This window comes from Crinia signifera, chromosome 2 (assembly GCF_055691185.1).
Source record: "Crinia signifera chromosome 2, ASM5569118v1, whole genome shotgun sequence".
NCBI classification, from domain to species: Eukaryota; Metazoa; Chordata; class Amphibia; order Anura; family Myobatrachidae; genus Crinia; species Crinia signifera.
In genome coordinates, this window is record NC_139218.1 from 216,621,318 (window position 1) to 216,693,406 (window position 72,089).

The 72,089-nt window shown below is 43.8% G+C and overlaps 3 protein-coding genes across 4 annotated transcripts; 2 read left to right on the plus strand and 1 right to left on the minus strand.

Moving 5' to 3' along the window:
* Positions 1–2,753: 2,753 nt before the first annotated feature.
* TMEM234 (transmembrane protein 234) lies at positions 2,754–13,021 on the minus strand. Its single transcript, XM_083173724.1, has 5 exons — positions 12,878–13,021; positions 10,697–10,932; positions 5,859–5,925; positions 5,503–5,595; positions 2,754–3,889 (listed from the first exon to the last, which is right to left on the minus strand). Exons 2-5 carry the CDS (start codon positions 10,862–10,864, stop codon positions 3,819–3,821), a joined length of 399 nt encoding a protein of 132 aa, XP_083029850.1. The 5' UTR covers positions 10,865–10,932; positions 12,878–13,021; the 3' UTR covers positions 2,754–3,818.
* EIF3I (eukaryotic translation initiation factor 3 subunit I) lies at positions 12,963–25,045 on the plus strand. Its single transcript, XM_083173723.1, has 11 exons — positions 12,963–13,114; positions 14,170–14,262; positions 16,921–17,008; positions 17,521–17,586; positions 19,403–19,552; positions 20,660–20,787; positions 21,291–21,401; positions 24,354–24,443; positions 24,521–24,594; positions 24,673–24,765; positions 24,854–25,045. Exons 1-11 carry the CDS (start codon positions 13,112–13,114, stop codon positions 24,933–24,935), a joined length of 978 nt encoding a protein of 325 aa, XP_083029849.1. The 5' UTR covers positions 12,963–13,111; the 3' UTR covers positions 24,936–25,045.
* Positions 25,046–32,557: 7,512 nt separating this feature from the next.
* Positions 32,558–54,152, plus strand: CCDC28B (coiled-coil domain containing 28B). Of its 2 annotated transcripts, XM_083173726.1 has the most exons (7): positions 32,558–32,799; positions 40,937–41,177; positions 42,788–42,958; positions 47,666–47,829; positions 48,269–48,414; positions 50,735–50,757; positions 53,665–54,152. In XM_083173726.1, exons 3-7 carry the CDS (start codon positions 42,798–42,800, stop codon positions 53,738–53,740), a joined length of 570 nt encoding a protein of 189 aa, XP_083029852.1. In that variant the 5' UTR covers positions 32,558–32,799; positions 40,937–41,177; positions 42,788–42,797; the 3' UTR covers positions 53,741–54,152. The 2 variants fall into 2 exon arrangements, with proteins under 2 accessions (XP_083029852.1, XP_083029851.1); XM_083173725.1 differs by lacking the exon at positions 40,937–41,177 and having other exon boundaries at positions 32,559–32,799.
* The last annotated feature ends 17,937 nt before the right edge of the window (positions 54,153–72,089 follow it).

A 72,089-nucleotide genomic window follows, 5' to 3' on the forward strand; every position in this document is an offset into this window, starting at 1 on the left:
TACTCATTATATACCTATCCATCTCACCACTGTATTTTGTATGCAATCTCAGGATACCCCTTCTCCAAAAATTAGAATTTGTGAAGTGACATTTTAAATGTGCTTAAACACATCACTAGTGAGTTCACTAGCACACTGTTTTGGAGGATATGGGTTACCATGAATAAGGTCCTATAACAGGACCGAAACATCGGTTATGCCAGATTTGATTGAATAAAGCTTTTGGAGTTTGCTGAAATGTACTGGGGAGTGCCCTCATTACAAAAATTGAACTTTGAATTTAACCAATGGTGAGTGGAGTCTTTCCATTGGTGTCCGGGAAGCACCCCAAAAAGCTGGAAGTTCAAAACATGAATGCATTCTGTATATGTACACATATATATTGCCTCTTCACTCATAGAGGCCTTATTCTAGTTCACTCTTAGAGGCAAATTCCTTCTCAGATGGACAAAACATTTTGCACTGCAGGGGGGCAGATGTAACAAGTGCAGATATAATTAGATTTGGGTGAGTTATTTTGTTTCTGTGTAGGGTAAATACTGGCTGCTTTATTTTTACACTGCAATATAGATCTCACTTTGAAGAAAAACCCCACCCAAATCTAATTCTCTCTGCACGTTACATCTGCCTCACCTGCAGTGTACATGGTTTTGTCCAGCTAAGAAGGAATTTGCCTCTAAGAGTGAACGAGAATAAGGCCCATAGGATGGTGCCTATTTATCATTGTATATTTGAGGCTGTTCCCCTGAAAACACCAATTAGGGAGTTAGCTATAAATATAAAGTCTTATTGGAATGCATGAAGGAGGGACTGCAGCAGGTACCGTAGACAGCTCCTGTGATCCCTTCATTCCCTCATACAGCCGCATCCACCATAGGTGCTTATGGGGGTTGCAATGCTGCCCGATTTATCAATTATTGGAATGCAAAGCATTCCTGATATTAGCCCCCTAAGATACCACGATCTGAAAATGTCGGTTAACTGAAGCCTATGGGCTACTTACCGCATAGCTGGCTAGGCAGAGGTTTCTCCCAGAAGTGGACACTGGCCCTTTTTCTTATTCACTCGCAAAGGCAAATTCCTTCTCAAATGGACAAAACCATGTGCACCATGTGGGGCAGATAGAAGGTGCAGATTTACAAGATGTAATTAAAGATTTTAATAAAGTTTCACAAGTATTTTTTTGAAAACTTATACATTGTGTCATACCGGATTTTATGGTGGAGCGGTCTATTGGGGAGTTTAAGATTCTATAGTGTACATGGCTTTTTTAGTGATTAGTGATGATCTCAACAAAATTACCTTTTTTTATGGTTAGAACCCAAAACAAGCTTATGTGTGGAAGCATGGACACCATTGCACATCTGTATTAAAGGTACGGTGTTTCAAACATAATAATATGTTGCATAGTTTTCTTTTATTTCCATACAATTCATAAACGACAATATTTAAAACCTAGAAAATCCTAAACCATTAATAAAAGAAACCTCGTTTTAGTTTATTTTTTATCCTAAAAATTCAGGGCTTGTTGCCTTTGAAGAGAAAGAGTTTTGCCACCTTTGGACAACAAGTTCATCATACTGCAGATTGTGGCCAGTTTATGTACCTGACTGGGGGCATTTCCATTGTCCTCATTAGTTTATTGTTGTTCTGCAGCTGCATTAGTGGGAAAGATAAAGGAAGGGTAGGGCAATCAATCGCTGCTGGAACCTATCCACACTCTCTGTCGGTCATTAGGTCTACAACAGCTAGATCGACAAGCATTGGGTCTATATGCAGCAAGGTCGACATGGCTCTAGGTCGGCATGGCTCTAGGTCGACAGTCAAAAGGTCGACATGGGGTTTTTCACTGTTTTTTGAGCTGACATGTGCCGATAGGCGGTATTTCATGCCCTACCATCCACTAGGGCGTGGTGGGAGAATAAAAGAGTGTGCCCGAAGCATTGCGAACGAAGCAAGAGATCCGAGGGGATTTTTACCAGAATGTCGACTGTCGACATTCTGGTAAAAAAAAACTGTGAAAAACCAAAACTTTTGACTGTCGATCTAGCCCATGTCGACCTAATGCTTGTGTCAGCCTAATGTCATGTGGACCTTGACCCATGTCAACCTAGTTGTTGTAGACCCAACGATCCCAACCCTTTTGTCAGCACTTGCAACTTCCAATCCACCCACACCACGCACCACATGTACTCAGCGATCGCCAGCGCCTCAATGAATGCATTTTATTAGGTGATTGGCTGCATCTTGCCCCTACAACGCAACCACCTGGCAGAATCTTATAGGCTGGAAACTATACACGGCAGTAGCTGCTAATTAAAATAAATAAAAATCCCTTGTATTTATTACATTTTGCTAGCAGTAAAGCGGTGTACACACGGTGCGATTTGGTCACTGAGTAATTTTGGCTTAAAAATTGTTTAGCAATATGTTGCTCATTGTACTTGCAATATCTTTCAGCAATATATTGCTCAGTGTACCGTTTTCATCAGCGACCAGCTATTTTGGCTGAAAACTGCAAGCTATTCTGTCTCATTCTGGCTCTACCTCATTTTGACTAGAAATCGCTGGTCACTGGTGCACAGTGCATTGTGAACCAGCGACCAGCAATTTTTAGCCATCATCGGAGGAACATGCTCCTGCGACCAGCGACCATGAAGGGCTGGCAGCGGGAGCGTGCTCCCGGCAATTTATCTCCGACAGCACATGAAATCACTGGCAAAATGGTCGCTCATCAACCACATTGCCAGCGATATGTGCTGAAATCGCCCCCGTGTATACACAGCTTAAGAAACACCCGCCTAGGGATCAGGCTGAAGCTACAAGCAGAAGGACTCCTCTTGTCAGTGCCCCGGGGTCTTCTGTCTTTCCTTTTTAAGTTCCTCATTACCAGTCATTATTCAATTTAAGCACTCTAACCGGTCTGTAACTGCTGACATCACTGCCAACGTTACTTCCCAGAATACTTTGTGAAAGGGAATTCTGCAGCACACATTTCAAGCAGGAAATGTCCCGGTGGGTGTACATATGACTGCTATGTTCGGATATTGCAATGCATTTTAAAACACTCCTGCTCTTCTAGCTTGACAGATGTTATGGAAAATGCCCGGCTAGAAAAAAAAGACAATCACACAGCCAATAGCTGATACAATAAGCACAACCTTTCAAAACTATAGGGATCCTTTATGGATTGCATGTGGAGCTGCCTAATATTCCAGAAAGATGCTTTGCAATAAAACAGGGAAAATATCACATCACAATGTAATATGCTATTACTTTAGTACCACTTCCTTTATTTAACATTTACATTTTTTTTTACTTTTTCATTTATGAGAAACAACTATATCCATGGTTAAACAGCAATAAAGTACAACTGTTAAATCCAAATTACAAGAGCAATAATTGTTTATTGTTACGCAAGCAGATATATCAAATTAAGGATATTGCAATAATGGTTTAACATAAGACTCATACTAAATGATTTTTTTAATGCTCACTATAAAGTAATAAACTGACTTGGATCATAACCGTCATATTTTATGATCATGATTATTCTTTAGCTTCTTTCTTTACCAGTATACAGTTCTATGCACTATCTACAGTCCCATGTACTTGATTTTAGTGCATCCAGTTGAAAATTAAATAAAGTGGAAAACATGTCCAGTTGTTATATTTTCAGTCTGTGTTTTTATTCGCAGTCTGATTCCCTTGTCATCCTTCAAACACTTTGGATACTTTTTAGATATATTGTATTTCCAACGCACAGTTTGTTTTCATGTATAATTTGAGAGTCTCTTTCTCCCGTCCAGCTTTTTACCTCAATCATTGACAGAACTTACCACACAAATAGTGATTCCCAGCGTGGTGAGAAGAAGCCCAAGAACAGCTCCTGCAAGACAGCCATGAAACTCATTCCTCTCCCAAAGCCTAAATTGACAATGGTCATTTACAGTCCTAAATCTATACCTACATATACAGAACACAAGAGTATGGCCAGATGCACTAAGCTTTAAAAGTGATAAAGTGGAGAGTGATAAACAACCAGCTTCTACTTATTTTTTAAACTCAGCCAGTAACATGTCAGTTAGGGTCTGATTGGCAGGTTGTTTATCACTCTCCACTTTAGCACTTTTTGAAGCTTGGTGCATCTGGTCCCATGAGAGAAAAGGAAAAAAAAAAAAGGAGGTGTCTCTTCTCGCCTCACAGAATACGTAGTATCAGGTGTCAGTCCTCTGTCACAGTAATTCAGCTACTGGATTAGAAATGGGCAGTAATACCCCAGCATGTTGCTGGGGGGGGGGGGGGGGGGGGTGTTCCAGGTCAAAGATACATACTGTACAACTTGAAATACAGGTAAATATGCTCATTTAGTTTCAAGTACACAATGCAGGAGCATTCAACTGTATGAATCCCTGTATTGTTTTACATCTTTTGACTAATTTTGACAGAGGCCTTATTTGCAGAATTCTCTTGGTAAAATAAAATTGAATGTTCCACAGCACACAATTTTTACGACTTGTTGGGTTTTTAATTTTCCCACAATTATTTCCTAGGGAGGACAAAAAATACAACATTCATGAATTCATAAACACTTTTTTCTGCAGGCCTAACACTGTTCCTGAAGGCAGGAAGTGAGCATGGCAGGGGTGTGCAGCCTGGGTGCTAGGCTATGCAGAAGGGTACGCTTTGATGAACAGGTAGGAGTTAAGTGACCATTTGAAGCTTTGCCAGGTAGGGGAGGGTCTAATAAAGTGAGGGAGATTGTTCCAGTGAATGGGGGCAGCAAGGGCAAAATCTTGGATACGTGGATGCAGTGACCAGAGTAGAAGAGAGGCGACCGTCATTGGCCAACTGGAGAGGGTGGGAGGGAGTAGCGAAATGAGGTTGGAGATTTAGGGAGCAGTGGAATTAGAGAGGATCTTAAATATAAGGATGAGGCGTTTGAAGAGGATCCTGTAGGGCTTGGGTGGATCCTGTATAGTCAGTCTGACCGGCCCACGCCCACCTGCCCATTTGTCTGCCCAGGAGACAAGTAACGGGGAAGTTCTCGCGTAAGGTGGTGACGCGGGTGGGAGCGACGCCTCTCTTGAGGGAGAGAGAGGTGTCCGGCAGCAGTTATTCAGCAGCAGACGGAGCATGGGACAGGGGAAGCAGGGTAATTTTAAAGTTGCTAATTTTAATATGACCCCCCAAAGGATTTTATCCATTTCCAAATGGCCCTTGGAAGAAAAAAGGTTCCCCACCCCTGCTCTAGGGGTATGGGACCCCATGCAGATTTTCTAGAAGGAGCGGCAGGAGAGTAAGATAAATCTAGCTGCAGAGTTGAGGACAGATCGGAAGGGATCAAATTGGGAGCGCAGGAGGCCATTAAGGAGAATATTGCATTAGTCAAGCCATGAGAAGACCAGTGAATGAATAATAAGTTTAGTCGCACTCTGGTATAGGGACATCCTGATGCAAGCTATTCAAAACGAATGCCCAAAATCGTATATTGTGACTTACCCCTTCCTCCAATGTCCTCTCCTAAGATCCTCCCACTCAACACTGTGAAGACCAGTGCAAGGGAATTGCAGATTGGGACTGCCAGAGATAACTCTGCAAAGAAAAACCAAATAAGCAGAAGATGAGCTTGTGGTAGTATTGAGACTGAGGGCCAGCTGTATCAAGCTTCAAAAAGTGATAAAATGGAGAGTGCTGAACAATCAGCCAATCAGCTTTTAACTGCCATGTTACAGGCTGGGTTTGAAAAATGACAGGTAGGAGCTGATTGGCTGGCTGTTTATCACTCTCCACTTTATCACTTTTTGAAGCTTGATACATTTGGCCCTGAAAGAGCCCAGGTCAGATATAGATGTTACCTGTTGAGGCCAATGTAAGGTAGAAAACCACTGAGCCACTTTGGTTCAGCAAAAATGGAATAATGTACTGAAAGAAAAAAAAAATGTCAGTCACTGCCAGCTATTTACATAAAAGCCATGCATTATCTTGAAACTTAACAGTAATGGAATGTTTATATTTTGTATTTAATGTGAAAATGACTGTTGGTATAAGTGAGTTTGCAAACAATTTCAGTAGCAAAACAATTTCCTATTTAATAATTAGACCTGTGTGTGCAAAAATATTTATTTTGTGCAATTTGTTTTCTGGCATGTCTCAGCAATATATGTAACCATGGAAACAGTCATTGTAGTCCATGGTTTGTTTCCATGGTTACAGAAGTTGCTAAGGAGTATGGGATATTTATATCAGCTGCTCATTTTAAGTAACAATTCCTATCTTAAGTATCAGAAGATATGTCTATAAATTGTTGTACTTAGGATGAGGATTTTATTCAATAATAAATAGTTTTCATTTTTCAGTGAACTAAAGCTGGCCATACATCAGAAAGATCGATCTTAAGATCGATTGCGCTCATGATTGTGTACAATTTCCCTTGAAATCCCCGGCAGTCCTTGGTGGTTTTTGGACACACAATCTACACACAATCAATCATACAATCAATCATACAATCCATCTACTGCATGATTGTGTACACAAGATGTGCACACAATCTGCATACAATCCATCTTACAATCAGTTATACAATCCATCTGCTGATTGATTGTATGATTATGTACATAAGATGTGCACACAATCTGCATACAATCCATCTTACAATCAGTTGAGATTGTATGATTGGGTACAATATCTTTCTGATGTATGGCCACCTTAACCTTTTAAGCAAAGCAAAGAAAGTAATTCAGTCCCAAAGAAGAAGCCTAGCTACCATGATATGAGGTGAAATATAATTTTGGTTTTGGTTTGAACTAGATAATTTTGCATCATGCCCTGATATGCAAACACACACATGAAAGGGGGCATACTTTTATTTTTCACATTAGTGTAAACATGCACCAGTAACACCAATTATTACAGCCAGAAACTAAGCAAACTTCAGCAGCATAACGTACAGAATGAATGAAACAAAAAATAAATATGTTCTTTCCACAAAACTGTAGAAATGTTGGTACTTGTTTCCTAGCACGGCGCCCGTCAGGTTGATCGCATGCCTTAAGTTAAGGTACTTAAGGCATGCGATCGATGTGATGGACGCGATTTTCTGTCAATTACCAGCTTTAATTGCCGGTAAAGAGAAAATCGCGTCCATCGCTTATAATGGCCCGCGATGCGACCGATGTGATTTTCCCATAGAGAACAATGTTAAATGAGTTTTAAAGTTAAAATCGCGTTGATCGCATTGGTCGCATGCCATTATAATGGCATGCGATGAACGCGATTTTACATAGGGAACAATGGGAAAAGGGCCAATATGGCCAATTTCTCATTGTATATGCCCCCTCATGGGTATTAAGTATGGTTAATGCCTCCCCATTGCTAACGCCACCCCACTATTGACGCCAACCCGAAGCGTGGTGAGCGCAGCGAGCCCCGCGATGGGACGCGTATACCTGTGAAGTTATGCGCGTCCCCTCGCTGCGCTCACCACACTATATAGAATCAACTCCACGCCGACGTGGATAGTGGGGGTATGAAAAGGTCGTAGGACACATACCGCCGCCCCTCGCAGGCTCGCTACGCTTCCGATTGTCGTCAATAGTGGGGTGGCGTTAACAATAGAGGGCCATTTCACCCATCAGGGGGGGTTTGCTATGAAAATGGGGGGTTTTGGGGCTTTTTACCTTAAAATCAATGTAAAATTGGGTCTCAGGGACCATTTTACATTGATTCCAATGTAAAAATCGCATAGATCGCATGCGATTTGGTTGGCATGCGATCAACGCGATTTTTGCAGCCGCGATCAATACAATTAAAATCGGTGGCGCCGTGCTAGGAAACAAGTACCGAAATGTCTTTATTTTTGATAGTTACATATAATCAACAATTATCTACATAAGTCTAATTGAGTGATGTGTGTGTGTGTGTGTGTGTCTATGGATGTTTCACGATAACTCTTGCCCTGCTGTGGTTGGGAAGGGAAGGTGGATAGTTGGAGAACAACTATGGCTGCTGCAGCAGCTCCTGCCCTGCTGTGGTTGGGAAGGGAAGGTGGATAGTTGGAGTCCTGCTCTGGCTGCTGCTTATGCCCTGCTGTGGTTGGGTAGGGTAGGTGAATTGTGGAGACAGACTCAGGCTGCTGCAGCATCTTCTGCCCTGCTGTGGCTGGGAAGGGTAGGTGGAGCAAGAATTGCATAAGCACAAACTTTTGCCCGTCCATCGGATGGGCCTTAAGGCTAGAGTTAATTATAAAGCACAATACATTACAAATATTTATGGCGGCTCGAGACCAACAAAAGCAAATCGCTTTTTCTGCACAGCACTTTATTCTTTATATATTGCACGTCCTGATGAAAAGACTGAGGTCTTGAAACGTAGACATGTAAAGCAACACTATAAAAAGAATTTTTGCATTTAACCGTTGGAGAGCCGCCTGCCTTATTGGACCTGTGTACAGGCTAATCGGGGACCCAGAAAATATATAATATATATATATAATATATTGTTTGCACATGTCCTCCTGAAGACGGGGTGTCACTCCCCGAAACGTTGAGGTGATTAAACCATATTAAACCTATGCTGCAGTGCCGTGCTGACTCTCTTTCTTACGGGATTGGGGATCTGAGACTGGAGCAATACGAATTTGCGCCAGCCCCGATGGTCGGGGTTTGCACATGCGCAGTCCTGCATCTGCACGTACTCATTTATGCTTGTTCACCGTCTTGTTCGCACCTAGCAGTGTGGGCGGGGGGTGTGGGGCAGTGGTGAGGGGTCGCACCCATGGGAACGCACAGCGTTTCATAGGCATCCCCATCAAATGATTTTGTCCCCAAACACAAGCCTGCGAATGGATGTATATGCAAAACATCCATACACATACATTTCTACCTGCACTGTGTTCACCTTGAAATCTGGTCGGAGGTTGCTAGTTCCTGTTCTGCAGTATCCAGCCACAATGCTGTGTGTGACCCCCACACACCCTCCTTCCGGGCAAGCAAGTCCGCTGTATGGGAACCGCTTGGCCGCTATGTGTGGCCCCATCCTTAAAGTGCAAGGCAATTTAGGATGAGTACATGGTAAATAATGACAGTTGCAACAGGGGACAGGACAATGCAGTAGTTATTAGGGTGGCAGAGTCCTTAGGTTTGGTGCAATGGTTAGGTGCCATATCATGGATTAAAAAAATAAAATTATATTTATTGGCATGCAGCAAAGGCATGGTCTTTTTCTGGGATCAGTTTTGACATGCTTCTACCCCACAAGGGTATGCGCTATGCGCAATTCTCTTACCTGGCATGGGGCACTAAAAAGTCTAGTAAAAACTCTGATAAATGCAGAGATACTGCAGAAACATGACTTTCTCTTATGGCCCCATAGCCAAAATTATTTCTGGCACCTACCTACATGCTTGTTGACAGGTGGTTATATGCTAGTCACCAGGGGGTTACGTGGCCATTGCCCACAGTCTAACACCCCCCACCCTCAATGCACCTTGGTCTGCGGTCTGTATGGCCTGTATTTCTGTACAGATGTACTTTAACTAGAAATATAGAACTGAAAGGTGGAATGGTCTCCTCTTGTGCTCATCGTGTGCTGGCAGGTCAAGACACAGGCACCACATTTCACATTGACCCTTCTCCTGCAATGCAAGGCTACTTCAGCAAAGACAACTCTTGCAGAATTGCATTGTATTCATCACAGTGCTCAGAAAGGAACGCCAGATTGGTAAATAGTGGGGTAACAAAAATCTATATTGTCATTAAAGCAGTGATGCAGACTTTCAGTTACCAAGCATTGTATGTAGAAGTCTCTGTGCATAGTGTTCATTCTAACACCTGCTATCTTTGAAAACCCATGCGGCTTCTCTTCCCTGACTGGGGTGTCGCTGTCTGCTGTAGTGCTTCTAGCACAGTGTGGCCTGTATATCAGCATTGATATGCAAACCAGACCAGTGCTAGAAACACCACAGCAGACAGCGACACCCCAGGCAGGGAAGAGGAACTGCATGGATTTTCAAAGATGGCGGGTGCTAGAATGAACACTATGTGCATACGGTCAGTAACACATGAATACACTCTATTTTAAATAGCAATTTCTAATTTTCATCTGAGGTACTAATTAAGTCAACTGGGCCAAACATGACCATACGTAAAACCTTGATGGGTATACGATAAAAGAGCGAGACAGTGTCTAGGTCGACCACTAATGGTCAACAGTGACTAGGTTGGCACCTAAAAGTGATCGATATACCATAGGTCGACGTTGACAGAAGTTTGACATGAGCATGGTCGACATCCACAAGGTCAACACAAGTTTTTTGTTGCCTATGCCGACATGGACACCATATAAGTGTACCGTGTCCCTTCGCATGGCTAGCTGCATTCGCCATGCTTGGGGCACGGTGCTCCGATGCACTTGACACACAATTATAATCTCACTCTGTGCCCACTTGGATAGTAAAATATGAACCAAGTCGGTCCACAAAAAAAAAAAAAAAAAAAAAAAGCGAAAAACTTGTGTCGACCGTGTGGGTGTAGACCATACCCATGTCGACATTAAGCTTGTGTGAAGCTTTTTTCAATGCCGACCTATAGTATGTCGACCTAGTGAATGTCAATCCAGGGACCCTTTGACAGTTGGGGTGCCTTTAGGACTGTGTTTGGGAACTTTTGGTGTAAGCAGCTGTGTTTGCCCTTCTCACCCTGTAATTGGAGAGGAGGAACCTGGCCTCACATAGCAGTCTCCGCAATTTTCTCTCTTCTCTCACACTTTCAACACCCTCTGCTCCTCTTTTCAGAAAGGGGTTAGTGACTCCCCAGAGTAAGGACACCAAGAGCAGTGAGAACAGGTCCCCTGCAGCCAGAGACATGGGCAGCTTTTGTTGATACCACAACGAGCCAACATACAACACCTCTGTACTTTGGCAGACAGGAAATGCTGTATAGAGAAAGAAACCAACTTTACATGGCCTGATTCCAAGTGTCCCCAGCATCTCCCTCAACTGCCCATTCTGCACCTTATATTGTCACATGGCCCCCTGTGTACCCCAATTGCCCCAGCAGCTTGTTTCCCCATAATGCCCAATTGCCCCCAGCATCTCCATGACAAACCCACCCTTCTACTGTTACCCTTGAATACACCAAACACCCTCAACATCTGCCTAACATGGCCCCTCAAAAGACTGTTACCCCACATGGCCTCATGTGTGCCTCCACCGTACTAGCTGTGGATCAAAAGGAGAATATGCACAAGGTCAACAATCACAAAAGATCAACATGCGCAAGGTCGACATGGAAACGGTCAATGCCTTAGAACATGGACTCCCAATTAGTGTAGTGTAGTGAGCCAGATGCCTGGCACTCCTACTGCTGCTCTTGGTATGAAAAAAAATCCAGCGCACACAGTTGCAATTTGTGGGCCCCACCATGGATCTGTGCTGAAGTGAGGTAGAGCGGAACAGTAGTTAACATGTACCTAGTTTTAATTATGTGAAGCTAATTTCGGTACTTGTGCAGTTTCACGGCAGCAGTTACGTAATCAGTGTAGTGTCCCTGTCAGAATCAGCGGAGTGTTCCCGTGGCCAGCGTAGTTAGCATGTGTCTGCAACTATGTGTACGTTCACACCTAACCGGAGCTTACGCAGTTAGCATAGTCAGTCAGCGTTACGCAGTTAGCGTAGGGTCAGCACTTATTACATTGTGTGGGAACCATTGACAATTTTTCACCTGCCTGACATTACAGGTGTGAATGTGTTCCTGAAACACCCCCACTATCCACGTCAGTCCGAAGCATAGCGAGGGGATGCGGCATGCGTCCTCCCGACTTGTTCATACACTCACTATCCACATCGGCATAGTTTATTTTATAAAGTGTGGCGAGTGCAGCAATCCACCAAGCCCGAAGCGTGGCAAGCGCAGTGAGCCTAGTGAGGGGACGCGGATTACTTGACGTGTACTCAGCGTCCCCTCGCGGGGCTCGCTATGCTTTGGGCTCATTTTACGCATCCGCTCGCCACACTTTAAAAATTAGCTCCACGCCGATGTGGATAGTGGGGGTATGAACAGGTCGGGAGGACGCTTACCACGTCTGCTCGCCGTGCTTCAGGCTGACGTGGATAGTGGGAGTTTGAAATGGAGGCATTTGCCAGTATGTAATATGGAGCACTGGCAAACGCATCCTTTATTGTGCATGAGACGCACTTGCCATCTCCCTGAAGTGGACACGGGCAGGGTTGCCGTACCCTGCCACACAAATCACTGAGACGCACAAGCATATGAGACGCTCATGCATCTCAGGCAGTTGAAGCGCCTCTCCGCCAGCGTCCGACAGCAAAGGGGATCTGGCTGTTACCGGTGCTGTGTGAGAGGCGCTCACTAGGCTTTCCAGGGATGCCGGGGACAGAGCTGCAGCTCGCAGGTACAGTACGGTGACTACACTGCTTTAAAGGGGACACTACTCTGACTACGCAAGGCTGCTGCTGGGACACTACGCTAGGCTGCCGTTGGGCTATGCTGACAGCCGCCGTGAAACTACAAAAGTACCCTAATTTATATTGTCAAATATTTGTCTAATAGCTAATATTTTTTTATTGCTACAATGTTTCTAAGCAAATATGTCCATTGAAGAATAAAAAAGGGGACATGGCTACGCCCCCTGTTCGATTTGAACCGATTTTTGCTCGTCAAATGTTGGAGCCGGCTATGCCAATGTGAACCTGAATATTGTAGACCAATTATCTGGACCCCAATAGTCCTCAGCGTCTCTCTGACATGCCCCCCCCCCCCCCCATGCCCCCCCCCCCCCAGCAACCTATTTCCCCACATAACTATCAGCTTTATACTTGATACAACCAGCATGCAGCCTCAGCACGCCAAAACTATACCTGCAACCGTAAGACCCGGAGAGCGTGTAATATGACTGCGGTCAAGTTGTGGAAAGGGGGTACCTGCTACCCAGATGGCTAAATCTAAATTCAAACAAATTCCCTTCTTCTTAGTGGTGACAGCACTTCCGCCTCCCACAACCATAGAAAGCAGGAAGTAGTAGATATACTCTATTGTTTGCACTTCCGCCTTCTTTCCCCACGCTTTTGCCGTACCACAGTGCAGTGTACACCATGGTGAGTGATTTTGGGCCGGCACAGCGAGGCATGGTCACTCACTGCCGCCTGGTTGGGGGTAAAGGGTTCATATGGAGGTTACTCGGAGCTGTCAGACTGCGGATAAGAGGGCCCGGCATTGGAGAGGGCGACGCAGCTAGCCGCTGCACCCAGCCGGCACTGCTACTTTTAATTGACGGCAGCTTCTGGTTGATGTCAAAATATTTCCCCATACTGTAGAAGTAGTGGTTCTCAAACACTTTTCATCATGGTCCTCTATAGTTTTATACTTTTTCTTTCACGGCGCAATCAAGGCCAAAAGGAAAAATGAGTTGTACTTCGGTGTTCCTGAGTGTCCGTTATGTGCTGAGGGACAGGAGTGGCTTCAGTTTATCAACGTATTTTAGTACTAGTAAGCCCGCTTGCCTATGTGTTTGTGTATGTGGGGGAGAGAAAGAGAAGTAGTTTCACTTGCTGCCAAAAGATGGCAGTGTTTCGGAGACACAAAGAGACTCATCCCATGGCATCCCTGCAAGTGCCCCAAGGCACACTGTTTAAGAACCGCTGAGAAAAGCCTTACACACACTGGGTGATAAAATGAGTGATATCGCCCATTTAATTTCTCAGTGTGTATGCTGCACCTGACTGCTGATGCGCACTCCTGTGAATTAACACCCCCCTCAGTCATCTGGGCATGCACAGATGATGTAGCGGATCGTTAAAGAGGGCAATTCTGTATAATGCAGCACCCCCCCCCCCCCCCCCCCCACCACCACCTGTGCCGTTAATTGTCGCCCACCCGCATTAGAAAATGTGTATGGATTTGCCGATGCCGGGTCCCGCAGCCAAATATATTGGCGGCTGCAGAGATTACTAGGAGTGTATGCACCATTAGTGTGACTGGTTTTTAAACAATCGTAAAGCATTGCCTGTAACGTTTACTCATTGCATAAAGTGGGGAGTATGATTGCTGTGTCTGACAATATATCATTATTTCTGTGTGTGTGTATTTAGCAAAACTGTAACATTGTGATGTATCAAGTTTTATAAAACATCCTGCTTTTCCCTCTCCATAGCGACCCATATTGCTTCAGGGCCATGAGCGCTCTATCACCCAAATCAAGTATAACCGTGATGGGGACTTACTTTTAACAGTCGCTAAAGATCCGGTAGGTATTTCAGTCATTTATTACTAAACTTATTACCCCACACTATCCCCTTGGGTGATGGCACAGTAGGTTATTGTTGTGTGTGAAGAAGGTACTTGTTTCCTATCTGGGCGCCCGCTACGTTAATTGCGCACCATGCTATTCTCCGTATAAAAATCGGATCGCATCGGATACCACAAATGCACATACACGATATTGAACGATGCGATGCGATCCGATTTCGTTCCCGCTTTTATGGTTGGCCCATAGGATATATAGGAACCCCCCCCCCCCCCTGATGGTTTAAAATGCGCCTCCATTGTTAACGCCACCCCAGTATTGACGTCAACCCGAAGCGTGGCGAGCGCAGCGGTACGCGTCCTCCGACTTTTTCATACCCCCACTATCCACGTCGGCGTGGAGTTGAGAATAGAATAGTGTGGCGAGCGCACCGAGCCCGAAGCGTGGCGAGCGGACACGGATACTTCACAGGTATCCGTGTCCCCTCGCGGGCTTCACGGATACCTGCGCTCGCCACGCTTCGGATAGCATCGTATGCCATCGTACATCATCTAGTACCGAATCCGATGCGATGCGATACGATTTCATTACGGTGCCGTACGTTGAAAACCTGGGCGCCCAGATAGGAAACAAGTACCGTGAAGAATATTCCATACACCTAATTGTATGGATGGTGAGTGTAAATAATATCATTGTAAGTATCTACTATCTGTGCAGTCCACCATTCATTAGAAAGCTACTTTGGAGGCCCCTGCCATTCCATTAATCACTGCTTGGATGTTGATCTTAAAACCCTTTACATGAGGGCTGAGCAAAAAGTGTCCCACCAGATGTTACGGCATGTTGGGCAGTAGAAAGTAGCACTCCACGGACTTGCAATGTAAGTGAAACTCAGTCCTTTATTAGGAAGGCCAACACCGTTTCGAGGCGTACCCCTGTCTTCAGGGACAAGCAAGTAACTTGCTTGTTCTACAAACTTCAAAAGCTCTAAGAAGGCACCCCAGCAAGCTATCTGTGTACCCTGGATTGTGTGAGTGCTATAAACAAGTGCTTTAATGGTGATCGGACGTTTCGGGGATGCGTGACCCTGTTTTCAAGGTACAAAATAAGTACGTTACTGTTGACTGTTATTTTGTACCTTGAAACGGGGTCACGCATCCCCGAAACGTCGGAGTACCATTAAAGCTGCCTGTATCGTCGCTGACTACTACCAAATTTGTCCAGAAGGCACCCAGGGTGCCTGCTACAACTACTGAGTGCCGGTCTGAATCAAAAAAGTATCTATCTCCAAAACAAGCAGAGGCACTCGGAGGTCTTGTGAATAAACCAAATGACCAACGTTTTGGGGTTCACAGACCCATTTATCAAGGTTATATATATATTTTTTTTTCTTCCTACCCAGTAAGCCACGTTTTGCTTATACTATTGGTGTTACCTTATGCTTGAGAAAAATCAGCTTGAAAAGTGACATCTGATAACGTTTAACTATAACTTACACATCTGTTTTTAAAATTTTAAATTAGAATGTGAAAATATTGTTTAGTGTTAATCTATTGTTTTACAAGGTGGAGTAATAGGTCAACAAATTACCACAGCTACTTGATACCTCAGGCTATCCTATTATTGGCCATGGGTTTTTTCTGGAATCCTTTCAGGTCCTGAAACAAAATACTTGATAAGTGTCATTTTTTGGTGACCATGAAAACACATAAGTCTGACCACATCTTCCACAGTTCTGCCATAAATAGGAAGTACAAATCCGTGCCATTTCTTTTACATCCTGGGATTTAAAAATAGTCAATCTAGTGATTGACCTTCTAACAACATGCTGCACTGGGAACTGCTTAGAATGAAGCAGTCTTTCTGTAGGCAAGCATGGTGGAGGGGGTGGGCATGTTGGTGGCTGAGTGGTAGCACAACATGTTTGCTGCGCATCACCTGAGCTTAGAGCTACTGGTGCTTGGTGCTGTCTGCTAGAAAGAGATAAAATGTGCATGCACATTTCCATCCCTGGATTGGCGGCTCTAATAAATAGGTAAAAAACATGCAACAATCCCAGCTTTAGACAATTACTTTTGTGGATACCAGAATCTCAATAGTTTTTCTAATGATGTTAAAACTGGAACCTTAAAACAGTATGTCAGTCAAGACTTGTTTTTGTTAAGCTCGCATCTTTTGATATAATGTGGTCAGCCCAATTATTTGCATAGGGTGTGAGTTGCCATTGTGTTTTAAGAAACTTTAACTCGCACCACTCTTAGCCTGATTTCTGCTTAAATTTGCTCAATTTTGTTCATAGCCCAGTGAGCCCTTTTGTTTGGCTTTGGGCTACCATAAAGTGCGGCTTCAGCTGCGATGACTCTCAAATAATTGGATTGCCCAAAAGAAAAAAGTGACTTGCCTTTGGGCTACCATAAAGTGCGGCTTCAGCTGCGATGACTCTCAAATAATTGGATTGCCCAAAAGAAAAAAGTGACTTGCAGATTGCAGCCATTGATACACATATGAAAATGTTTTTATTTAATTTTTTTTTTTTAACTTTACATTTGTTTTTATGGTTATTGATAAGGGAAATCATTGTGTATTTGTCACACCATGTGCTGTTATATTATAAAGAATAACAGTATTCATAGCACTTCTCTATATCTTTGTCTCCAGGTGGTAAACGTTTGGTACTCTGTGAACGGAGAGCGTCTGGGCACATACAATGGCCACACAGGAGCAGTGTGGTGCGTGGATGTTGACTGTATCCTTTGATAACAGAAGTTTGTACTGGCATTAAAGTGTCAGTTGCTGACAATGGTGGGAAGAGAATGAAGGGGTCTCCAGTTGGGGTGGAGTAAAGTGAGAAGGATTCTTCCCATGGGCATCTCCTAAGGATTGGCTGAAGCAGAGCACGTCCCCGGGGACCTGATTGGTTTGTAGAATCTAGTCCCTGACAGAAATTAGTGTAAAGTATGTGGTATAGCGTGTATTTGTGACCACTGCTGTTGACCGGCTGCAGAGGTAATTTACAAGTCCACATATGGGAAAATATCCTTTTATTAGTTTTTTTCACTCCATTTGTAAGCATTTATGGGTAACTTTCGTTCAACTACACCAGCCACTGTAGGCCCTACTAACAAGTCTTGAAAAATGCACAATGTTTAGCCTCTGCAACAGAACTCTGTATATATCGGTTAAGCAGGCCCAGGGCAGTGTCATTGCTGTATTCCATAATCTCAGACTTCATGGGAAATTCTTTAACACAGTGTGCAGGGGACTCACGCCACGTACTTTCTGGATCGGCAGATAACTCCTGCAGATTGTTTGACTGTGAAACAGGTGGGTACATGGGGCATTTTATTTAACAAGGAGTTCTAAAGCAAATCCTGAATTTTTCCTACCTATTCACAATCTCTGGGAGTTTGAACAAAAATAAGCAAATTTACTCTGAATAGCACTGTGAATTTGGAATTGAATTTCAGATGTAATTTACGATGCAGATTTGCTGTGAATTCTCCTATTTGCACATAATTGAATACCCCCCCATTATGTCCTACATTCTCCAGATGTTTCAAACTTGCTTTTCACTAGGGCAGATTTATCACCATTCTGAGGATGCGGATGTGCTGTGATATCTGCCCAATCTATGTGATGGATTACATCGCCTGTATGTGTCAATTGTCACACATAGGGACAGAGCTCAAGAAAAAGTTCTGTCCCAGTGATGACACTTCGCAGCCAAATCAAGGTCTTATTATTTGTTTTGCGAAGGATACACCAATTATGTGGTGCGCTGTCGCCACAGCCGAACATCGCTTCCAAAATTCCCCCCCACCCACCTCTCACTACCTGATCACAATTACCAACATACATACAGATAGTGGTAGATGCTCAAATTAGTTCAGTAATACTATTCAGGTGCATGCAAGGGAGGGGTTAATACTTAGTAAGTAACAAGACATTGGTTCCTCCAGCACACTGAATAGTATTAGTAACCAATCTTGAACACTACATGATAATAGAATTCAGAGATATTGGTTACATATACCTGCGCAGGTCTATGACATGCCCCCAAGCCGCGTCAAGGCTTCTCTGTATAATGGGGGTCCCTAGCGCTATATCTAGGTGCAGGGTGTGGCACCCCAAAAACTATCATAAGCTAGGAGGCCCAGTGCGGGATGCCAGTGAGATACTAAGTGTTAATAATTAGTGATAGGAAGCCGAAGCTATACATAAAGAGAGAGATAAATGAAATGTAATTAAAATGAGAGAGATAGTGTTAGTGAGGGAAAAGTGTTAATAGAATGTAAGGGCATGCAGCACTAAAGCCACCCAGCCCAACCAGTCCAGGGGCACCACACCCCATACCACTGTTACCCTAAATTGGGTCTACAATTAGCCAGCAAGGAGCCACATGATAATGGCTCCTTACTTGGTATATCTGAACTAAGAGCTACCTACCTTGGAGCAACCCCAGACTACTCCATGTGGCATATCAGGACCTGCATCTCCGCCTAATACAAGCTCCTCTCTGCCTCTCACAACATACATACAGATAGTGGTAGATGCTCAAATTAGTTCAGTAATACTATTCAGGTGCATGCAAGGGAGGGGTTAATACTTAGTAAGTAACAAGACATTGGTTCCCCAGCACACTGAATAGTATTAGTAACCAATCTTGAACACTACATGATAATAGAATTCAGAGATATTGGTTACATATACCTGCGCAGGTGTATGACATGCCCCCAAGCCGCGCCAAGGCTTCTCTGTATATTGGGGGTCCCTAGCGCTATATCTAGGTGCAGGGTATGGCACCCCACAATTACCCACACCCAGATATGTGAGCAGAGCTCCTGGAGGGCTACTTTTTCACAAATTGCTCCAAAAACCCTTTAATAAAATCACGTATTGTGCATCATAACTTCTTTCAATTCTTTCTTTACCTACTCGTCAACTAATGCACATTCATGGTGAGATCTGATGCATCTGCTTGCCAGTGACAAATAAGCAATGCCAATATTCACTGGTGCTACACTTATAAATTCTGCATTTTGTAATATTATTTACTAAGTCGGGACCAAGCATTTGGAGCAAGGTTGTTGTAAGAATCAGATTAACCTCTTTTTTTAATTTATTTTTTGTGCACCTTCAGGGAAGCAGCTAGCATTGCTGGAGACTAATTCCGCTGTCAGGACCTGTGGATTTGACTTTGGAGGCAACATCATCATGTTCTCAACAGACAAGCAAATGGGATACCAATGTTTTGTAAACTTCTTTGACCTAAGGGACCCATCCCAGATTGGTAAGTAAAGATTCATTTTCTAGAGCCTTGTACACATGGGGTGACAGGTGCCCTGTGCTAGGTTAGCTGCCTAAGCATGGATCACTCAGCGCACACACAGCGGCACACAAGCGATGCACCTGTGATGTTTTGTGCGTGATCTGTGCAGAGCAGTGTTTTGCCTGTGCTCCTATGCAAGAATAGATAGTGCATGCACTGTCTCTGAGGACAATGGTGATGTGTGGGACCACGCAGCGACATCGCTATGGGGTGTACACATGGAGCGATCCATGCTTTTCTAAGCGATCTAGTCAGATTGCTTAGAAATAGGGGTACTTGTTTCCTAGCACGGCCACCCCGATTTGCATCAGGGTGGTCGTGTCGGAAAAATCGTGTCGGTCGCAGCGCATGCGACCAAATCGCATGCGATGCGACCGACACGATCGACCCGATTTTTACATTCAATCAAATGTGAATAGGGTCCCTGGGACCCTATTTTACATTGGATTCAATGTAAAATATTCCCCAGACCCCCAATTTTACACCCTCAACGCCGCCACCCCACGATTGACGCCAACCCGAAGCGTGGCTCGCTGCGCTCGCCACGCTTCGGGTTGGCGTCAATCCTGGGGTGACGATGGGGCCATATACAATGTGAAATGGGTCATATTGGCCCATTTCACATTGTTTCCTATGTGAGATGGACTTAATCAAGTCCATCTCATCTTGTGCCATTATGGCACAAGACCGACGCGATGCTCCCGATTTCAATGTTAAAAAATATTTTAACATTGAAGCCTATGGCAAAATCGCGGGCATCGTGTCGGGAGCAATGTTAATGGCCGCGACCGACGCGATGCCCCCGATTTTGCCATTGACGGTAAAATGGACCTGATTTCAAATGAAATCGGGTCCATCGCGTCGGTCGCGGCCATTAACATTGTACCGAAATAGGTGTAAAAACTCTGTGTAAAGTATTGTTGTCTTTGAGCAGGTGATGCTAAATTCTTGATTGATGCCAGCTATTGGCATTGAGCTCCAGTGTATTAAATCCTTGTATAGAAACTAATTTTTCACAGGTGCCAATAATTTCTGAGATTAATTCTTGAATTATTTTTAACCTGACAGAGGACAATGAGCCGTACATGAAGATTAGCTGCAGTGAGTCTAAGATAACTAGTGCTGTTTGGGGGCCGCTTGGTGACTATATCATTGCTGGACATGAAAATGGGGAGCTGAACCAATATAGTGCAAAGGTGAGACTATGGTCATTTCCACCGGATGATCATATTGTTATGTAAAGCAGTAGTTGTGCTTAGCCATTGAGGCATATAAATGATATTTTATTCAGTGAATAGCTACACTCCCTCACTGTAACCATTTTGCCATATGCTTGATGTATTGGTGTGTACATTTTAAGACAGAAACTTTAGGTGCCCACACACTAGAAAGATCTGTCCATCCTGGACAAAAGGTTTCAGGCAAGCGCAAAACTTTGCCAAAGATTTCTCTTAAGATCCCATGTGCGTTCCTATCGATCTTTTGTTAAATCTTCTGATCTTTTATGCAGCATGTAAGAGCAGAAAATTATTCAAAAGCGCCACGGGAGCGCGCATCCGACCGATATCCAACTCTTTTCTACCAATTATCGGTAAACATCCGCGGATTTATCGGAAATCGGCCAATCTGCAAAAAAATCATTCTAGTGTATGGGCACCTTTATAGTATGGTTTTAATGTCCTCATCTTTTTTTCCCCAGTCTGGGGAGATTGTGAACAGTATCAAAGAACACCCAAAGCAAGTCAATGATATCCAGAGCTCCAGAGATATGACCATGTTCGTCACAGCATCTAAGGACTGCAGTGCCAAGGTGAGCGAATTCTCAAACTTAATGTAGATGAAAGTTTTAAGAAAAAAGGGACATTAACATTTCCTCCCTGTGCTTTACATAACCCTTTTGTTAAATGTTAAATACCCTTGCAAACTATCTTTTAGTTACTAGTGTGTGGTCTACAGTCATTATCAAGTTGACCTGGATAGTGCAAGTAACTTCAGTGGAAACTCCTGACGTTTGCTATATAACTTGTCAGTGGGGCTTCATGTAGACAAATACTGTAGGCCAGGAAGGAGGATCGAATCCATTGGATTAGAAAAATCTATTTTGGATACATTTTTTAATGACCTGGTTAGCATAGGGTTGATCTTGGAGTAACGCAAACGGATTATTGGATGTGAAGTCGAAGAGCTGTTCAACTTGAGATATGGAATATGGTTTATATGTGTGCAGATCAATTAGCTGTCAGAGGAATGCCCTGTTTTGACCATATAGGAAAGGCAAAGTTAGAATTGCCATTTTGGAATTGTGGACTTAGCCAAAGGGGTAAAAACAGAGATTGCGTTTGGTTTAGTTTTAAGGATTTACGTATCTTAAACCACACCGTCCTCGTGGAAGATAGAAGAGGATTCTCAAGAAGTGGGGGAGGAAAATTATTTTTAGGCAAGTGAAGGAATGAAATTAAGTGACGGTTGGGTTTAAGCTGTTCTAGCTCTGAGTCAGCAAATGTGTTTGTCGATAGGATCCAATCTCTAAAGTACCTGCTAATGGCGGCTTGGTTATGTAATGCAATAGATTTTTGAAATGTTAAGATCATATAACAACGTTGCGTTTTTCAGGTGATGTAATCCTAGATATGTTATGCTAGTTGATGCCCATGTTAGGTTGAGGCTATGTGCCCAATTTGGACATGTGGAGTTTGAGAGGGATATGGCCAATGATTTCTGTACGTTAATTGAGAAACCCGAAGTCTCTCCGAATTGTGAAATTTTGGACAGAACGAAGTGTAAGCTGTTTTTTTGGGTTTGAGAAAAATAATAGTCTGCAAATGCCAATAGTTTATTTGTTTTGTTGCCTATGGGAATGTCCTGAAAGGGGCGGTATGTGTCCAAAATGTGGATTAAGAGATAAATTATATAGAAGGGGTGATAATGGGCATCCCTGTCTTGTATCTCTGTGGAGGGAAACTAGGTCACCAAGGAGATTGTTAATTATGAGTTTATTTGTGGGATTATTATAAAAAAAAAATGTAATCATGTTTATGAAGCGAGGACTGAATGCTCTGTTCCAACACACCATAAAGATGTTCCCAAGTAATTTTGTCAAAAGCCTTCTCTGTGTCCAGGCTTAGAAGGACTTTGTCTAATTGGCTGGAGGCCAGGCCCATAATTTTAATAAAATCCCCTTAGTGACATTTTAATAGTAATACTTCAAAATTGAAGCTAATGCTTTTAGTAGTTAAGCGCAGTATCACAGGAAGAAGTCTATTAATTCTAACACCTTAAGATGCATATATATCCACTTCTGCGCTATGTAGATATACATACATAGCAATAGTGAATTGGCGCTCCTAAGCAACCCCTGGGAGTCAATGTGATTCAAAAGGTGGAAGTGATCAGGCTGCTGGTAAATTATTCTATTATCCATAGCTACTGTATAAATGGTGAAGCATTGGGGCAAACACTATTCTATTCTGTTTAGATCTGGCTGTGAATACAATTACGACTTTGACTATAAAGTTGGCCAAAATCGTAAGTGTTAAGGGGCTTTCAATACCTGTGCGCGGCCCCACAGGTTGCTATCACAAGTAAAAATAGACTGCATGCACTGTCTAACTTCTAAGCATTCTGGATAAACCCATATGTTTTTATAATTATTTGTTTAGGCCTTGGTTACATATAGAGTATAGAGTTTAGTTTATTATTTCAAAGCTATTTATAGATAAACTAAAGGGGCATACACATGCAGTATGCTCATATGCTGTGCGACGTGCTTAAGCACACATTGTTGTACACAGCAATCCGATCGGTCCAGTGTTCTCTAGTGAGAGAACACTGGCGATGACTATATTTTGATTGCATGCAGTCAAGATCTAGTCAGGTGATAGCGCATCGCTTCCGCCGGAGGCATACACACCGTAATCCGTGCTTAATTTCTAAGCCATTTAGTCAGATCGCTTAGAAATAACCCTCATCGCCCCTTTATTTAAACATGAATATGCAAATATTTTTACAAATCAGGCCAAGTTACACAATTAAGTGTCCTGTGTATAGGACATTGGGTTTATGTGTATGAATGGTGTGTTTGCATCTTCTCTCCTATGCTGCAGGTATCAGCTTGTACCCATCGGCGGCATGTTGCGGGTGCTTTTTAGCACCCACGATTTGTTGGGTCCAATCCATAGGTGTGTGCCAGCGGTAAAGCACTGCTTGGCACACACCTATTTGCGTAGTCCCGGTAGCGGCAGGTGCGGCGAGGTGGAAAGTGGCAGCTGAATTTAAAAAAATATTTTCAAAAGACTGGCCCTGTTGGGAGGCCACTGATTGACTGAAAGAATTTTTTCAGCCAATAAACTTTTCAGCCGTGGTTGCTGGAATCCCGGCGCAGCCTGGGCCTCAAAGCACCACTGCCAGCCCCCTGCCACTGCTGCAGCTCCTCGAGAGATTACAATAAATCAGTTGCATGTAAAAATTGCACATAACGTGCCAAATCTTGAGTAAGCCACCTGGGGATGTGGAGCTCAAGCACAAATTGGTCCGACTTGTCCTTAGGACAAGTCAGACTAGTGTATGGGGGCTTTAACTATTGTATACGAGTGTATGGGGGCTGGTTCTTGGTAAAATTACTAAATGTTTACAGTTTATTAATGTTTCTCTATGTACAGTTTGTTGCATTAAAGTAGTTTAGTACAATTGTGAGTGTGACATGTTATGCAGGCGCCTCTACTGCAGTAGTGTGTGTTGCTTATGTCAAACTGTCTCTTTGCAGCTCTTTGACAGCTCATCATTGGAACACCTGAAAACTTTCCGTACAGAGAGGCCAGTAAACTCGGCAGCTGTTTCTCCAATCTATGACCATGCAAGTACAATTTTATAGTTTGTGTATTAAGGGGGTCAACAAGGTAATTTGCCCCACTGACATCACCTTTTTTGCAGGTTGTTCTTGGAGGAGGACAGGAAGCAATGGATGTAACAACAACATCGACCAGGATTGGTAAATTTGAGGCAAGGTAAGTTGGGTAAATCTGAGGCAAAGTTAAAACTAACCAATCATTTGGCACTGTATGTTAACTTCTGCCTTTTTACAGGTTTTTCCATGTTGCTATTGAGGAAGAATTTGGAAGAGTGAAGGGCCATTTTGGACCTATTAACAGCTTGGCATTCCATCCAGATGGCAAGAGGTTAGTGTACTCTGAGGTAGGCTACTAGTCAAGATACATTGAAATCACAGAATAATGTGACATTTGTCTCTTCTCTATCTCTCCACAGTTACAGCAGCGGTGGGGAGGACGGATACGTCAGAATACATTACTTTGACCAGCAATATTTTGATTTTGAGATTGAATCTTAAGCGATTGTCAACAGTTCAGTATACACTTTATTTGGAAGCCATCATGTCAAATGCTTTAGGTGGAACGGAATAGATCTGTTTATTAAAATCTCCATTGCATTCACCATGTACTTTTGAACACCTCTAAAATTTCTGCCCCGGCATTCACCTTGTTCTGGCTAGTAGTGTGCTGCATCTTCTGCGTATCATGTTAAATGAATTGGGCCAGGTTCATTTTGTTTTCATTAGAGATCCATCAGCTCAGCTCCTCCTGAGCCACAACATTGGCACCTACAGGCTTTAGCAAGGGACTGCACTGTAGCGTAACCATGAATTCTGTGCATAACTGCTTTGAAAGGCCCATCTCTTTATTACCCGCTGCAAAAAACTATGCTACTGCATACCAACTACTCCCCTTACAGCAAACCTTGTGGGACTCCCCAATATTCCATCGCATGTATTTATTAATAATTCCACTTGTGTTTTTTTAAGGAAATTATTTGCAAAAAGTGGAGGTGTATGAAATCCAGTCCTACTTTCATATCTTTTCATCTTATATTGTAACAATAATATTGATCTGAAGTAAAGGATGTATTCTATACAACAAGTGTTAAGGAGTGTACGCTATACAATATAATGAATGATTTTGACCTTGCACTACCTATGCTCCTGGACAAAGATATACTGCTTACACACTGAACGATAATGTTAAGTATATTGTTCAGAGGCCACATCCAGGCATATGCTGTTGCTGACGACAGAGAAAATTTGACTGCCTGTGATCCGCGGAAGCAAGCTTATTATTTATTTTATTGTGTGTAAACATTTCATAAGATGCATAATAATAATTAACTATATTGTGCATATTGTTAGTCATATTGGGGGGAGATATACTAAGTTGGGAGTTCTTTCACGTGGGATGTTGCTATGGGCAACCAATAAATATGTACTTATTTATTTAGCACCTCCTAGAAGATAATAGTAAAGGTTGGTTGCTCATAGCAATATCCTTTCTGAAATAAAACTCCTATCTTAGTAAATTTCCCTCATATGGGCCCTTATTCTGATCGGTGTGGCCGGATCCGATTATGCAGCCAGGACCGTGCGTGCGAAACCCCGCCTTCCATACGGATCGCAAACTCTGTCCGTACGCGGTAAGAAGCTGGCCGAACGGACCGCACGTGTATTTTTCACGGAATACGCCTCCTCCATCTAAGGGAACCTCCCCCATCATTCGATGGTCTCAGACCATCGAATGCAGGACTGAGTGCTCCACCAGCTCCCGCAACCTCGGACCACACGGACATTTTTCCGTGCAAAAGCAGGGATCTGGGCGGGCAGCTGACATCTGGCGATGTCATATGTCCGCCCCCTACACGTGTGTCACGGCCGCATTACCATACGTACGCCCAGCGTTTGCATGGGAACGCCCATGAAACGCGGGGCGTATGCATATGGTAATGAGCCCAAATAGCACTTCACGCCCCTCTCCACCCCCTGTTCTGAGTGTTCACATATCATGCGGGATTTGGCCGTACGCCCCGCTCGCACATGCGCAGAGACGCCTCTGCACATGCGCAGACACAAAACATCGGCGGATATATCCGCACCGACCAGAATAAGGGCCATGGTGTGTACATACTGTTTAGCACTACTACTGCCCTTTTAAGTAATAGAACAAACCAAAATAATGGTATTTGATGATTCCCCACCCTCCTACTCACAGTAGTGCATCATGCAGTTTTGGCGCAATAGCAATCTTGTGCATTTTTAGTTTGAACTACACTTGCTAACATTCTAGCCACTAAGGATACCTATACCTGCGTAAAAGTGTTGATTAAGATTACACTTGCTCTACTCTTTTACATTTAGGGGCCTATTTAATAATGATTTTTTAGCTATTTAATACTCGTGCATGATTAATGGGTGCTCCAGCCAGTCAGCTCCCAACTGTCATTTTTGAAAATTCGAACAGGAGGTAAAACTTATTGATAAATAGGCCCCTTAATTCACTCACACCTCCAGTGCCTGGTAATAGACTTTTTTATTTTTATTTTTTGGGGGTCAAGATAGCAGTGAATGAGGTATACTGGAGAAACAGCATGGTCATTGTATTTGGAAGGAAAGCTCCTTCCGAGATATTTTGAAGTAAAAATAAAATCGCTTAAAATGTAAACACTCTGAGGATTCTTTATTCTCTCCGTGTGACATGGGGATACTGTCATATTGTTGACCCGACTTACTTAGGTCAACAGTCATTAAGTCGACACCGTTGGGTAGACAGGGATCTAGGTCCACATGGTTTTAGGTTGACAAATGCGTTCGATCGACATGGGTTTTTTTTCAATCTTTTTTGAGCCGACGTGCTGACAGGCGGTATTGCATGCACTACCATCCACTAGGGTGTGGTAGGAGAATAAAATAGTGGGCCGAGCAATGCGAGGGACTGCGGTTGACGTCCAACTGTGTCCATGTCAACTGTGACATTCGGGTCAGGACTTATTATTATCTCCATGTGACATGTAATATTAGGATTTCTCTTATCGATAAGGAGGTTGGACCTCAGCTAGAAGTTATTGTGGAAAATACTAAAGCCCCATACATACGGGGCAATTTCAGCCATAATCACTGGGTATATGGTTGCTGAGTGACCATATCCCTGTGATGGACGGCGAGGGTGAGCTTCCGTGACCACCCCTGGGGTGGTTGCTCATTAGTGGAGCATGCTTCTGCAACCAGCAGATTCTGCATGCAGAATGTCTCGTTTTTATCAGTCACCAATCTCTGGTTGCTGATAAAAACAGGACGTTGAGCAATATTATGCCAGTTATCCTCAACGATCATATTGCTCCATCTGTACAGAGCTTATATGTCTGCTGAGAGAGAAAAAAAACTGACTTTTTCCAGGGTCGAAACTGTATCGGCATAAAAATAGACAAATGTTCGCCACATGTTTTTTTTTTTTTTTCCTCAAATAGTTTTTATTAAGTCAAAAGCATGTTGAGCCAAGGGTACCACAAACGTAGCAACAGCAAAGGTACAAATTATAGTATGACAGTGTAAAGTACAGGCATATCTAATCCACATTGAACTGTACCATTTTGACTACAATAAGAACAAACGAACAGATATGGGGGAAACCAAAATAAACTACCCAGGAAGGCACACGGGACAGACACAAAAGGTTAAGACAAAGGAGAGGAGGAGGGGGGGGGGGGGGGAGAGAGAGATCCAGGGTGATGTCTATATAGCAACCTACACATTTAGGCAAAAAGAACCGAGGGCAGGTCAGTCCGGGGGATAGTCCCAGGGAGAGTTTGTTTTTCTCTCTATAGGTACTCCATTTGATCCACTTAAAGTGAATAGAATTAGCAGAGGAAGAATATTTACATTTGATCGTTTCAAATAAAAAATGCTTGTGAATTTTGTTCACAACATGATTCAAATCTGGGATCTCTGGTGATTTCCAGAGTTGTCCAATTGCCGCTTTAGTGGCAATTAATATTTGCCCAACTATGTATCTATCTTCACACAAGATTGACGGAGAGAGATGAAATAAGGCCGCTACTGGATCCAGGGGAAGAGAAACACCCACAACCTCATTCAGAAGGGAGAACACCTCCACCCACAGCGACTGCAATTTTGGGCAGTCCCAAAAAATGTGTAGAATAGAACCGGCACAACTGCATCCTCTCCAACAAAGGTTAGAGACCGTTGGCCATATTTTGTGCAGTCGCCAGGGGTTGAGGTATGCCCTGTGACAAAGCTTATAGAACATCTCCGAGTGACTTAAACACTTAGATACTTTGAAACACGAAAGAGCGATAGTTTCCCAGTCTTCCCTGGTGAGGGTTCTGCCCAGGTCAGTCTCCCATCGAATATGAGAAGCCAATTTATCAGAGGGAGGCCCACTAGTTTGTTCAGTATACCATCTGGATATACCGCCATTGCGCTTCTGCGAAGTCAGCACCACCACCAGTTGTCTAGGAAAGGCAAGCGGCACAGCAGGTCTGCCACCACAAGACGTCAACCAATGGCGTATCTGTAGATATTTATAGAAATCTTGTCTCTGTATGTTGAATTTATCTGTTATCTCAGTGAAGGACACAAGGCTTCCCGATGGGCAGACATCTCCGAGAGAAGATATACCATTTGCAACCCAATTATCCAACCTTAGTTTAGGAACAAGATCTGCTATTGTCGAGATGGTCAAATCCGTGCTGGGTAATGAAATCTCCCTATTATTGGATATCAGGTCGCGCCATACTACTAAAGTATCTCTAACACTGCGCCCGGGCCCCCCCAGGACGGTATCTTCCCCGGAGGTAACCAGAACAATTCCGATAAGCGTAACTTTGGCAGGAAGGACTGCTCTATCAGTACCCAGGGTTTAATATGCCCCTTAGCGAACCAGTCTCTGGCTTGATCTAACAGGCTGGCCGAGAAGTAAGAGTATAGGTCTAGATAAGCTACTCCTCCCACCTGTTTGGGTAAGATAAGAACCTGTTTAGATATACAAGGTTTAGACCCCTTCCATATATACCTGGCTGCCACATGGTTTTTTTAACCGTGCCAAATTTTTCTCTTAGGCGAAAAATTGGCACTTTTATTGAAAAGGTTTAATCGATATTCAACCTAAAAACGTTAGTGCCTATTTTTCACATAGGCAATTTAATACTTACCCCATTGTAACACTGCCCATTAAGGTATTTACAGTAAACTAATAGTCTGATTTTTTTTTCTCAATAAAGTTAGCTGTCCTCTAGGGTAGACCTGGTCAGCCTGCGGCTCTCCAGATGCTGTGAAACTAACTCAGCATGACCTGTAATAACTTTGCTATTCAGGAATGTGAAACCTGTGGCAAGGCATGCTGAAATGTGTAGTTTCACAACAGCTGGATAGCTACATGTTTGCCAGACCTGCTCTAGTGAAGGAGCTGGTTGGTGCAAGAGAACACTTTGCAGATTTGGGAGAACTGTTGAGTTCTGCACAAAGCATCCACACACTAGTAATTGTCCTCCCCAGTGTACATTCCCCTCATCCTTCCGTAAATTTGTACCAAATAGTCTCCCCTTTGTGACATGAGTCCTCACTCTTCCTCCATTGGAATGCACTCTACATGTACAGCTCACAATCTTATATGCACATATATTTTTTTTCTGGTCAGCATTACTACACAAGCTTAGAAAATACATTTTTACAAAAATGTCCTTGCTTTAGGGACCCATCACTCACACATCATGCAGCCTGTGTCAATTAGCTTCTCTAGTTTAGAAACGGTCTCTGTTAAACCAGCAAAGATGGGTCTTAATTCTGATGAGGTTGTCAGTGTCTTGTTGCAAAGTAATGATTACCGGTACTTTGTGCACGCACTGGACCCATATGCAGATGTTCAGAAATGTACATTCTGATGCTGTTTGTGAGGTGTCATTGATATTGCGGGGGAATGATGCAGTTAGATTCTCCGTCAACAGACTAATATTTCCTGGCCTTTTTGTTGGATCTGAGGAAGCTTGCATGTGGACTCCATTTCATGCCTAAAACGCTGCTTGAATCACTGCTGGATGTAACATGGCGTTAACATATTAGGCAATCGATGCTACTTACTCATGACAGGCATACACAGCAATTGTCATCAAATAAATGCTCAGAGTGGGGAAGCGGGCCTGGAGATATATAGGCTGAGTTGCGGCCAGTGCCAGATTAAGCCTTTGGGGGGGGGGGGGGGGGGGGGGGACGACGTAGACAGGCTCTTCAATATGGATTAAACCTGGTCCATTGTTTTCACCTGCATCAGTCTCCGAGTGCCTTTGTACACACACTGTCTGTATCAGCGGTCAGGGAACTTGGTCCTCATTACCCCACGCAGTGCATGTTTTGCAGGTCTCACAGAAATAATTAACTCCACATGTGGACCTTATAAAATGTGTCTGTGAGTAATTAGTACACCTGTGCACCTGCTGGGTTACCAGCAAAACATGCACTGTGTTGGGGTAATGAGGAATGACTAGGCTGCTGCTGCTTTCCTCCATGAGCCTGAGAAGCATGTAATGAGCTCCACCAATCAGAGCTCAGCACAAACCTCTCAGCCTCTGCCCTCTTGTGCAAAGTGTCATGGGACTTCGTCAACTCCAAGTAATGCACTGTACACTTGTGCAGTCAGTATGCCTTGGCACCTGATGCTCAGCCCCATTATTCATTGTCACATTGGTAGATTGGTGAAGCTGCAGCACTACCCCACTCCCATGCACAAAACCTTTAGCGTAATTTTTTTTTTTTTTAAATACATGCCAACCTCAGGGGGCCCCTATCGGAGGTAAAACATGCAATTTGCCACTTTTCTTCCACTTTCTCACCCGATCTGTCGGAATTAGTTGAAAAGGCCCAAATCGCACTGGTGTATGGCCAGCCTGCCCCGGCATACTTATGTGTCAGACACCGGCTGCAAGTTTTCTGGTGTCGGCATCCTGATCTTGTTTGAAATTTCGGCGGTGCTGTTCTGATGGCAGTCGAGATGTTGTTGTTGGTATACTGTACACCAGCATCGTGACTGCTGGGATGCTGACCACATTCCATTAAATTAATACCTATACCCTAATCTGTAACAGCCTACTGTGAAGGTAGTAAACAATGCGGCCCATTTACTATGGATTGTGTATACCATGTGATCTGGGCAGGATCTTACTGCTAGGACCTGATTAAAGGTTCCAGGTGCCCTAGGCCATGCATGTCCAAACTGTGGCCCTCAAGCTGTTGTGAAACCACACATCCCAGCATGCCTTGCCATAGTTTTAGCATTGCCTAATAGCAAAACTATGGCAAGGCATGATGGGAATTGTAGTACTGGTGCCCTAGGCTTTAGCCTATTGGTTAAACAGGCACTACTTACTGCCTAGGATTGCATTGCGGCAATGGAGGGATAGCAGCAGGTATCAGAGATACTTAATATTTGGGGCTATACCCCAAAAATACCCATTTCAGCCGCAAGTGTTAAATGATAAATGGGCAACTATTACTAACAGTGGCGGCTTGTACCTTATTGGGGGCTGCCTCTGGCCACAGCGGGGGTGCAGCGATTCAGGCACCCCTGTCGCTGCCTCCTCCTCTCCTGTCCCTGGTGCCTGTGATGACAGGGGCCGGCTTCTATGGGCTGCTTGGGCAACAGCCCATAGAAGCAATCTTGGTCCCGGCGCCTGTACTATACAAATGACAGGCACCGGGGGTGCAGTCTCACAAACTGCATCTGGCTTCACTACAGTGGCGGATTTTACCTGGGGCACGCGCTGCAGCCCATAGCTAAAAAACGCCACTATTATTTACTAATCATTCCCTTACATCTTACAATATATAATTAATTACCTAATAATGCAATTAACCATATTTTTACAGTATGTTTTGAACGGGACAGGCTAGTACAATGTGGTACTTCTTTACACTGAGGAATTATGCCAGAATATAAACTCTGTTTCCAGCGCATCATTTTTAATCCCAGATCACAATTCACATTATGCTGAACGTGCAAATGCTGCAGCTGCTGCCCCCGGAATAGAAGTAGACACACTGTATATAAAGGAGATGTGTGGGGCAGGGGGAGGGGGGAAGTGTATCACGATGAGGCTTCACCAGAGGGGAGTGTGCAGCAGCAATGTGAGTGAGAGATATAGAGGAGGGTCATTGTCAGACGGTCTCTGCTGGTGTATTGGGAGCCGGGCACAGGGAGGAGGAGACAGATGCAGGGGAGGCCGGGATGGTGACAAGATGGAATAGTGGTACGGGATAATGGAGGAGTGAGTGTCAAGTACTGCCACAGAGCGGACAGGAGTGTGAGAAGAATCTGTGCATTGTCCCCAACCTACTGCCATCCCAGTACTGAGCAGTCACCCAGGTACTCTCCCTCCCGCTGCTGCCTTATTACTCTTCTAGTAGCGAGTAGCTGCTGCGCGTTCCCATCATTGTACCCTAAGGACATCAGCAGCACTTTATATCTACAGTAAATATGTTTGTATAGTTATATTCTGTGGCCTCCTGCAGCTTCCTGTGTGGTGGTGCTGGTGTTATTGTGTCTTTGCCACTCCCCGGGGCTACCTAATCCTCATTACGTATTTATAAGGTCATTATATAAACAGATACATCTCCAGTAATCCATATCTATCTATCTATCTATCTATCTATCTATCTATCTATCTATCTATCTATCTATCTATCTATCTATCTATCTATCTATCTATCAACACACAGTGCGATTTTGGCTATTTATTCCCTACTATTTTTACTATATAAATCATAAGGGAAGTTAGCACCAATAACACACTGTTAAGGGAGCTTGCAATACTGATGCGCAACCCTGCGCATGCGGTTTCGCAAGTAGCAATAGACTGTGCAGCTTCTTATTCGTCCAGCTTATAACTTCAGCCTTGTCTGTGCATTTTTTACTATATCGTAAAGGTTATGGCCCCTGCGCTCCCCCCTGCCAGCATTCGTCACCTGCCGGCTGATTCCGACAGACCACCAGGTACTCGCAGCTGCCAATATCAATATCGGTGGCTGCAGATTTCTATATCGAGAGCTGACATATCGCACAGTGTGTACACACCATATCTATCTATCTATCTATCTATCTATCTATCTATATAGTTTACTCTCTCTACCCCTATACACATGACATGTTTTTAAAAGTTATTGCTCAGTAGGAACCTTCTGAGCAGTGGCGTAACTAGATATATGTGGGCCCCATAGCAAAAGTTTGTAAGTGCCCCTATTTATCACCTAATGCTGAAAAATGTATACAGCACATGGTACTTTGACAGGCCAAGTGGGCCCCTCTCAGCTCTTGGCCCCATAGCAGTTGTACCCCCTTTCCTATTATCCCAAAGTGCAAAAAACTCCCAATTTTTTTCTAGATGATTTACATATAAAAGCATGTGTGAAACCTGTGTGTTCTTGGATGCTGCAGCCTTGTATTTGCTGAAAAATGGGGCTGTTTTCTGGGATTTTGCTTTGTCTGCCTGATCCAGTTGAAACAATGTCCCCAACAAGTCTGCATAATGGCTGGCTTTTCAGGGCAAAATAGCCTGTTATTTGTGGGTAATAAGATATCACTGTAAATGTTGTTTTTTAAATATTAAATTACTTCCTTAGAACTGACATCAAAAGTTGGCTATTAAAATTATACTTTTTCATTTTGAAGCATAAATAAATAGTTTAAATACAGAAGAAGTGTAGTATTTAGTGGTGATACAGCGTATATATATACAAAGGAATCAGCACTTATGCTAAGCCCGCACAATAGCTAGATAGATTAGTTATGTGTATGTGTTTTTATATTTTATAACCAATATGGTGGTGGTATGTTTTCATTTCTAATTAAAGCTGCTTTTGATTGGTGGTGTTCCCTAAAGCATTGAGCCAAGGTATTGCATGCAGCTTCATGCGCAATACCTTGACTACTGCCTATTGAAGCAGATCCTGAGGTAAAACACATATGGCACTTTTCACATCCGATGGGTTGAAATTGTGTGATAATTGACCACATCTTATAAGTGTATGGCCATCTTGAGCCTTTTATAAAAATACGATGTGGATTATGCAGAGGTTAAAAAAAAAAGAATAAATCTTTTGACCCCCATGCATTATGGGCCTATTTTAGAGATGGAACGCAGAACACACAGCAGTGCATCTCTGGACGGGAAGCGGTCATCTATTACAATGAACTTAGGTCTACAGTCATTAGGTCGACATCACTAGGTCGACTGGCAGGAAGGTCGACCTGGGCCAAGGTCGACATGACTTAAGGTCGAATTTGCATAAAGGTCGACATGAGGAAGGTCGACTGGTCATAAGGTCGACATGGGGTTTTCCACTGTTTTTTGAGCCGACATGTGCCGACAGGCGGTATTTCATGCCCTACCATCCACTAGGGCGTGGAGGAGGTTATTAAAGCTGTGGCGAGCGCAGCGAGCCACCGTGCCCGATGCATTGCGAGCGAAGCGAGCGATGCGAGGGTCCAATTCTCATTGCCAACTGTGTCCATGTCGACTGTGTCGAAATGCGGAAAAAAAACAGTGAAAAACCCATGTCGACCTTATGACCAGTCGACCTTCATCATGTCGACCTTTATGCAAATTCGACCTAAAGTCATGTCGACCTTGGCCCATGTCGACCTTAAATCAGGTCGACCTTCCAGCCAGTCGACCTAATGGGGTAGACCTAATGACTGTAGACCTAAGTTCATTCTGACAGATGTACCGATTCCCTCTGGACAGAGTTGCTGTTTGTAAATACATACATATATTGCAGGATACTCTTGTGTTAATAGACACCTCCTGCGAGATTCTGTGATCTACTCATGCTCATCCTGCGTAACCCAATGGGACCTACACACGTGGCGATGTTAGTAGTGTTCTGAGTGATCTAGTTAAGCTCAGATCACTCAGCACAGATCGCTCAGCTCACTGCACCAGCTATGTGTACTGACTGATCTGTCACTGCAGTGTGAACACGGGCGATGACTAGATTTATACTGCATGCAGTATAAATCTAGACCAGCGATAGCAGCGTACAGGACTGCGCATAGCTGTCACCAGGTGCCTTACACACACACAGCGATTTGTGCTTATTTTCTAAACAATTTAGACAGATTGCTTAGAAAATAGGCAAAAATCACCCTGTGTGTAGGCCAAATAAGTGTTACTCAGATTGCCGAGTAATAGATGCTGCGGCGGAGGAAGCAACATCGGATCACTCTGCAAAAACATTTTCCATCCAAGTAACACTCAGGTTATGCAGAATGACCGATGTTTTTGCTCTGCTGAGGCCAGGAAATCTGTATCAGGAGACTCTGGTCACAGCATGTCTAAAACACAAAGGCAAAAGTCCCATTTTGTAGAATAATCACCATCGCTGCTCCTGTTTCGCCCCCCCCCCAAACTGTTATTGTCATTGGGTTTGCCTACTACTCTGATTCATTTCCTAAAACAGGTGCAGTGCTACTTGTTTTTTCGCTTTGCTTTGCTCCCAACCCAGAATCAGCCCTATGTATTTAGCAAATATGGGGCCTGATTCAGACCCAGTTGTAGTTTGACAAGGATTCCCTAAACTTCAGCTGTTGGCAATAGGCTGAGGGGGCGCCCAGAACGCCCGGTTCCACCCCCTGTTGTGCCATCAGAAATTTGCTGGCACTTCGCTAAAGTGAGAGCACTTCACTACAGAATGCCTAGCTGCGAAGCCAGGCGTACGGTGGCCATGTTTTGGGTTACTTCGGCTTAGTGTGACGTCTCACAGCCACCACAGGCCCTCTCCACCTCCATTGTATGGCCTGCTTCAACAAAACACCCCCTGTTGCATGGTCGCCGCTCCTGGCCAGCAGTGAAACTGCTATGTCCTGTGACTGCGGACCTAATGTACGCTGTTTTCAGCATTTGAGATCTATCCATCAGCATTGCCTAAACAGTATTTTTAAAAAAAATATTTTGCTATATTTTTACATTTTTTTTAATTATTAAAAATTACATTTTTTTAAAATGTTAACATTTCTAAAATGTAAGTGAGCATTATTAAGAGCTGTTTGTAATGATCAAGTTACTGCGTGATAAGTTTACATACATGGGTGGATGTAATACAGCTCATATATATGCAATCTTTCCATCCCATACCCCTGGTCCAGTTCACTAGAACACAAAATCGAAAATACACGGAATATTGATTACTGACCATATGCACAAGTACACACCGTATACAAAGTAAGTGCTAAAATGGTCATGATGTTGCTGACAATGCAATGGTTACCATGGTCCGTCATTTATGATCTTGTTATTGTTGCTTCCACTGCCCCAGAGCAGCAAAAAGTATCGTAACGAGTTTCCATGTGCAGTGAAAGTGTTAATATGACAGAACAAGATATCTCTTGATGTCTGGTTGGTGATATCACATTAATAAATAGTGCCAGGGTGAGCACAGTGCTGAGCGATGCCAGGCTACCTTCTAATGTCCCCAGATGCCAGGAAGATCTTATGTCACTAAATCATTCAGATACAGATATCATGTTAGTAAGATTTTAATGCTATCCTTTACAAAGTGACTATAAACAACTGAAATCGTCTTTCACTTATATACCTGTATTATAAATTGAAAGGAGATGTATCTTCATCAATAGCAAAATGTTTTCTCAAACTAAAATGTAATCTTTCTTATTAATAGTGTCATATAGGCTGTATGATGGTCTGCAAATAATACATACCAGTTCTGATTTAACTACAGAATAGTGACATAGGGGGAATTCAGTTGTTACTCACTGACAGCCAGTAGATGGTGCCCAACAGAGCTATTCAATTGTTGCATTAATTAAGTGCGACCGACTGTCAGCACCTGTAATTCAGCTCACACTGACCTGGTGATGACGAGCTGAAATTTAACAAATGTTAATTATTTAGCTTGGTTTAGCAGTTATGTAACTAAACCCAACCCTAATAGGCACGATCAGCTAATAAACAGAGCTTTAAAAGATATCTGAACTTTCATTGGCTAATCACCTGTGGCTTCAGAACTTTCAATTTTTAAAACAAGACAGAAGCTTGTGCTTACGAATTAGTGCGGCCAATCCCGGGATTGGCGGGATCCCAGGATTTGGCCCCAAAAAGGCAGGGATTTGAATCCCCCCTCACTTACAAAAATCGGGGTCCTACTTGACCTTTTGTGGGTCCCAACGGAATAAAGCCTCCTCTCCCCTTCCCCAGCATGGCACATACAGAAGCCTCCTCCTCTCTTCCATATGGCATATACCCTGAGCCAATGGCCAGCCTGAGCCTATTTTTTTTTTTTGTAAGCAAACAGATTTGGGCACCCCAAAACTGTGGCTATTGTGGGTTGGGGGGGGGGGGGGGATCAATATGCAATTTGCCCACTCACATAAAGCAAGATACACATATACTAGAAAAGGGCGGAATAGGGACACCTGTGCTGCACCAATCAGGATTGTAAAAGTAATGGCAGGAGGGATAGGGTGAGTGAAATCCCAGCAGAGTCTATAGACTCCTCTACTACAGGCAGCTCTGAGGGGGAAACAGATCCTTCCGCCCTTGTCACACATATTAACACAGCGTGCACGCCGATATGGCTGGGTCCCAGGGGACCCAGCCATTCATAAAGAATGAGTCCCTGGTGCTCCAAAGTGGATAAAATACTCGCTATGGCGAGTATTTGCAAACCCTGTGCACATATCTAATGCCGGGCAGCATCTGAGTGTGGTCTCAGACGCTGCCCAGGTGTTTCCGATGCCTGGCTTGCAGTCTGGAGTGGGTATGGGCAATGCGGCCTATGATTGTCACGATGCGCAGGCCGCACCGCCCACACACACACTCCAGACTGCACACCTCTGAGTCCCAGCCTCACCGCCCTGTCTGCAGCTTCTGCCACCCGCTCTCCAGGTCTGCAGCTGCTGCCGCCATCATAGTCACCCCCCGCTCCCGGAGGCACTGCTGCTGTCTGCCCTGCTCCCAGCCACCCGCCCATGTAAAGTAAATGAACGGGGCTTGGTGTGGGGGGACATGGCTTGTTGTTATTACCTGTGCTGACTGACGAATGTGTGTACCATAATAAGAGATGTCAATGCTGGGAATTCTGGGATTGAGCATTTTTCAATCCCGGGATTGAAAAAATGCCCCGGGATTGGCATCCCTATTATGAATGTTCCTTAGCAATGATACCGTACAAAGTAAAAAAAGCAGATTTACATTCATATGTTTTGATGGAATACACACCACAGTTTTATTGACGACACTCCATACATTGCAGCTTTTATCCCGCTCCAATATATTAAGATTCTATTTAATGCATTTAAAAGAAGCATGTTTAACGCAGAAGCACCCCCCACCCCCCTCAGTAATAGTAATATTTTTCCTGCCCACTAAAGCTGACGATGTGGCATATCAGACAGGGAGTGAGCAGAGACCAGCAGCCTCCCCGGACCCTCCCCCGCCCAGCAAACACCCACCACCCCCACCCCCCATGTTGCAGGAGCTGTTCCTTTGGGGTTCCGCTAAATTCTACTGGGGCAGCCTAGAGCAGGAACATTGATGGGGAGGGAGAGGACCCGGCCGGGTGTCACCACTTCCTGTGCCAGGGGACAGTCAGTGCTTGCTTCCTCCAACCTCCTTCCCTCCGCTCACCTCCTCTGCTTGCCTCCTCCACCACTCTACTCCAGAGGCCAGGGATGGTGGAGCTCCGTGGATGGGAGATCGGAGCTCCACGTGTATGCAACCATCTCCGGCCCCCAACAGAAGTGGTGAAAGAGACTTATTATCCAGCACCTGATGGTCCGGCAACTCTCAATCTGGAGACATCAGATGCCAAGGGGGCTCAGATAGGCTGTGGGAGGCCGCAAGAGGGCTCAATTAGGCTGCGGGAGGGCTCAGTCCGTAGGGTAGAGTAAGTCTGTGGGGAGTAGTCAGGTTGCAGGATGTTTAGCTGCTGCCGGTGGTAATTAGGCTGCAGGAGGATTCAGGTACACTGCAGGAGGGCTTGGTTAGGCTATGGGAGATTAAGGTTATGTATTGGGGGTGGGATGGCAAACTGTTGGCATATACCACCAATAATCCAGAAAAATGGCACAGAGTTGAAATTAAGGATGCTGGATTACCGATGTTCTACCTGTATATAAAAGGCTAACTGCTCCTCACTCCTGAGGTAAAGTACCGACACTGACCACTAGAGGCCACTTAACGGACCAGATTACCGCTTTGTGTGCTAAAAGATGTCATAACAGAGAAAGCAATTGTTAAAGCGTACTGGATATGGAGAGAGGGAGCTGTGAAGACAGAGATTGGAGGTAGGAGCAGATAGGGACTGGGGCTCGGGTGAAGAGTTTGTGAGCTAAAACTGTCACAGCTCAAAGTGAAAGTATTTCGCTGAAGGCGTCATTTTTGATGGGCTTTTAACTAATTACTAATATCTGCACCAATTTGTAATGAAAGACCACAATTAGATACAGTACCCCAGTCGGTTGACAGCTCTGTTTCCAGTTGATAGATCTACATTGTCTAGATAGATAGTCAATAGGTCGACACAAAAAGATCATCATGGTCAAAAGTTCAATAGGAAAAAGGTAGACTCGTGAAAAGGTCGACATGACACAATTTATTTTTCTTTTTTGGGGGCTTTTCTATACTTTTACCATTCATGTGGACTAGGCACCAGGCCTGAAGCATGGCGAGCAAAGCTTTACACTAATTGAGGGTCCATGTCGGCAGATGTCTACATTGATACAAAAAAAAGTAAAAAACTCATGTTGGACTTTTGACCATGTCGACCTTATGATGTTGACCTATTGACTATGTAGACACTGTCTATCTAATCATCTACTCCTGGCAACTGGTATATATTTGTGACTTCCCCAATGGGTCCGCTTGTGGTATGATAGAATATAACACTCCCTGTTGTCAATCAAATAAGTGTATACATGGAGTGTTGTCCATACTGTAATTGTTTTTGTCTGGTGCACCAGTATGATAATAATAAGCATGGTAACTGTACCTTCCTATTAGTTTAGTGTCTAGCATGCTGACTTTTTAATTAGTCTCTCAGCAGCCTCCAGTTGGTCCAGTCATTGGCAATAGCGATCCAACTGATTGATATGAGTGAGGGCTCACTATCTAATATAATTCAGCATTGATTGCTAATCAGTGACTTTGCAAATCAATCAATTATCCAAAGATCGCACATGGGATGGCCGAATTAGCAAAAAAAATATCTGTACGCATAGATGTCGCAGAATAGCTGAAGTTTGAATGACAAAAATACAACATTAGGGGTGGAAACATGACATTTTCTGGGTGTGTTTGTGAAAACTCTTGTGCCAAGGTGTGTTTTGGGTGGGTCTCTGAAGTCAGCAATGATCACTTCCAACCTGGTCCTTAAGCAGATTATTTCTGGGTCGCTGTAGGGGCTAAACATTGCAAATGCCAGACCTATGTCAAAATACCGGGTACGACCTGGCATTTGTGATGTGAAAGGGGTATTTTTTATTCTAGATCATATCGCCGATATCCTGGCTGCACACCCAATTCGGTTCCGATTGATGTGTCAAATTTACCAGCATTGTGAATCAAAATGTGAGGTCATGATGAAACAATTCAACACAAATCACATCATTGACCACCCAGTCCACCCACTTTCAGTAAGTGGGCAACTGTGTGCAGCTTTTGTACACTTTAGCCAGGAAATACCACCCGATTTTCAGGAGCCGCAGGGCTGTTCTGGAACAGTAGGCAAGTATGTTCTACATTTATTATTATTATAATTTATATGAGTCCACAAGCAGCACCTAACAATGCATAAATGAACAAGGTAGCAGAGACTTAGGGAAAGGTGCTGCTGAACAGGGTTAGTGTGTGTGTGTGTGTGTGTGTGTATATATATATATATATATATATATATATAGCAGGGTGGGAGACCGGCACTCCCAGTAGACAGGAACAGCTTGTCCGGTGCCTTCACAGCTCTAGAGGTAAAGCAGAATAAACAATAGGAAGGTGCGGCACTCGGCTCAATCAATTAAAATAACGACAGTACAGTGTCATAGGTGATCAACGTTTCAGTGCTCTTTACTGGCACTATCATCAGGATACTGACAATAGTGCCAGTAAAGAGCACTGAAACATTTATCACCTATGACACTGCACTGTTGTTATTTTGATTGATTGAACCGAGTGCCACACCTTCCTATTGTATGTGTGTGTGTGTGTGTGTGTGTGTGTATATATATATATATATATTGGAAAGGATAGTGGCCCCAATAATGCACTGAAAGGAGCAGCACCTCTATAGTACCCTGCTGTCAGTGAAGGTACAGTGAGAGAAGAGATAGAAAAGAGAATAGGGGTGCGCTGCATATACCACTTTGTGGCTCAACATACAATGAATAAACAATAGTTGTAAAAACAGATAAACATTTATTGGTGGTTCATCCAGCAGTAAAAAGATTTCATGTGTTCAGGTTTTTTTCAGAAATATGCCACATAAATTGTAGATCCGCGGCCCAACGCGTTTCGTCCCTTAGGACTTCATCAGGGGCAAATGTATCAATCCAAATGGGGAGAAATCTTCTTCACCCTTTTGATGGTGGGACTGTATGGTTTAATAGACTTTAATAAAGGTTGCCAATAGTGGTGAGAAAAGTCTCTCAGGTAAGTATAATGTAGTCCGCCGTGAAAAGGCTTGAACTGCCTCTATGGGCTTGAACTGCCTCAGAATGGGTGCGGTCTTTTAAGACAACGAGATGGACTGGAGAGATCTCCTATACAATTTGTGAGTGGAGCTGTAAAGTTTAATGGAAGTTTTATTTGTAGTTACCAGAAACGGTAAAAAGGTTTCTCAAATTAGAGTAGTGCTGTCCATTGTGGAAGGTTTGAACCGTCTCGAGATAGGTGTGGTCTTATGAGGCAAAAAGATGGATTTGCATAAAATCAAGTGTGGTATTCTTCAGGTTCAGTGACTTTGTACAGCCCTTGGGATGGGAAGTAGATCTCCTATACCAATGGTAAATTCACAGAAAACCTGAAGTATCTCTCAGTACAATTAAAACAGTTCTTCTAGTCTGTTCACAACAAATGAAGTTTCTCAATAGCATGTAAGCCCAGTATCACAGGGTCTCCAGGAGCCATATATATATATATATAGATAGCACCTTTTGGAATGTGAGAGCTCAGTTAAAAATGACAAGGCTTTGACCACACCAGGCATGCTTTTTCAATTCCCATGTCTAGAGACTAGTAGAAGGGAATGGTGGAGTGCTACATGGTAAAGAATAGAGATTGCATTAAAATGGGAATACAGTCTGACTCTGTTTTGTTTCTTTTCCCCTCTATGCATGCTATCCTTAGGGTATAGTAAATGGATGACAAGAAGAAAAAGAGGAGTCCTAAGGTGTGTGTAACCCAGACACTGCCACCTGCTCCTGTGCGGAAAACTTCTGCTCCTCCATGTAAGAGCGCTACCTTCAGCCTGGGGCTACCACATCCACCCTCCCCAAAGCAAAGGAGTAAAATCAAGAGGTAATTTAATCGGATATTTAGAATAAACATGTGCACTACCAATAGCTAGCACAAGGACACACCAGTAATTAAGTATGTTAATGTAATATATAGGCATAAGTAATGCATACTGAATAGGACTGCCCGTCAGCACAGGCCACAGATTAATGTGCAATAAACATGCATCAACAATCAGTTCACACTTTGAGTCACCCAAACTCCACTCATCAGCCTGAATACTTCTCAGACCGCATCTCTGTATTAAATATAGAGAATAACTGTGACAATGATATTGATTATCTCCAGGATATATATAATTATTTTGCATGCTGTTTAGTTAATGAAAAGTCTCAGATAAGAAGGTACCCAACAGCATTGCATATATAGATATATATATATATATATATATAGATATATATATATATCTATATATATATATATATATATATATATATATATATCTATATATATACACTAAACATCGGCACTCACCTTTCCTAGTTTTGGGGTGCCCTATGGCTTGTGACCACATTGTTTAAACAGATATATATATATATATATATATATGTATATATATATATATATATATATATATGTCTAGTGACTGTCTGTGTGCCTCCGAAACACTGCCATCTGTTGGCAGCGGCTGACACTACGGGCAAAATTTATTGTGTTTACCGTTTTTCCGAAAATGCGATTTTTGCTCAAATCGCCCTTTATCGCCGGTTTTTAAAATCGCATTTTTTTCCTCAAAGCGAATATTTAATGAGGTGTGTATTCCGGCATGAAAAGTGCGAGTAAATGCGATGTAGGGCGATTTTCGGGATGAAAAGTGCGATTTTTTAGTCATGAAAAGGTGCGATTTTTTTAAAATGTGCGATTTTGTGATTTGAAAAAAAAAAAAATTGGCGTGAGGTCCCCCCTCCTGTACATAACCAGCCCCGGGCTCATTGAGCCGGACCTGGTTCCAAAAATACGGGGGACAAAAAGCGTAGGGGTCCCCCGTATTTCTGAAACCAGCCCCGGACTCTTGGACCGGTCCTGGTTCCAAAAATACGGGGGACAAAAAATCTGTGGGTCCCCCGTATTTTGAAACCAGCACCGGGCTCCAACAGCCCGCAGTGTCATGCCACAGCCGGGGGACACTTTTTACACAAGGTCCCCCGGCCGTACCATGAGCACCGTGGCTGGTCAGCCTTGGACGGGGTACCTGGAGGAGTGGGGACCCCCCCAATAAAGGGGTCCCCCCCCAGGCTTCACCCGTCCAGGGCTGAAGCCCGGGGCTGTCACCGGCGTCCCTGGCCATTGGACGCCGGCCTGATAGGGTTAAATTCTCATTCCTAACATTGCTTAATACAGGAGAACTGCAAGTGCCAGCAGACCTCCCCCGCAGGCTGGGACTTGGAGAACCACAAGTCGCAGCATGCGGGGCATTAATGGGCCCGCTGGGACTAGTAGTCCACCTGTAAAAAGAATGTTAAAATAAAAGACACACACACACACACAGAAAAGTACAACTTTATTACACACACACACACACACACCTCAATTTTACACCAATATACTTACAGCACCAGAATCCAGCGCTGCCTTCCTCCTCCACAGCCAGCTCACCCCGCACTGACAGCAGGGTGAGCCGGCTTCCTACGTCACTGATAGCTTCTATAGCACTGTTACAGCGCTATAGAGGCTGCTAGCGTGGTTGACTCTATGCATCTCCATGGAGACGCTTTCAGCCAATCAAGGCTGAGCTAGGCATCTCCATGGACACGCATAGGCCAACCACGCTAGCAGTCTCTGTAGCGCTGGAACAGTGCTACAGAGGCTGTTATCTGCACAGGAGAAAGCCGGCTCACCCCGCTGTCAGTGCGGGGTGAGCTGGCTCTGCAGCAGAGAGACCATCGCTGGACTCTGGATTGGTAAGTATGTTGGTGTAAAAGTGAGTTGTGTGTTTGTGTGTGTAATAAAGTTATACTTTTCTGTGTGTGTGTCCTTTATTTTAACATTCTTTTTACAGGTGGACTACAAGTCCCAGCGGGCCCATTAATGCTCCACATGCTGGGACTTGTGGTTCTCCAAGTCCCAGCATGCGGGGGAGGCCTGCTGGCACTTGTAGTTCACCTGTATAAAGCAATGTTAGGAATGTCTGATTTAACTCTATCAGGCCGGCTTCCAATGCCCTGGGATGCCGGTGATAGCCCCGGGCTTTATTGGGGGGCTGGTCCAAGAGTCCGGGGCTGGTTTCAGAAATACCGGGGACCCCTACGCTTTTTGTCCCCCGTATTGAACCAGGTCCGGCTCAATGAGCCTGGGGCTGGTTATGCTCAGGAGGGGGGACTCCACGCCTTTTTTTATTTTTAACTCAAATTCGCACACCTTTATGCCGAAAAATCGCACATTTTCATGACAAAAATTTGCACATTATCGCACTTGATCACACTTTTTTGCCCGGAATACGCACCTCAATAAATATGCAAATTTGCGTCAAAAATTTGATTTTTAAAAGTGTGATAATGGGCAAATTTGAAAATGACTAAAAATCGCATTCTATTAAATGTCACCCAGAGTCTATAGCTGCCGCTCAGACAGTGAAAACCTGCCCTGTGCAAATCAGTGAGTGAATTGCTAAAACCCTGCTACTCGCTATTTACTGCAAATCTTTACACAATTCACTCAAATTATTTTCCTACTCTGTGCAAATGTGAGTAACTCTGACATTTCCAAAACTCTGTGACACAAACAGGCTGATTGAGGCCATCGCTGATGTCATAGGTTTTCCCTGAAAATACCTAGGCTACTATACATTCAAATACGCTCAACAAAGATCAGTCTGAATCTTGCCCTATGTCCCTGACGATTTACACTACGGTGCGTCTAGGGTGACCAACTCATCCCTTTAATCCGGGACACATATTAATTACACAGGTTCTGCGGCAGTTTAAAACCAGGTGAAAGCCAGCCACAGAACCTGTGTAATTAATATGTGTCCCGGATTAAAGGGATGAGTTGGTCACCCTACGTGCGTCATAAGTGACATCTTCTTTAGGCCTGTATGCATGGTCAAGGGAAGACATCGCTAGCGAGGGCCATACTGCCAAATGCAGCATATCCTCCACTGGCGCTGCAGGCATAGGGCAAATGTGTATTCTCCGCCGAGTCCCTTCACCCACAATATCATGCTTCTAATGTGTACCCAGCTTTAGACTATTAGAAACCTCAGATATTATATACGTAATACGGATGTTTACAAATTATGATTCCTTTGAGCCAAGTAGAAAACCCAACAAAATGCATTGTGCTTGGTTGCACTGAAAATGAGACTGTCCTGGTTCTCAGTGCAGAGCTTCTCATTGCCTCTCTCATCAGTATAACTTGAAACACTCTCTTTTCTTGGTTGCTATTTCTTTATTCCTTGTTAACCCCTTCGGTGGCAGTCCCGGAAATTTTCCGGGCCAAGCTGCGGTGCCGCAGCGGGCAGTCCCGGAAAATTTCCGGGCATGCCACAAATCTACAGGTGTGCGCCAGTGGTGCCTGCAGGTGTGCACTACTAGCGCATCACCTCAGCAGCAACCCCCACTAGGCCGCTCTCTCCCTACCTCCACTGTTGTGCCCCCCCCCCATACCTTCGTTCGCCGGAGCTCCCCTGCCGCGGCCATTACTTTAGGAGAGATGGCGGCAGGCTCGGGGATGTTCGGGACAGCTCGGGGGACTCAGATCGCTCGGGTGTTCAGGCGTCCGAGCCTGCCGCCGGCTAGTGTGCTGCTATGATTGGCAGCGGCCACAGCGGCAGGGGAGCTCCACTGAAGACCGCTGGAGCAGAGGGGCTGGGGGGGGGGGGACACAGGAGGGGAGGTGAGCGCTGGGACTCCTCTAACCCATCAGTGGATGGTTTTTCTGGGACAGGTTTCTATTTAGGTACTCCTGCCCCAGAAAAACCCACCTCTGAAGGGGTTAAATATTTTTTATTGCATACACAATCTGAGCAAAGTGCCACACACAATAGATCACACAACAGCTTTGTATAAAATAGACATCCATGAAAGAAGCAATATACAGATCCGTATCCTGTAATACATTCCAAGTATCATACAAATAAAGGATATGGTACAAATCCCCTTATAAAATACATCAACATGAAAACCTTTAAAATGTTAAACCGCTTTCCAAAACTTGTAAATTATACCATGTGTAAAATTATTTGCTGCCAAAAATCGACTACTAAGGGCTACTGCACACGCTCCGGTTCCTGCCGGGCGGCGAAACCCTGCACGACCGAGAAGTTGTGCCGCACAAGGAAGTTTAGAATGCTGGGATGGCCACAGCCCGGCAGCCGTCCCTACCAGTGGTGGGATCCGGCTGCAGCCGGGCCGTGGCTGTCCCGTGTGAATGGACACCATCGTGTCCATTATTAACTACTGAGTGCGGCACGGCATTTGGCCGTGCAGGAGCCGGAGCGTGTGAAATAGCCCTAGGGGACATGTCCAGAGGCAGTGGTATACTATCCGTCCCAGGAGAATTACATTTGTAACAATTTGTGTTGTCCGCTTTTCCAGCAAACTTTTTTCCAATATTTATTTTATTGAACCTCAAAGAATGTATGCATAACTTAAGCAAATATTTTTTCTAAAGATTTCACAATCTTTCAGCCCTCCATTAAAAATATAGATGTGTACAGATCCCTTATTAAATATTGTATTGGCACAAAACCTCCCTTTCTTTGTCTATCAGGGGCATTAAGGAGCGTACTAGACCCTCTGCTCCTTGTGACGTGGTAACTCCTGGACCCAGCCTTCAGCACTCCTTCCTAACTGATGTCTCCCATGTGTGTGAAATGGAGGGGGGTCTCCTAAGTCTTCTAAATGACTTTCACTCTGGAAAACTCCAGGCATTCGGTAATGAGGTTGGAAGATGCAAAGATGCACTAGTATGAGTATGGGGGGGGGGGGGTATTCAGTTGGTACTGTTTTTTCGGGCAGATGAAAAAAACGTGAGGTTTTCAATCCCATTGTATTTAATTGCATGCGTTTCCGCCAGTTTTTAAGTGGGGTTTTTTTGCCCGCAAATAATATGCATTTTAATTGAATAGACAGAATGGAAATTCAGACTAAAAAACAAGATTATTTTTTTTTTGCCAAAGCAAAACATTTGTCATAAATTGAGTACCCCCCAGCATGTTGTGGTGGATAAATCAAGTTTCCTCCTTTGTTTAAAATGCTCTGCTCCCATTTACCTCCTTTGTTTTCCTCTATGTGCTGCAAATAATGTGGCTGGTCTCTGCATTGTGCGATCACAAGTCTCTGAGTACCTTCTCTCAAGCTGAATTTTTCATAGGGCGGGTTTGCTCATTTGAGCAGCTGGAGCGGGTGAGGGAGATGCAGGAACAGCTAGCGCGTCTTCACTTCAGCCTAGATGTGTGTGCGGAAGAGCCTGGAGAACAGACCCATGCGGAGAGGAACCTGGAGCAGCTGCTGAATAATGTAAGATATCATACACAGACAGGTCACATAACAGCATATAATATATTTTCCAAAGCCATATATATTGAAAGACGGAAAAAATAAAAAAATATATATATATAATTAATGAGTACCATTGATGACAACAATAATGAAAATACAGTAGTCCTGTGGTGTCATGCTGAAGTAATGGAGGCATTATGTAAAGTTGAGAAAGTCATTTTTGGGATAATTTGCTAGTAACATGGTAAATGTACTCTACATTCTGTACCAAAAAAATCAACACACTCAGTTGAACGCAAGTCATCCAACATATCTCTGTCTATGCACTACAAGCTTTTCCATTAACATGCCTTACACACACACACACACACACACACACACACACACACACACACACACACACACACACACACTCTAAATGTAGGTAACGTGTGACCACCCCATTACAAACAGATGTGCCCCATCAGTTGCATACTGACACTGCATTGCCCATAGTTGCTTGTGCTCAGCTCCAGAGCTTGCACATGGTGAAGACACACAATGAGCCTGATTCAGACCTGTTAGCAAGGCTGCAATGTTTAGATTACATTTGGGTGAGTTATTTTGTTGCTGTGCAGAGTAAATACTGGCTGCTTTATTCTTACACTGCAATTTAGTTTTCCATTTGAACGCACCACACCCAAATCTACTCTCTCTCTACACATATTACATTTGCCCCACTTGAAGTGTAGCGTGGCTTTGCCCATTTTGAGAACAAATGTGTCCAGTGATCAGGTCTGAATTCGGCCCATAGTCCTTACTACAGTACATTCACGTTATTATGAGAGTGATTGAGGCAGTAATTGTAGAAAGGATTGTAGGTAAATGGTGGGTGTATCTCCAATACCTGCCGTGACCCCACCGATCCCGCACACAGCCACTTCCTCCATAGATTTCTATGGTAACAACAATGCTTCCCGATATTCATCCCCGCAGCTACCGTTGCTGGGCAGAGGATTTCAAAGCAACCCTCCTCGGGAGCAGCCGATGTGCAGCATGGTCATTGTGATCCTGGGCAGATCGCATTACATACAGGATCTATGGTTAATGGGCCCCTTTACCACCCAGGGGTCTATGTTCTAAGCCTAAAGAGAGAGAGGGTACCAGCCAATCTGCTCCTAACTGCCATGTTGCCATGTTACAGGCTGTGTATGACAAATGACAGGCGCTGTTTGAATGGTACTTTGCGAGTATCCACTTTATCTCTGTCCAGGACTTAGTACATAGACCCCCTTGTGCTATATCATGAGTGCTCTATCACTACAAGTGAGTATTTATGCACTGTGTGGACAGTGATGGATATAGCATGGTCTCCTTTGATGCACTGTGTGCGTAACCAATATGTGAAAATCTGCTATTGCCGCTCTTGTCTGGATTTGTACCCAACCAATGCAAATTCCACAGCCACTACCTATGACTTCCCTGAAGCTCCCTGACTGTCAGCCACTATACAAATAAAACCTCTATGTGATTGCCATTGTAAGACCATGGTGACACATGCACAATGTGCCTAACGGTAATTGCTCAGCTGTAAAAAGATTGTGTTTGCGTACATCTCTGAATCAGGCCCATAATTTCTTCAGACCTGATCGCATGGCTGCTAACTTGCAGAGCCCTGAAATCAGGTATGCGATGCCCAGCCAGAGTGAAGTCCCATCCTGTGCAAGGCTGCAATGGGTGTGGTATAGCACACCGACAGTCGGGATTCCGACAGTCATTAGCCCAACGTCAGAATCCCGACTGCCGGGACTCAGACTGCCAGGACCCAGGTAGAATATCCACTGCCCGTCTTTCAGGGTTTTAACAGTCGGGATTCTGACGTCGGTGTAATGACTGTTGGTCAGTCATCCGGCACCCGGCTGCAATAAGCCTGCAAAAATTTGCAGGCCTGCGATTAGCTGCAAATCCATTTGCTACCTCTCACCATCAATTGATTTTTCTAGTGTGTGCAGTCTATGCGTAGCCCAGGATGACAGTGATAGAAACCAGCTGATCGGGGTGTGCGCTTACACAGTCTATAGAGTATTGCTTATAACCCCACAAGTCAGGTCAGAGGCCTCTTGTGCAGGAAAACTATTATGATGCAAATTATAACTATTATATATGCTGTGCAATGTATTTTTTTACAGAGTATGTTTTAAATGTCTTTTCTGCTGATTTGACTTTTGGGCTTTAATAAGCAGGGAAGTATATTTTATAAGTAAGAAGTTGGTTATAATCAAACCCTTTTACATTGTTATTTTATATTCTTCCAGGTGTCATGTATCTTATAGACTGCATTTTACTTCTTATCTTTCAGCTGGAAGAACTAAGCAGCTCTATGTATCCTTTTATGTAAGAAACCCTGCACAACCCCTCAACTATATTCAATAACCCAATATCAAGCATGATGGCAGAATGTATTTGTTCTTTAACTTTCCATCAGGTTTGTTGAAGATTAAATTAAGATTTTGTTTACTACATTCTTATATCAGTATCAAGTGCTGGAGCTAGTGCTGGGTACGCCCTAGGCCAGTGGTTCCCAACCCTGGTCCTCAAGTACCCCCAACAGTGCACATTTTAGAGGTCTCCACACAGAATCACAGGTGCTATAATTAGCTCCACCTGTGGATCTTTTCAAATGTGCCTGAATAATAAGTGCACCTGCTGGGTGACCCGGAAAATGTGCACTGTTGGGGGTACTTGAGGACCAGGGTTGGGAACCACTGCCCAAGGCGGAGACCCCGCCCCCACCTCATTGGGCCCCCACCTGCTGCTCATTATAGCAGGGTAGGGTCAGCATCAGTGCTGTTACAGGACAAGTTTTTCCTGTGGCAGCTCTACCAACTGCAGGGTGCACGCCAGCGACAAAACCTCCTGCTCACATATCCGTAGTTATGGCTCTGGCCATCATCCTCTGTTTCTCAGTAGAAATGTAGCACTTTCCTATGACACATTTATTTATTTACAGCTTCTTATATAGTGCAGCAGATTCTGTTGAGCTTTACAATAGTAAACACCATAGCAAAGCCTTACACTCCAAGGGGGTGATTCTGGTTCAGTAAGCCAATGTTGCGGCTCCTACCCGCTGGATATGCAGAGAATTTACGCTGCTTACCAAGCCAACCTGATTCAGGCCCCAAGTCCATCACTAACATGTTGAGAAGCTGTTGGCTGCGTCTCTCCTAAGCATGCTTTGTGTGGGGGCACCACAGGAGCATGGAACATACCTCATGACAATCAGTGTGTGAGGTGTAGCCTTATATTGGTGCACAAGACAACTTCCTATGTTTGACTGGCGGTAGTTCCTGCTATATAACACCACCACTAGTTCACAACATGTACTAATTCCTCTATATGTCACCCTTTTCATAATGTTACATGTTATCAAATCACAGCAGCTCAAGTCCATTTTATGAGCTGGCTTTATAAATAGAGCACTGTATATCATTGTGGTGATGGCTATGCGATTGTTAGGTCAACCACGATTAATCAATAGGTCGACACATGCAAAGGTTGAACATGGTTAACAGGCCGACCTGAAATTGGTTGACATGGAAAAAGGTCGACATTCATTTTTCATGATTTAAATAAAAATAAAATGACTTGTTCATACTTCACCATCCCAGTGGGCATAGAGGGAGATTATAATAGTGTGCCGAGCACAACCAAAGCAATGGGAAGGTGGTTCAGGAATATGGTGTCCAGGTCGACATAGACACCAACAGACCATAAAAAATTCAGGTCAACCTTTCTTCATGACAACCTTTTCCATGTCGACCTTTTGACCACCTTAACCTGAACCATGTCGACCCTTTTTATATTTAACGACCTATTCGCTGTTGACAAATAGTAGTTGATCGACTTATTGTCGACCTTATAATCTACACCCTGATCATGTTCCCTTACGAATTTAGGAAGAGATGATAGTGCCATCTAGTGTCTGCATCATAGAAATACAGTGAATGAATTTTCTACATGGGAAATAGATGTACTAAGCTTCAAAGTGATAAAATGGGTTTGTAAAATGAAAGTTATGAGCTGATTGGTTGGTTGTTGACCACTCTCCATTTTATCACTTTTCAAGGGTAAGTACATCTTGCCCTTAAAATCTAACAGTGATAATGATCTCATTATTAACGGGTAGCAAGGGAAGTGCGCCCAGTATGATCCAAGTTTATGGCAGTTATATTCTGTGTGTTTCTGGCTGAACATTTTCTCAATAAATAAGTACATTTCTTCACACATCACAATTTAAACTTGGAAAGAACTGGGGAACATTTACTACGATCGGATGTGGCCCATAGCAACCAATCAGATTATATGTATTATCTTCTAAAATGTCCTAAATAAATAAGAAGCAGAATCTGATTGGTTGCTATGGGGAACATCCCATCTTCAATAGAACTCCAATCTTAATAAATGTACCCCTCAGTATGGGAGCAAAATGATTTTACCTGCACAAAGTAAACTTTCAAATTGACTTTAGTACATTCAGTCTCAGTTGAACATATCCCCTCATAGTGACGTAGGGGTAAGTTCACTGACCAGGGTTTTTCAAAGCTGATGCATCTTCTGAGGTTTTATACAGTGTCCAAGTTGACATAGACAAAAAACGAAAAAAGCAATGTCGACCTTTTCCACGGTGACCTAATGCTTGTGTCTTCCTATTCCATGTGTTGACCCAGTGACTTTCGACCTAATGACTGTCAACATAAGTACTGTCGACCCTATGACCTATAACCTCCCAATCCACCCTATGACCCATACTCTCCCACTCCAGCCTATGACCCATACCCTCCCACTCCATCCTATGACCCATACCCTCCCACTCCAGCCTATGACCCGCTGGGCTATTTCACACGCTCCAGCTCCTGCCGGGCGGTAAAACCCTGCACGGCCAAAAGCCGTGCCGCACACAGTAGTTAATAATGGCCCTAAGTTAGTTATATTCCTAGGAGTATGTAAGGAAATCACAGCAGATAGCCTTCTTATTTCATGCGAAACACATTTCTTTATATCTATTCTTAAATGATGGGGGAATTCAAGTAACTCTGGTAATTTACGATGGACTAACGATAAACAGTCAATTTTTGCCGACAGCCCAAACACAAGTCCATGAACCTATTACGCATTCTGTTATTGGGGCTAATTGAATTTCCCCCTATGTCTTACATATGGTTGTAAATGTTAGTGGAACTGTAAGTATGTATAACTGTGTTATAGATTCCTTAACAGATGATGATTTAGACAGAAACTGAATTTGGCAGAAAACCAGGAAACGCCACCTTCCCCTAGTGAAGAGGTGGCAGAGCGTATCCAGTAGGGAGTACTGGATATAAATCTATTACAGGATGGTGACAAGAGTGCACAGATGAAATGCTCCACTAACCAGAAGACTATGTCCAATAGGAATCTTACTGCTCCCCTATGCAGTGTGAGCATAAGTGATAGAGTGATAGGAAGACCTAGATGAAGTGTACAATTCCGTACTGCTGTGCAGTTAGTTTTCAGAGGTACCAGCACAAAATGGTATATGCAGTGATCAGCTTTTAACCAGCAATGGTTGACATGCCTTAGTGTATATAAAATCCTGCAACTGTAAGAGAATGCAGGTTCAGGAAAGATCATTTTTATGCAGTACAGTAAAGTAGACTGTTTTAGCCAAATGTCAATGAATGAGTATATGTGTACATATTTATTACGTACTTTATAATAAATATCTCGCTATGTAAAAAGCCAGTGTTATTTGTCATTCTCACAGTACCTCACTAAAATGACATCTTGAATACTCTGTGGGATACATATAAGGCAAAACACGTCAGTGTGGTTTTGGACATTTAGCGGGGTATTCAATCTGGGATTCCGACTGTTGAAATGGCCCAACAGTCGGAATCCCAGGCCATCTTCGTTCCATTCAAAAGGAACTCTACAGTCAGAATTCAATGTTCCGATTGTCAGAAAGTCAGAGGATTGGCGAAAATGGCTGCGGGTTGTCAAGAAACAGCCCAGAATTCGACAATCCATGGCCATTTCCTAAAGTTGGATCTGTTTTGTCGGAAACTGCCTTCAATGCTGTCGGAAACGGCAACATTGAATAGGCGACGACCGCAATTTCTGCCGTTGCCTAATAGCGGCCAGGATTGAATACCTTCCTTAATCATGAGGCTGTAATGTGACTGTCACAATGAAGGAATGCATCTGATCCAATAAAGTTCACACTCTATGCTGACACATCTGACTTCAGCTGATGGGATACAATTATTGCCCTGGGTAAGCAAGGGGAAACTGAGATTCCCTGGTAAGAAGTTTGAAAAGTGACAAGAAATATTTAGACTGAGCATACCCGCCAACATTAGGAATCCCAGAATTGGGCTGTTATAATGGCATGGGTTTAGTGAGACACATGATAGTGAGTCTGTCCACCTACAAATACACTGTTGTATTTCTGTAGGTACTGGAATACCTGTCTTAAGTGCTTGTTGCACAAGAATATCCCCCAACCACCCACTAATCGGGACACATGTCCTAATCTTGGGATGGCGGGACAGTCCTCTGAGATGGTTGAAGGACCGTCTCCCTCCAGTGCCTTTGGCCTCCTTCTAAAATGTCAATGATTACAGATCAAAATGTGCAATGGACAAGAGACAACCTGTTGGAGTGACAAACGTTTATGTACAAGTGAAAAGGAAACAGCTAAGGCTATATATTATATGTATAGTATCAGTTGCTGCTGCCTCTGTGCTGCAGTGCGACCAATGCTTGCAGGGGGGAGCCGATCAGCACATATTAGCACACATGTAAAGTTATGTGGAATATACAGTATGTGCTGGCTGCCTTACCAGGGGATCAGCAGCTGCCTCAGCATTGGACTCAGCACTCAGTGTGTTTAAGGGACTCTGAGCCTGATTCAGACCTTTTAGCAAGGCTGTAATTACTGCTCTACAGGTGGGGCAGATGTATCATGCAGAGTTAGATTTGGCTGGGGTATGTTCAAACTGATATTTAAATTGCAGTGTCAAAATAAAGCAGCCAGTATTTACTCTACACAAAAGCAAAATAACTTTGCCAAATCTAACTCTCTCTGCACGTGTTACATCTGCCCCATCTGCAGTTCTCATGGTTTTGTCCATCTGTAAAAATGTCAGCCTTGCGAACAGGTCTGAATCAGGCCCTCTGTCTGATGCAATGTGTTTAAGTGGCACTACTGTGTGGTGTAATGTGAATAACGGACACTACTTTGTGGTGTAATATGAATAATGGACACTACTGTGTGGTGTAATGTGAATAATAATAAATTGGTACTATTATAAATATTTGACATGCGCTTTCAGCATGCACTGGCCCTGTTTTGAGTATAGGGCTCTGGCAATAGGTATAGGTCCAAGTATTCTTACCTGTGTATACAGATAAAGGCAGAATACATTTATTACTTTAGGAGAGCAAGTAGCGGAGCAGTGTAAATGGGTAACCCAGGTCAATACGACCTGGGACCCATTCACGGCAATGGAAAGGCCAGCACTTGGAGATGCTCTCATCTCCCAACACTGGCCCAGGACCCTCCCCCGGTCATATACAGTCATATATGGTGACACACATGCAGCCGTATTTAGCGATACATGAAATTTGGGGAAACGTAATCCTGAACAATGTCTGGTGAAAGATATGCACTGCTATACTAGACCTCGTGATAAAAATATGAGGATGCTGACCTGGTGTCATGAAATGGACAGCAAATTAAATCTGACGACACATTGCAATAGCAACTCACACTCACCGTGTGTAGAAGCGACAACTGACATTCCCCTTATTATTGATGCCCATGCCACAGCTCAGAAATCTTTCATGATCCATTCTAAAAGATTATCAGCAGCTGCCACTCCTTAACACAGAGACCAGGTAATACACATAATGCACACTTAAATCTGCGCCTCATTACTTATTCAATGACTAAAGCCCCAAACGCACAAGAGGATATAGTAAAATATATTGGTCAGAAAGGGCTTTCTGAGTGATATTTTGTAATATATCTTCTAGTGTGCACACTGAATATTGGCGTGCATCGTTAATGACCCCCCTTCTAGTCCTGCATGTACCACCAGATATCCGTGATGGTGAGGAAGTAGTGTGTAGTGTAGTGGTACGGTGGATCCATAGTACTTAGGAGTGAAGTGGAAGTGAGCGGTATGCGTGTCCATATATTAAGGAGTAGCGGAGAATTAGTGTGCAGCCATATCGGGTCCCTCTGTGTCTAGCCAGTGGCTGTGTATTGTCTCTGTGGTTCCTGCTGGTTGCCCTGATGAAGCGATAGGAGAACGTACGTGGGTGAACAGATTGTGGGCCTTATTCTGGTTAGGTCGGTGCAACATACGTACGGTCCGTTTCACCGTACGTTTCCCGTACGCGGATGGTGAGCGTAAGTCCGCCCACAGAACAGCCGCATGCGGACGGTCACAAACACCGACAATGGAGAGTGGCGTACACTTGAGCGTACGCCACCGTATACGGACGGGTCTCCTCTTAGACACTGTTAACTGGCGTACAACAGAGCGTGCGCCCCCGTGTACAGACGGGTCTTATCCGTTTTCCCACCGACATCTTCCATATATCTGAGCGTACGCCACGGTGCATGGACGGGTCTCGCCTTTTTTCAATGGAAAACTCAGCGTATGTCACCGATTGTGAGAGTAAGCGTACGTCCGTGCACGGTGGCATACCCTTCACATATATATGGCACTGCAAATCTTGCCTTTCAACTATAATTATAAAGACAATTAATTAATTATTCTAATTGTTATTCAATAATTGTTTTCTATTAACTCAATTGTCTACCTTAATAAACACCCTAATAAAACAACATTTTAACCCTCATTACATGTATATTTATTATGTTCTAATGTTGCATTTTAATCACTATCTATGTGTCCCCCCATTGGTTTAACTTTTAAAGTTATGTTGGTGTTACAGTGAAAAAGTTGACACATGTCGACTTCTGTGAATTGAGTGTACTGCTTTTTTAAAGTATACCAAAACACTTTCTGAATGGGTGTAGATGGTTATAAAATAACTACCTTGCCATATATAAGCAGGTCTTAGAATGAATCTTACCTAAAATTAAAACAACCTTTACATTAGGGATGCCAATCCCGGGGCATTTTTTCAATCCCGGGATCCGGGATTGAAAAATGCTCAATCCCGGGATTCCCGGGATCCCGGGATTGGCATCCCCACCAAAAAAAAAAACATTTTTAGCATAGGACCCACCCCGGCCGACCCGCACATCTACTTACATTAGGGTGCGGGCGGGCGGCCGGGAGTGGGTTTGGAGGTGCACGGTGCCTCCCGGCAAGTGCACCTCCATAGAAGACAGCAGGCGGGCGGAGGCAGGCGGGCGGCGGAGAAGAGGCGGGCAGGCGGGCGGAGTCAGGCCGGCGTGCTGGCGGGCGGCGGAGAAGAGGCGGGTAGGCGGTCACTGGTGACGTGTGGCCTGCGCAGCGTGACCTCTACTGTCACGCTACGCAGGCCGCACGCCGGGTCAGGTTACGGGAACAGCCGGGCAGCGTCTGAGCGAGTGCGCAGACGCTGCCCGGCATTAGACTGCGCATGCGCAGTCTAATCCCGAAATCCCGGGATTGGATTCTCCAATCCCGGACTTTTTTAGGCCAAATCCCGGGATCCCGCCGATCCCGATCCCGGGATTGGCCACACTACTTTACATGTAGGGAAGTGTAGAAAGATATGCTTCCAATGTGTTTGAGGGCTGTGTGTGGCTTGCAGGTAGTGAAATAATGGTTTTCACTTAATAGGCTTCAGCATTGCTTATTACATTCAGGTGTAGTAATCAGTGTTAATTAGCAGACCCAGGCGTCCGCTCTCATACGGTAGCTCTAGGGGTGGTCTGGAGCTATCTTTGGCGTCTGCCTGTTTTTGGCCCAAAATGCACGGTGCATTCGCCGATCAGGCGGTTGTAGCTCCGTACATTTTTTGTGCACACCCCCGTGTACGCCCATGTTTACACCCAATTTTCCTCATTATTCCGGGCGCTCCCCTAAAAACGCCCCCGTGGCGCCCACAATGACCGTACTCTTGCGGACAGGTTTTTTCGCATGGAGAGACCCGTCCGTGAGCGGTGTGAGGTCGCCGTACCTGCGCATTGCGAAAGCTACGCATGCTAAAAAACCCCGATCCGTCCCACCGTATCGAGCAGAATAAGGCCCTGTGTGTGGCGGCTTCCATTGCAGTCCCTCTGTGTGAGGATATAATCATCTGAAGTTACATTGCAGGGTCTGCGATAAAAATGCTCTTATAACAGCAAACACTTCTCATATCTCCAGTTATATACTTGAAAGCAATATCATTGTATGTTACTGTATCTGATTGGCCTCCATAGAAAGACCGACTGCGCGTCCCGCCGTGTGAACACCGAGACACTGATAGTGTGTTACATATATGTATACAAGATCCAATAGGAATTCAGTTTTCTTCAGCTGAATACCAGCAGAGGGCTTTGCATTATGTTCTCTTTGTTGAAAGTGACAAGTACAAAAACTTGAGAATTTCCACTGCATGTTGAACATACAGGGTTTCTGTCTTATACAAGTGCAACAAATGTTGCTTAATTGTTTCAATAGACACAGAAATAATAAGGCCGGTTTCACACACTCCGGCTCCTGCAGGACGGTGAAATCCCGCACGGCCAGGGAGCCGTGCCGCACACATTAGTTGTGAATGGACACTATTGTGTCCATTCACACGGGACGGCCACGGTTGCAGCCGGATCCTGCCACTGGAAGGGATGGCTGCCGGGCTGTGGCCATCCCCTCCATGATAAACTACTGAGTGCGGCACGGCTCCCTGGCCGTGCGGGATTTCACCGTCCGGCAGGAGCCGGAGTGTGTGAAACCGGCCTAAAGGCCCCCATACACTATGCGATTTTGGGACGATTTCATTCGATTTCGGCACTTCGTGCCGATAATCGGGTGAAATCGGCCCAAAATCGTAGGTGTATGATATCTGATCCGATGCGCGGTCCCGTGCGCATCGGACCGGATCAGGGAGGTCGGACGGTCTGTACATACGATCACGTCCGACCTCCCTGTATGCATATGCCTGCCACCTGACAGGCATATGCATGCAGACACCGGGGCAGCGGGTTCCTGAGCACCGGCGAGTGCTGCTGACTGACCTGGCCGGGCGGTGGTGGGGGCGGGCGGCGGGTGCGGTGAGCGCTGCTGACCTGGCCGGGCAGTGTACTTACACATAGCAGCAGCGGGGACGGGCAGCGCAGTGGCGGCTATTATATTTTTAAAATACTTGTCAAATGACCGGCCGCTCTCTGATTGGCCGGAGAGCTCTCAGCCAATCAGAGAGCGGCCGGTCATTTGACAAGTATTTTAAAAATATAATAGCCGCCACTGCGCTGCCCGTCCCCGCTGCTGCTATGTGTAAGTACACTGCCCGGCCAGGTCAGCAGCGCTCACCGCACCCGCCGCCCGCCCCCACCACAGCTGGCCGCCGCTGCCCGCCCCCACCACCACCGCCGCCGCTGCCCGCCCCCACTACTCCTCACCGCCCTGCAGCTACCATCCACTAGGGCATAGTGGGAGAGTAAAATAGTGTGCTGAGAGCAGCGAGACACCATGCACGAAGCATGCCGAGCGTAGTGAGCCATGTGAGGGGATGCAGTGCTACGTTTCAATGTCCATGTTGACTCTCGACATTCAGGACAAGAAAAAAAAGTGAAAAACCCCATGTCGACCTAAGAACCCTGTCAACCTTCCACATGTTAACCTAATGCTTGTGTCAACCTAATGACCCTGTCAACCTAACCCATGTCGACCTTCCTGCATATCGACCTTCAGTCATGTCGACCTATTGGTGTCGACCTAGTTCATGTCTATCCCTTGATCCATACCCTGTTTAACGTACATGGATGCTGCACCACACTATTTTGGCTTCCTTGTATATAAAAGGCAACTATGGCAGGAACAAGTCTCCAGACTGTCCACCGCATCTAATGGAACAGGACATAGGTTGCCACTGTGTACCCCTGTATTCTTATCATTTATTTATATGACGCCACAAGGGTTCCGCAGTGCCAAACAGAATACACAGATGAGGAAAAAAACAACAATTTAAAGTACAAGGCAATTTAGGACATGAACATGGTAAATAAAAGTTGCATCACAGTTGTGAAAGGTAAACAGGATCTGAAGGTTGACAGGTAAAAGGTAGACAGTGCTTAAAGTCGACAGGTTCAAAAGGTCATATTGACAATGGCAGACACACATGGTTGTTTTTTTTTTTTTTTTTTAATCACGTAATTTTTATTATTATTATTATTATTATTATTATTATTATTTTTTTTGCAAATAGTTTTTATTGAGGTTTTAACAAGAACAAGGCAATTTAGAAACAGAGTATGTAGTAAGTAATACAATTCGGTATGCTATTTGGAGTCAAATGTAAAACAGTACAAAACTCGAAGAGTACATCAATGCTTCGGCAGGTCCTAATTATACATTAGCAATAATTAAAGTAACGATGTGGATCTGCTTGTTTCATTTCTAGGTGGAAAAGAAAGAGCGACAGAGTAAGAGGGGGGAAGGAAGAAAAGTGAGAAGAGAAAAGTGTAAGAAGAGAAAAGTGTAATACTGCGACTCTCATGATCCGCACTTTGCATTGTAATAGCGTATCATAGCGGACAAAGGGAGAATAAAGGATTATCTAAAAAGTGATTTGTAGTGATCTGACTCTTTGTATTTCAGCCATGGCAGCCAGACAATATTAAATGTTTGGTCTTTTAAGTTTACGGAAGAAACAAGGTCATCCATTGCCATATATTGTTCAATCCTATTGCACCAATCTGACATTGAGGGAATGTTGGAGGATTTCCAGTATACTGGGATCACTGCTTTTGATGCGCTCAGTAGATGGCGCAGAAGAGTTTTTTTATAGTTAGTTTGGGGTCTATGTATAAGATTAAGCAGCCAAAAGCTGGGGCATGAGGGTAGATCTTCCTGTAGGATGACATTTACGGTTTCAAAGACCTTTTTCCAGTAGGTCTGAATAAGTGGGCACTCCCACCAAATGTGTAACATCGTACCTGGTTGTGTCCCACATCTCCAGCATAGGTTAGATACTCCCGTGTATATTTTTGCCAGAAGGGTCGGGCATCTGTACCATCTGGTAAGCACTTTGTAGTGGGTTTCAGTTGTCAAGACATTTAATGAGGAAGAAAAGGTGTTTCTGAATATTTCCGGCCAGTCATCGTCTCCCTTTAGGTCTTTAAGATCTTTTTCCCATTCAATCATGAATTTTGGTTTGGATGGGAAGATCTCTCCAATAATCATTTGATATATATTTGAGAGAAGATGTCTAGGGTAGGACTCAGCGACACATAGGTTTTCAAATGGTGTAGTGGGCCTCAATTTTTTTGCAGTGGGGCCTAAGCTTAAAAGAAAATGTTTAATCTGTAAGTATCTCCATATCTCTCCGCCCGGTAGATCCCACCTCCTCTGAATGTCAGGGAATGGCAGTATCCCTGCTGAGGTCAATAATTGATCTATTTTGGAAATCCCTCTCGATCTCCAGCTGGAGAATGAATTTTCAGCCATGCCTGGGGGGAAGTCTGGGTTACCAAATAGAGGCATAGGGGGGGTCCGGGGGGGAGAGATCATGGGGAGTGTACGGAGTCGCGCCCAGCATTTAAACATGGGAATCGCCAAAGGATGGGAGAAAGGTGGGGTTTTGTTGCACCATGGGAGGTCTCGATGAGCCGATGGAATGGTTGCTAATTCTAAATCTACCCATTGTTTTCTACTTGCTTGGGAGGACCATTCCAGTAATCTAGTCAGTAAAACTGCATTGTAATATGATGGGAAGTGAGGGAGTTGGAGCCCCCCTTCATGCTTCCTCCTAAAGAGAGTCTCATGCTTGAATCTTGGTTTTCGACCTGCCCAAATATAGTCTCTTATCTTACACTGTAGAGATATAAACCAGGAGTTAGGAATACTAACCGGGAGTGCCTGAAGCATATATAAAATTCTGGGTAGTATATTCATCTTTATTACATTAACCCGTCCCAACCAGGAGATCTTCTTCGCTCCCCATGAGGAAAGGTCCATCTGTATCTTGTTTAGCAGGGGAGGGAAGTTATTAGTATATATGTCAGAAATGTTTTTAGTGAGGTTTACTCCTAAATATTTAAGATGTGTGGGGTGCCAAGCAAATGGGGACACCTGCTTCAAAGTTTGTAAACTTGTCTGATCTAGTGTTAGATTTAATGCCACTGATTTTGATAGGTTTACTTTAAAATTGGAGAGTTCTCCATAGCGACGAAATTCGGCTAATAAGTTGGGGATCGAGGTTAGTGGGTTTGAGATTAGTGCCAGCAAGTCATTGGCAAATAATGCCAGTTTATACTCTTTCCCACCTACATGAAGACCCTGTATGTCATCATTTTTTCTGATTGCCCTTGCCAGTGCCTCCATACAGAGAACAAAAATCACCGGGGACAGAGGGCAGCCCTGACGTGTGCCGTTTGATATTTTGAAAGTCTCCGAGAGGTCTCCGTTGATTCTAACCTGCGCAGCGGGGGATGAATATAGTGCTTTAATTCTCTGGTAACCCTTAGGGCCTAAGCCCAAGTGGGTCAGGATCCCAAGAAGAAAGTCCCAATCTACTCTGTCGAATGCTTTCTCAGCATCTGTTGAAAGCAAAATAGCTGGGATTGTGCCACTATTAGCTATATGGATTAAGTCTAAGACTTTAGCCGTGTTGTCTCTGGCTTCACGGCCAGGGACAAAGCCAACCTGGTCCGAGTGGATCAGGCCCGGAAGGAGCTGCTTAAAGCGGTTGGCTATTAGTTTGGCATAAAGTTTCAAGTCGACATTCAACAGAGAGATCGGTCTATAGCTAGCACACAGTGTTGGATCCTTTCCCTCTTTTGGGATAACAGAGATGTGGGCAAGCAGGGACTGATTCGGGAATGGGACATCATCGGCAATCTGGTTAAAGGAGGCCAGCATCAGGGGGGATAGTATGTCACTGAATGTTTTGTAATATTCTATAGGGAAACCGTCTGGTCCGGGGCTTTTACCGTTTGGGGTAGTTTTGATGGCAACTTCTAGTTCTTCAGAGGAAAAGGGAAGTTCAAGGGCCTCTGCTTCTCTGATTGAAAGCTTCGGGAAGCCAATTTCTGTCAAGTAGTTTTCTATAGCCAATTTCTTGGGCGCATTCAGTATCAGTTGTTGCTCTTTATTAAGGTTGTATAGTTGGGAGTAAAAAGCATTAAAGGCTCTCGCAATTTCTTTGGTGGAGTTATGTACATGGCCGTTCTTTGATTTAATATTCGAGATAAATGTGGCTGAGCGTTGTGCACGTAGTGCTCTTGCTAGCAATTTACTGGGTTTATTTCCGTAAAGGAAAAAACGGCTACGGCATTTGCGTGCTTCCATCTTGAGTTTCTCTGACATGAAGGAGTTTAAATCCTTTCGGGCCTCAGTAAGTTCGTGTAAAGTATTATCAGAAAGAGAGGATTTATGTAAGAGTTCTAGTGAGTGTATTTTCTGAATTAGTGTCTCTCGTCTTGCTTGTCGTTGTCTTTTTAATTGGGCTCCCATTTGGATAAGTTTACCTCTGATGACACATTTGTGCGCTTCCCAGATCATAGTTTTAGAGGTCTCCGTATTATCGTTAGTGGTCATATAGTCTTTTAATGCTATTCTAATTTGCTGTTGATATTGGAGATCTTGTATAAGCAAGGTATTTAGTTTCCAAGTATAGGTTTTCTGATTTGGGGTAGGGCAGGTAAAGGTTAGAGATACTGGGGCATGGTCTGTCCAAGAAATCTGTCCAATATCGGTTTTGTTTATAAGATGTAAAAATCTATGGGAAATTAGGATATAATCAATTCTAGTATATATTTTATGGGGATGTGAGAAAAAGGAATAGTCTTTTGTTGAAGGGTGCTGAGTGCGCCATGGATCTATCAGTTGGTAAGTATGGAGGGTTTTACGTACTTTCCGATGTAGTTTATCTGAGTAGCGCGGGGAAGCCTGTGATGAGTCTAGTCTAGGGTCGAACATCCAATTAAAGTCTCCCCCACATAAAAAGACTCCTTGCAAGTATGGTTGGGCCAGAGACAGCACTTTCTCCAAGAAAGCTGGTTGTTTTTTGTTGGGTGCATATATATTGAGGAAAGAGAATTCACTATTAGATATCTTGCACGTTATTAGTAGGGCTCTTCCTGGGACTAGTATATGAGGAATTACATCAGTAACATTTATGTTGCGAGAAAATAGGGTAGCTACCCCTAGGGTTTTTCCCAGTGGGTTATTGGAGAAGAAACCAACAGGGAAGTCCCTGTTCCCAAGGGGAGGAGAGGCCCCTTCCTTGAAGTGCGTTTCCTGTAAAAATGCTATGTCGGCTTTATCTATTTTGAGTTCCCTTAAGACTCTTGACCTCTTCTCAGGAACATTAAGGCCTCTGGCGTTAACCGAAAGAAGTTTAAAATCAGTCATGACAATTGTATATCCTAACGGCTATTACGCTGTACATTCTGAGAGTCACAGTATAAGGAGAAAGTCTAGAGGTATAAGGAAGAGGGAGAGAGAAAGATAGGGAGGAAGAATAAGAAATAGGAGGTGAGTATTTATCAAACAATGAAAAGATGAAAAAAGAACAATGTAGGAACAAAAACACTGCTCCCAATCCACTAGGCGAGAGCGAAATCACTCTCATCCCTGTGACTGGGACCGCGATGTGCAGTGCAAAGGGGGGCAACAGGGGGTTGGGCTGGGGCCCATCCCGATCTTTTCAAAAAACATGAAAATGAACTATTACATGTAGACTAGGCTAAGGGAAAGAAACATTTATAACGTTTACAGTCTAGGTTATAACTTTTTTTTTTTTTTATTTATTTTATTTATTTATTTTTATATATATATATATATATATATTTTTTTTTCCTCTATGTTAATTTTCCTTTAAATGGTCATAAGCTACACGGGCTAGGAGGGCACTTCATGTCCAGCATGAAAAATTACCGAGGATGTCTAGTTGCTATAGAAAGAGGGTGTACACCAAATAATCATAGGAAATTAGGTCAAAAGAAGTAAGTGACACCTATACTGTAGCCATTCCTGTATCTAGAACCCAAAGCCCACAGGGTAGGCCATGAAATTCTATACACCAGGGAGGGTAAAAACAACACAGAGAAATGCGATTCATGAAGGATAAATGGAACTTATAACAAGAAAATTATCATCTATAGACATTACTTATCTATAACTTTGTAGTCCGACCATGTAGCTGATCAATGCTGACCTCTGTCCTCCATAATCTTCGCCGAAAATTGAATTCACAAAGTCATGGCTAACTTAATTCAGGTTATCGGTTGTGCGAAGGAGGCGGATTCAAGGGGTCTTGAAGACTGTGGTCGAGTGTGAGTTTTTGGTGACCTTTCGACGATCTGGAACGGGGTGTCCATCACTGGAGCCGAAGGAGGGGAGATCTGAGAGCAGAGGGAGCGCCATTCGGGTGTCTTCACTGGCGGGATGCCCAAAGTTACGCAAAAGGAGTCTAAGTCTTCGGGGTTTCTAAGTGTCACGGTTTTTCCTCCATTAGATGCTGTGATACTGAAAGGGTATCCCCATCTATATTTGATGTTTGATTTCCTCAGGGTGTCTGTCAAGGGTTTAACTTGCCGCCTGGTCTGTAGTGTGAGCCAAGAGAGGTCTTGGAATATTTGAATGGGATGGCCGTCAAATTCAAGGCCAGTTGAGGAACGTACTCTTCTGAGGATCTCATCTTTCTGGGTGAAGTAATGGAGTTTACAAATCACATCTCTAGGGCGGTCTGACTGTAAACCTCTAGGGCGTAACGCTCTGTGGGCTCTATCAAAGATTATGGAGTCGTTAGAGTTATTCTCCAGAATTTCATTAAAGATTTTTGTGAGGGCATCTCTAAGTCCTTGTGGGGGAATGTCTTCCGGGATACCTCTGACCCTCAAATTGTTTCTACGCCCTCTGTTGTCAATATCGTTCAAGTGGTCACGTAGGGATTGGATTTCCTCCGCTTGTGATCTGATAGTATCCACCAGAGATTTATTGAAAATATCCAATCTTCCTCCCGTCGTCTCCAAGGATTCTACTCGTGATCCAAGATGGGTCAGATCTTGTTTGAGGCTGGAGATTTCTGTGTGCACCACCTCTCGCAGTTTACTCTCTAGGGAGGTGAAGTCCTCCTTTGTAGGGACGTCCGCTTTAGTGGGTAGTGTTTGTAGAAGTTTGTAGATTTTTTGAAGGTCCTGTTTGTCAGTATGTGTTGAGAATAAGGCTGGATCTCCTGAGTCTAAGGATCCTTCTGACATTCCCGAGTGAGTTGGGGAGGCAGGATTAGATGAGGATGCCATGACTTTATCTCTCTGGGAGCTCAGATATTTTCGTAAATCAGTGTCAGGCCGCTTTTGCGTAGAGCTAGCGTTCCCTCCTTTTCCTCTCCGTCTCTTAGAACTCATGTATGCCTGTTCATTTGGTTAATAGATTGTGCTGGGTAAATTGCAGTAGACAGATTTAGGCACTTCAGATCCAGAGAAGAGATCGGGAAAGGTGTCAGGGATGGAATTAGCATTTAGTATCAAGGTCCCCAGACCATATGAAGGTATAGCTCATTTCCCAAAGCATTTACCACATGCATAGTTTAGGTGTGTCAGGATTGGGCCGCCACCCCCCCCTGGGTGACATCAGACAGCCATCAAAGGGTCTATGGAGCCTCCATGAGCAGGCTACCCTCTCACATGGTAAATCTCAGTTCAGCTTGGGGTGGGAGGGAAAGCCCTTAATAGGGTGGGATTGGGTTGTTGTCAATTATTGTGGCTGGGCCTGGGCTCAGGAAGCAGCTTTAGTAATATGGAGAGTCTTACCCACAGTAAGTGCAGGGTTGCTGGGGGGTGTTCTCCTTTCTGTGTCTGTGTCTTTTCAAGATGTGCAGGAGGGAGGTTTGGCTGGGTAGCTGGCAGGGTAGCTGGGGAAGCAGTGTGTCTCCAGTAGGAACCACTAGGACTGATCCTGTGGTGTGTCAGTCTCCGCAGTCTGCACAGAGGGAGTGCGGACCTCCCCCGTTTATGCGGCTGCTTAAACAGGTCCCCGGGTTCTTGGAGGAGGGAGCGGGGTTGTGCTGGATCTCGTCGGCGGGTTTTATGTTGTCCTGAGCTTACTTCCGTGTTCCACGCTGGAGTGCCTATTATTATTATTATTATTATTATTATTATACATTTTTCTTTACAACACATATACCGATAACATAGTACATTATTTACATGTCTAATGTTATGATACATTTCTTGGGTGATGGCATCAACTTAATATAGGACAACATTAGGTTGCAACTGAACTAGCAGTTAAGGAGATGGTATCATTTAGTTTCTTTGCTTTTTATAGTAAACCAGTGCACACGAATACAGTGTTGATCTAGTTCCCTAACTTACTGTGAAATCATTGTGTTCATCAATATTTTGATGATTGAAGTGTGAATGTTCTAGTGTTATGTGCGTTCTAATGGAAACAGAAAAAAAAGGGTGTATTTAATTTCTTCGTTATATAATATGTGAAATCTGCTGTGAAAATTTTGGTATGAATTCCTAGTGAAGTTTTGGAATATGGGTATTTCTATTAATACCAATTGTGTGGTTATATTGTATTGTGCATGGTTTCCTCTGATTTTCTAAGTGAAAATAAGTGCAGACACACATGGTTGACAATTTTTTCTTCTTTATTTTATTTTTTTTTACTTTTTTATCATTTACAAGAAGTAACCTCCATGAGACAACTTTTCCAAAGCGTGGCAAAAGAAACGAGTCCGCGAGGGTACATATTTCCATTAATTTGTTTCGTGTTGACCTATTGATTCTAATGGTATACAAAACTTAAGACTTTTCATACTAGAAACAGTGTGTTAATGCTGATATAGCCACAATGAGAGACAAGGACCATTTAAGATGTTGGAAAAAGTGAGTATTTCAACCAGGTATATGCAAACCATGTGGTGCAGCACTATAGTTAGGGGCAGAACTCGTACTTTTGAGCCCCATAGCAAAATCTAAGAAGGCCTACTTGTCCTATCTTTCCAATTTATTTCTGGGTAGTTAAAGTCACCCTTATTATAATAATAATAATGTCTCCTAAGCTGGCCGATTTTCCCACCTGTAACAAGAGGTATTTTCCCTCCTCCTTATTTATGTTGGGTGGTCTATATCACATCTCTATTATAAGTTTTTTAACCCCTTAAATGTTACCTGTGGTTCCTACCCATACCAATTCTACCGACTCCATTGAGATCTCATATAGGTCTTTCCTTATGTATGGTATTAACCCCTTCCTGACACAGCATGTTTTTGCCTTCCTGACAGAGCCCTTTTTTTCAAATCTGACATGTATCACTTAAGTGGGGATAACTTTTTTTTGCTTTTACTTATCCCAGTGATTTTGAGATTGTTTTTTCGTGACACATTGTACTTCAAGTTAGTGGTAAATTTTCGTCGATACAGTCTGTGTTTTTTTGTGAAAAATACCAAAATGTCGGAAAAAAATGGAAAATTTAGCAATTTGCAAAATGTTAAATTTTCTGCTTGTGAGACAAATAATCATACCACTCAAAATAGTTAATAACTAACATAGACCATATGTCTACTTTATGTTTCCATCATTATTTCAACTTCCTTTTAATTTTTTTGGACACTAGGAGGCTTACAATATGAATAGCAAATTTTCAAATTTTCAAGAAAATTTCAAACACTGATTTTTTTAGGGACCAGTTCAGTTCTGATGTGACTTTGAGGGACTTGTATGTGAGACACCCCCATAAATGATGCCATTTCAAAACTGCACCCCTCACAGTATTCAAAACAGCATTTTGGAAGTTTGTTAACCCTTTAGGTGTTTCACAGGAATTAAAACAAAGTGTAGGTGAAATTTCAAAATTTCATTTTTTTTGCAGATTTGCAATTTTAATACATTTTTCTAAGGAACACAGTACATTTTACTAGAGAAATGTGACTAAAAATTGATTCCCCCAATTCTTTTGTTTTCATAAATATCCTATATGTGGCCCTAGTGTGCACGTTGACCAAACCACAGGCTTCATAATAGAAGGAGCACCTACTTGATTTTGGAGCCTCCTTTTTATGAGATTATTTTTTAGGCACCATGTAGGTTTCTAGGCACCATAAGATGCTAAAAGTTAGGAACCCCCCCACAAGTGACCCCATTTTGCAAACTACACCCCTCAGGGAATTCATCTAGGGGTATAGTGTACATTTCAAACCCCCAGGGGTTTCACCAATTGTGGTACAACTGGGCAGTGAAAATGAAAAATTAATTTTTTTACACAAAAATGCAGTTCTGGCTCCAAATTTGTCATTTTCACAAGGAATGAAGGAGACAAAGCACCCCAAAATCTGTGCCCCAATTTCTCCCGAGTATGGCAATGCCTCATATGTGACCAAAAAATACCAGTTGGGTGCATGGCAGGACTCAGAAGGGAAGGAGTGATTTTTGGATTTTGCAGCTCAGATTCTGGTGGAATGTTGGTGGGTGCTATGTCGCATTAGCAAGACCCCCGAAGCACCAATACAGTGGAACCCCCCCACAAGTGACCCCATTTTGCAAACTACACCCCTCAGGGAATTCATCTAGGGGTATAGTGTACATTTCAAACCCCCAGGGGTTTCACCAATTTTGATACAACTGGGCTGTGCAAATGAAAAATTACATTTTTTACACAAAAATGCAGTTCTGGCTCAAAATTTTTCATTTTCACAAGGAATGAAGGTGACAAAGCACCCCAAAATCTGTGCCCCAATTTCTCCCGAGTATGGCAATGCCTCACATGTGACCAAAAAATACCAGTTGGGTGCATGGCAGGACTCAGAAGGGAAGGAGTGATATTTGGATTTTGCAGCACAGATTCTGGTGGAATGTTGGTGGGTGCTATGTCGCATTAGCAAGACCCCCAAAGCACCAATACAGTGGAACCCCCCCACAAGTGACCCCATTTTGCAAACTACACCCCTCAGGGAATTCATCTAGGGGTATAGTGTACATTTCAAACCCCCAGGGGTTTCACCAATTTTGATACAACTGGGCAGTGAAAATGAAAAATTACATTTTTTTACACAAAAATGCAGTTCTGGCTCAAAATTTTTCATTTTCATAAGGTATGAAGGAGAAAAAGCACCCCAAAATCTGTGCCCCAATTTCTCCCGAGTATGGCAATGCCTCATATGTGACCAAAAAATACCAGTTGGGTGCATGGCAGGACTCAGAAGGGAAGTAGTGATTTTTGGTGGTGGAATGTTGGTGGGTGCTATGTCGCATTAGCAAGACCCCCAAAGCACCAATACAGTGGAACCCCCCCACAAGTGACCCCATTTTGCAAACTACACCCCTCAGGGAATTCATCTAGGGGTATAGTGTACATTTCAAACGCCCAGGGGTTTCACCAATTTTGATACAACTGGGCAGTGAAAATGAAAAATTACATTTTTTTACACAAAAATGCAGTTCTGGCTCCAAATTTGTCATTTTAACAAGGAATGAAGGAGAAAAAGCACCCCAAAATCTGTGCCCCAATTTCTCCCGAGTACGGCAATGCCTCACATGTGACCAAAAAATACCAGTTGGGTGCATGGCAGGACTCAGAAGGGAAGGAGTGATTTTTGGATTTTGCAGCTCAGATTCTGGTGGAATGTTGGTGGGTGCTATGTCGCATTAGCAAGACCCCCGAAGCACCAATACAGTGGAACCCCCCCACAAGTGACCCCATTTTGCAAACTACACCCCTCAGGGAATTCATCTAGGGGTATAGTGTACATTTCAAACCCCCAGGGGTTTCACCAATTTTGATACAACTGGGCTGTGCAACTGAAAAATTACATTTTTTTACACAAAAATGCAGTTCTGGCTCAAAATTTTTCATTTTCACAAGGAATGAAGGAGACAAAGCCCCCCAAAATCTGTGCCCCAATTTCTCCCGAGTATGGCAATGCCTCACATGTGACCAAAAAATACCAGTTGGGTGCATGGCAGGACTCAGAAGGGAAGGAGTGATTTTTGGATTTTGCAGCTCAGATTCTGGTGGAATGTTGGTGGGTGCTATGTCGCATTAGCAAGACCCCCGAAGCACCAATACAGTGGAACCCCCCCACAAGTGACCCCATTTTGCAAACTACACCCCTCAGGGAATTCATCTAGGGGTATAGTGTACATTTCAAACCCCCAGGGGTTTCACCAATTTTGATACAACTGGGCAGTGAAAATGAAAAATTACATTTTTTTACACAAAAATGCAGTTCTGGCTCCAAATTTGTCATTTTCACAAGGAATGAAGGAGACAAAGCACCCCAAAATCTGTGCCCCAATTTCTCCCGAGTACGGCAATGCCTCACATGTGACCAAAAAATACCAGTTGGGTGCATGGCAGGACTCAGAAGGGAAGGAGTGATTTTTGGATTTTGCAGCTCAGATTCTGGTGGAATGTTGGTGGGTGCTATGTCGCATTAGCAAGACCCCCGAAGCACCAATACAGTGGAAGCCCCCCACAAGTGACCCCATTTTGCAAACTACACCCCTCTGGGAATTCATCTAGGGGTATAATGTACATTTCAAACCCCCAGG

Bases quoted from the DNA above. Each gene is read 5' to 3' on its own strand.
- CCDC28B (XM_083173726.1), top strand. From the start codon at position 42,798: ATGGATGACAAGAAGAAAAAGAGGAGTCCTAAGGTGTGTGTAACCCAG. The intron at 47,830-48,268 runs GTAATGAGGTTG...AATTTTTCATAG, and splicing joins TGGAAAACTCCAGGCATTCG to GGCGGGTTTGCTCATTTGAG. The intron at 50,758-53,664 runs GTATCCTTTTAT...ATGATGATTTAG, and splicing joins GAAGAACTAAGCAGCTCTAT to ACAGAAACTGAATTTGGCAG.
- EIF3I (XM_083173723.1), top strand. The intron at 14,263-16,920 runs GTAGGTATTTCA...CTTTGTCTCCAG, and splicing joins TAACAGTCGCTAAAGATCCG to GTGGTAAACGTTTGGTACTC. The intron at 17,587-19,402 runs GTGGGTACATGG...GTGCACCTTCAG, and splicing joins ATTGTTTGACTGTGAAACAG to GGAAGCAGCTAGCATTGCTG.
- TMEM234 (XM_083173724.1), bottom strand. From the start codon at position 10,864: ATGTCTCTGGCTGCAGGGGACCTGTTCTCACTGCTCTTGGTGTCCTTA. The intron at 5,596-5,858 runs GTAACATCTATA...TTTTCTTTGCAG, and splicing joins CCTTACATTGGCCTCAACAG to AGTTATCTCTGGCAGTCCCA. The intron at 3,890-5,502 runs GTAAGTCACAAT...GCTGTCTTGCAG, and splicing joins AGAGGACATTGGAGGAAGGG to GAGCTGTTCTTGGGCTTCTT.